We start from the raw sequence: 60,948 nt of genomic DNA, 5'->3' as shown, positions 1-60,948 counted from the left end.
AGTTCAGTCTTCTATGTTTCTATGGCATATTGTGCTATTATTGCATATTGCTTTTTGCCTTTTATTCCATGGCACCTGTATCGCTGCTTTCATCTATATTTGTATTTGTTAATTTTACTTTTGTTTTATTGTTTAATAATGTGCTATACAAATAAAATGTCCTTGCCTTGCCTTACTATTTGTAATTACAAGTGTCTGCCTCCGACACTCGCGTCAAAATGACGCAGGCAACGGATTTTTTTTTATTTTACCGTTAATAAATATTGTTTCTGACAACGTGTTGTTGGATTCCAAAATATCGGCGGGTACTAGGCCCCTTCAGCATACATTTTTCAGCGGTAGTTCCTTATCAACAAACGCTGTAAGACAACGGAGCTGACATATTTTAACATTCATACATTTTCACCACACTGATAAATACTATCACATAAAACCGTGTGTGTGTGTGTGTGTGTGTGTGTGTGTGTGTGTGTGTGTGTGTGTGTGTGTGTGTGTGTGTGTGTGTGTGTGTGTGTGTGTGTGTGTGTGTGTGTGTGTGTGTGTGTGTGTGTGTGTGCTATTCCAGAGAACTGCAGCATGCAGAAGAAGGGAAATATTAACAATGCGGAGCGCATTGATAAGGCCTGCGACATAGACAAGGACAACAACATTGATTATGGTAAGTGTCCCTGTGTGTGTTAGTTGTATTTGTATGCATGTGTTGATGAATTTATATACATTTCACAGTCTGTGTTGAGTAGACTATACTGTGACAGTGTGCATCCTGTCTGTCCTCAGTGTACAAAGTGAGAGTGGAACATTTTGAAGATGGTTTATCCACAGACATTTACACGATGCACATAGAAGAGGTCATCAAGGAAGGTAGATATTCTTATCTCTTCCATGTATATCTGTATTAATTGGCTGAATTTAACTCCCCCCTTCTTCTTTTCTTCTTCTCTCTTACACCAATTGTGAGCAGTTGTTGTAGTAGTAGTTTAAGCTTACATACTAAGATTATAAACAGTGCTAGTATTATTTCTCCCTGCCTGTCTGTGTGCTGGGCTCTGTTCAGTGGGCTCCAGGAGCGTTTTAGTGCATAAATAGGTAGTAGTAGTACACCAATATTGACAAATTTCCCATTGAAAGCCTGTTTTTCACCACACCAAGCAGGCACACACGCTGATATGTGAGTGACAGCTGCCACTCATAACCTCGGACATGCCCAATTATTGTTTTTTGCTCCGTGCTTAGCTTCATGCTTTTTTGTCTCACCTAAACAACACGTTCTAACTTGATGGTGCCTTTTTTTCCCCCAGTAGTGCCTTTAAATCACCATTCAAAGTGGAGCTTTTAATCCGTTAATGAGAATGACGTAATCGGAAACTATAAACGTTAATACTTTTACTTAAATCTTACTACTGTATTTGCCTTTTCTGGTCACATTTTAACACCCACATCTGCGCTTCCACGCAGCATATGTGATGCGTTTTCGTCACGTAGGAGTCTCAAACAAGGTTGTTTCTTATACTGAATACGCTTTTCTTTTTTTTTTAAATATTGAATGAGATTCAAAACGGAGTATCTCTGTAATTAAAATCAGTCGTGTTTGGAGGAACGCTAACAGGTGAATAAGATCAAGATGAATTTATATTCATAAGAGACCATCGATGTCATCATGCAGTACGTTTGCGTTTACAGGAAGCAATTGAGATTTTTTTTAGGGGCTTTTGATATAAAAAATACCCCAAATTGTTTTTCTTTTTGGCATCTATTAGGTATTTCCATATTATGACCACGGACATGCCAGAGGCGGCTGGTGGATTACACCACAAATTAAGCCATACTGTACTATGTTATCACACTAGTTTATTTTGATAGGCTCTGCCAGGCTATACGGTGTACCAACGTCGCGTCACCAAAAGTTAGCCACGCCCCCTTTTCGACGCTACAGCCCTTGAGTGGTCAGACTGTACATAGAGACGCGCTTAAGACTAGAGAGTGACGGTGGTTTGTGTTTGTAAACATTAACTTCTTTGCCGAATACATAGTGATCAGTGCACACTGCACATGTGTGGCTGGTCTATGAGAAAGCTGTTCACATGTCGCAGCTCTACTCTTCAAGATTGAATACAGTGTGAGGCTAACAATGTATTCAAGAGCAGTGGTGGAAAAGTATTGGCATCAAAATATACTTAAAGTACCAAAAGTAAAAGTACTAACATATTTGAAAATAGCAGATCTACAAGCTCACAACGCGTTTTGATGCGACGTGTTGTGAGCTTGTAGATCGGCTATTTTCAAATAGCCGAGGTATAAGATAGGGCTGAAGTGGTTAGTGTATGTTTCATAATATAATAATTTATATCTGAAATCTCCAGGAGGGGCAGGATCCCAAAGTGGCGGTGGCGGCCGCCGTGACCCCGCCACACCTCCGCCGCACCCGCTGCGGCGGAGACGCGCCCGCCTTGCCTCCGCCACACCCCGCCTTGCCTCCGCCGCACCAGCCGCGCCTCTGCCGCACCGGCCACGGCGGAGACGCGACCGCCACGGCAGAACGACCGCCACTGACTGCCACTGCCTGCCACTGCCTGCCATTGACTGCCACTGCCTGCCACTGCCTGCCACTGACTGCCACTGACTGCCACGGACCGCCATGGCGCGCCACGGACCCACCACTGACCACCACGACCCGCAAAAACCCGCCACAGACCCGCCACTGACCTGTGGCATATTTTGTAAATTGAGACAGAGCAGTTGAGATCTATCTATCTATCTATCTGTCAATTAATCTATCATCTGACCCCCTAGCTGAGAGCGAGATGAAGCAGGGACCCCCTCTATATAGTATATTTTTTTCCCTCCACCGATAGCTCTTTGCCAAAAATAGCCGATCTACAAGCTCACAACGCCTCACGCTGCGAGGCAATGGAGCTTGTAGATTGGCTTGTAGATCTGTCTGTCTGTCTGTCTGTCTGTCTGTCTGTCTGTCAAAGGTCCGCGGCCGTAACACACACACAAATGCGCAACCCCGCTCGCCACACGTCCCCTCCAAGGTGAATAAATAATAATTTTAGAAATAATAAATTATATTAAAATCTATCTATCTATCTATCTATCTATCTATCTATCTCAAGCTCTTTACCAAAAATAGTAGATCGATCTGTCTGTCTGTCTGTCTGTCTGTCTGTCTGTCTATCTATATCTGTCAAGCTCTTTGCCAAAAAGAGCCAATCTACAAGCTCACTACGCTAAGAAAACCCCCAAGAATATTAGGCTAAAGTTAGCTATATATGTACAGTACACGTTGTGTATTATTATGTTACAACATGCACTTACGTGCGTAATTACGCATGTGTAAAATTCCGCTGTTACGGTAGTTGTTCCACTCAGAGAAGGGGGGGGACACCTTCATGTCAGGAACCCCACACATTATATGTATTTGCACTTACGTGCGTAATTACGCACGTAAGTGCAAGTTGTAACATAATAATACACAATGTGTACTGTACATATATAGCTAACTTTAGCCTAATATTCTTGGGGGTCTTCTTAGCGTAGTGAGCTTGTAGATTGGCTCTTTTTGGCAAAGAGCTTGACAGATATAGCTAGACAGACAGACAGACAGACAGACAGACATATCTACAAGCCAATCTACAAGCTCCATTGCCCCACAGCGTGAGGCGTTGTGAGCTTGTAGATCGGCTATTTTTGGCAAAGAGCTATCGGTGGAGGGAAAAAAATATACTATATAGAGGGGGTCCCTGCTTCATCTCGCTCTCAGCTAGGTGGTCCTTGGGCTGAAAAGCCTTGTGACAGATGATAGATTAATTGACAGATAGATAGATAGATAGATAGATAGATAGATAGATAGATAGATAGATAGATAGATAGATGGATTATGTTATGTGCGTAATTACGCGCGTGGAAAACTCCAGCTTGATATCTTTGATAGAGAGAAAATACATTTTAATAAATTATAATAAATTCATGACTGATACCAAATGAAAATATAAACTTGACAGATCATATAAACATTAAAATTATAAGAATTCAAGAGAAATTGACAAAGATCTGGCCTGATGAAATCTCAACTGCTCTGTCTCATTGTACGAAATATGCCACAGGTCAGTGTCAGCTCTGTGGCGGGTTTTTGCGGGTCGTGGTGGTCAGTGGCTATCAGTGGCGGGTCCGTGGCGGGTCCATGGCGGTCAGTGGCAGGCAGAGGCTGGCAGTCAGTGGCAGTCAGTGGCAGGCAGTGGCAGGCAGTGGCAGGCAGTGGCAGGCAGTCAGTGGCAGGCAGTGGCAGGCAGTCAGTGGCAGGCAGCGGTGGCAGGCAGTGGCAGGCAGTGTCAGTGGCAGTCAGTGGCAGGTAGTCAGTGGCAGGCAGTGGCAGGCAGTGGCAGTCAGTGGCAGGCAGTGGCAGTCAGTGGCAGGCAGTGGCAGGCAGTGGCAGGCAGTGCCGACCGAACATGTTCAGTCGGGGCCCGACTGGGAGTAGCCATGTAGCAGAGAAGAAGTGTGACAACAACACGCAGCCAGGGCTCTCGGTGTTGCCAGATTATGTGAGAGAAACAAGTGACCATGTCTATGAAAACCTACATTCACTGTTTCTCGTTGTTGCTCCCAGAGAGAGAGATTGATTGATTTGACCTACTTTTGCGCTGAGGTGATGTAATTTATTGGGAGCAGGTGTGTAAGATTCCAATAGTATAAACATTTTAATTGGCTTTCATATACTCTTAGTATATTTTTTTCAAATTAGATTTGGCCTTATAGATTGAAATGTGCTCAGTTTTGGCTATTTTCTGGGTGTTAATTTCAATAAATTAATTAATGTATTTATTTTTGATTATTCGAATAACCGTTTTCAAAAATGTTATGTACATATCAGCAGTGGTGGAAAAAGTACTCAAATGTTTTACTTGAGTAAAAGTATCAATGCAATAGATGTACTCTGAGTCTGTTACAAGTAAAAGTCCGGAATTCAACATTTACTTGAGTAAAAGTACTAAAGTATTGGTATAAAAATGTACTTAAGTACCAAAAGTAAAAGTACTAAAATGTTTGAAAATAGCAGATCTACAAGCTCAGAACGCGTGCATCGCAACACGTTTTGAGCTTGTAGATCTGCTATTTTCAAATAGCTTATAGGTATAAAATAGGGCTAAAGTGGTTAATGTATGTTTTATAATTATTTATATCTGCAAAGTAACTAGTAACTAAACATTTCAAATAATTGTTGTGGAGTAAAAGTATAGACGATTGGAAATACTCCAGTAAAGTAAAAGTACCTCAAAATTGTACTTAAGTACAGTACTTGAGTAAATGTACTAGTTACTTTAAACCACTGCACGTCAGTGAAGAAAAAAAGAAAGAACGCTGGGAACATCCATTTACAAGTGACTTTGTAGGGAAACAAGCCCAAAGTCGCTTATAATAAAGCAGACCTGGCTGCCCTAGAGAGTAATCTCTCAAGAACAGCAGAGGGCGCTGTTTTTCCTTTTTATTTGTAAATGGGTTCCCACATTGGGTTGGGCATTAGCATTTCAATGGCAAGTCGGCTGACAGACTAAATGCCAACTTTTGCCAACCAAATACCAGTCTGTTGCAGTCTGAAGTAGTCTGAAATAGTCTGAACGAGTCTGTTTGGTCCGGAGTTATTCGGTCTATGAGCAGAGCAGCGCGCCTGTCATAGCGTTGGAGAGAGAAAAAAGACAATAACACTCTGGACTATCCTAGGCTACCCTAGCCTAGTTGCATACCTAGTTACTTTTAGTTATCAGAGACAAAATAGCAGTTTCATGTTTTTGGTAAAAAAAACTCACCATTGTGACTGTGAGTAAAAAAGAACACGGTCGGGTCATTGTTTACAAGCTGTTTATGTACCCTCCGGCCCCAACCCTCCGGCGGCCGGCCCCCAAAATGGCCGCCGCTACCAAGTTACACATGTTGACGCCCCCTTTAGGATTTTTTTGGTACACCCTATAGAGCACCGAAGTCTGACGTCACTGCCACTAGAGGGTGCTGTTCCATGGGTTTGTGGCTTTATTTTTTGTGTTGAAATCCCTATTTGGGAATCTTAGATAACGTCATATAAGAACTGTGTTCCAAACATAAACACACCACCCTGGCGTTTTTGTCAGGGGGGGTGGCTCTGCATCGTTTATGATATTCATTCATATTTGATACAGCCTGTTGTGAAAAATGGAATTAATTCTGCCTTAAAAGTCTTAAGAACTACTACTTCCGGGTCTGATCTCACTGTCCCTATATTGTGTTACTCTTTGGGTAAATGTGTACATTTACACCTTCAGTCGATGCTTCATATCCATATGAGTAAAATTGCCGGACTGGTGTGTTTATTTTTGGAACACAGTTCTTATATGAAGCGATCTAAGATTCCCCAATGAGGATATCAATACAAAAAGTAAAGCCACAAACCTGTGGAAAAGTGCCCTCTACTGGCAGTGACGTTAGGACTTCGGTGCTCTATAGCAGGGGTCTTCAACGTTTTCAGGCCAAGGACCCCCTAGCTGGGAGAGAGATGAAGCAGGGACACCCCTCCTCTATATTGTATAAAATTGTGTTTCAGATTCAACTTTTTTTTGTTTACTTGGTCTGCTCTTTTTTTCCCCTGTACACCTATACCTCTTTCCTCCGACAGCGCAGTGCTCCGACATTAAACAGTAAACCCGAACCAAACCCGCACCCTAACCCTAACCGCACGCGGATGCCACATAGTCGGAGAAAAGGTCTGTCGGATTAACGCATGCCTCCCGGGTTCAAGTGGTTACGGTAAAAATAAAACATATCACACAAAGATTTGGCTTTGCTCTATAGACATAACTAATGGCATGAGCAAAAATGATGATTAAGTACTACACCTGTTTGTACGTATAGGCTAATAATAAAATGCTGCTGCAGCCTATTATAATATCCATATTCACTGCAATAATAACAACAGACAAAAAGTAGTTTTGTTTTATAAGTCAGGCTATATTATGTTTACAATCTACGTAAGTTTTTTCGACGCAAGACGGTACTGCGCGGCGAAAATCGCCGACCTACAACATAGAGTTAAAAAAAAATCACACCCTGTGTGAAGGTAGCGGCGCCTTTGATACATTTTGTCATCGATATGTGTTTATAATGTGTTTATAGCCATGTGTCACGTGAAGCTTGACCAATCACTTTGTTGACGTGCCTGACCAATCAGAACGTTGACGTGCCTGACCAATCAGAACGTTGACGTGCCTGACCAATCAGAACGTTGACGCAAAGTCAGGTATAGAGCAGGACCATAGAGCGGCTAGCGCCGCTAAAAATAATAGAGAGGCCACCCGATATCCCCTCCCATCCACTTGCATTGAGTTGCTCACACAGCGCATGGGCCGAAATCACCCCTTCTTCCGGGTTGTGAAATGTGGTGGGCGAGGCCTATTTGGGACTTCTGTGACGCGTTTTGCGTCACAGAAGCGCGCAGCCCCGTGCGCAAGCTTGTGCGCATGCTCGTGAGTCGAGCCCATTGGTCGAAACCGTTTTCGCTCGTTCTTGACAGAAGCCCCAGGCCGTTTTAAGCTGCAGTACCATGAATGGCCAGCATGTCCATTCGGCTTCAATGAAACCACTGGGTTCTGGGGGCTTGACTTACAAGCCCACAACAAGTCGCATCTGCGACGCGTTGTGGGCTTGTAGATTGGCGATACCGTTGTGCGTCGAAGCATCAACATAGACATAACAGGCATAGAAAGTGAAGCTCACCAGTTGGAATGAGCAGCAGCAGTCAGTGCATTTCTATGTGTATAGATATATATGCGCTGGGCGCAGCAAACCTGCGCTCACGGTGGCCCCGTTCACTTGCATTGAAGAGTGAACCTATCTGCAAAATTTAACATGGCGAGTCTATGGTGCAGTTTAGACAACGTAGAACAATCCACAATTTATGGCAAATTATACATTTTACTCACTAGTAATTAACTATATAATATTTACCTTGTTGGTCTGATAATTTAAATATGTATATATTTGATTTTTATATAATATATTTTAAAGTAATTATTTATTCAAGGAAGATGTAGAGGTGGGCCAATAGATGTCCCAAAATGTATGATCTGAGTATTATACATATTTGTCAAGATTCTCAGAAATGGAATTCATGTTGAATTGACTCCTTTACTATTTATGTTACAGGAACTGATAAAATCGAAATTGGGAAGCAGCGCAAATTTCTAAGTTCCCAACACTGCAGGAATTCTTTGGGATTGACAAAGGATAAAAGCTATCTCATCATGGGCATGTCAAAGGATATGCTCATTGAGGAAGAACAAGAGTGAGTTTTCTGTGTTTTTATATATATATTACATTTTAAACTAGTATATAAGGGTTACCTGACTTTGACATTGCTATTGAAGTTTCCCCACATTTGTTATGTTGTTTATTCTACTGTTGGACAGTTGGATGTTCATTTTTGCTTTCATGTCATGTCACATTACAGCAAAATATGATGTGGTTTTCATTTGTTTCAGAAATAGACAAATAGTATATGAATGTATGTGAACATATACTGTAGAAGTGTAATAGCTAGAGAGACATAAACACAAAATGTCATTTCCTCTCTTTTGTCCTTAGGTGTCAGTACGTGCTAGGTGAGAGGACATGGATAGAGTATTGGCCCTCACAAGTAGAATGTCAGTCAGATGAATACAGACTTGTCTGTCTGGGCATGGAGGAACTCATTGACCAGTTGAACATTTTTGGATGTTCACAGTAGTTGAAGCAATATGTTTTCCTTTCCTGAATGGTCAAATATTCACTACTATGAGGGAAGTTCAATGTAAGCTGCTTATTTTGTTTGTGTGCAAAATATGTAACATCCATACTCATTAAACTGCATTGGCCATCATATGTTTCTAATATCTGAATGAATATTCTCTGAACAGCTGGGCTAAACAGAGAGACAATGTTTCAGTCAACACGACCATCAAGCATTTGAAACAGCATACACCATTTCAAAAGTGTTTTTCTACTATAGAATTATAACAAGACTAAGAGTGGGAATTGCACCAACAACTAATTGAAAATAAGCATAGTTTAGGGCTATTCAAAATCAAAATTTGTTGATCTAGGTTTTCTTTTAATTGTGTTGCACCACTTAGTTTTAACCATTGATTAAAGGGTCTACACCATGAATTTTAACTTTTTCTTCATTTTTGTGTGTTTTTGGTCTCCAAAACTCCATCCAATATTAAAGTGATCTTTCCCACTTTATCGATATTTTACTCTTCTAACTCCTTTTGTATTTCATCAATCAATCGTTCCATTTTGTTACTCACCTACCACAGCTTTTATCCTTTTTCCATATGACTCCTGTATTTTCCTAAAAATAACTTACTGCAATTACATCTTATTTGCTCCAGATTTTTCTGACAATAATTTCCAAAATGTGTGATTCATTAAGGACACATCTCTTAATTTACTGTGACTCCCTCAGAGTGCTTGTTCCAAAATGTATTTTGCCATGATTTGATAATCGTGAAAATATCCCAAAACTGTAAAGTCTAAAGGACAACCACAAGACCATATTTTCTTTAAATTATTTTTTCCAAAATAAACTGACAATATTTGCAATCTGCTTACTCTATAATTTTGTTAGTAGACTCTTGAAAGCATATTTGCTGAATCTAACATTAGTTTTAAGGGAAGAGTTTGTTATTAAGTTTCAAAATAGGCATAGAAGAAAGTTTTTAGCTCTTTTTTTTTTACCTCCCACACCAAACTATAATCTGTGATGTATCAAGTCCTTGTGTCAAGCTCAAAAGGTGGCTGTTTTCCTTGTACGGTGATACTCTTCTGGTATTTCCAGTATCTCCAATATTCACCAACACCTAAAGTAATGTCTCTGTACATTTCAAATGTCTCTTTTCGTTTTCCAATCACTTCAAGTGTCCTTCAAATGTCTTTTTCTGCAATAACTTTGAATCTTTTGCAGTGAATTAATATCTTCAGGCTTACCTCATGCCCAGACTCCTCCCCTCTCCAGTGAGCCACTTCACTGGATCACCGGTTACTCCGCAACTCTGCTGAGCCCCCTCAACATGATATGGGACGTTGAGACGAAGGTTTTACTGAGAGGTCGTGGACAGGATTATGCAAAATGATGTAACTGTCAGACTCAAAGCAACCTCTGTAGTCCGACATTGTCCTCCGAGTTGCACCTGTGTGATGGCAAAAAACCTGTCGACCTGCTGGAACTTATGGGCCTCAATTGGAGATCAATGACCCCCGGACCCCTCTTGGAATTCAACGCAGGCACGTTAGGACGGGTGCCGATGCACTGACAACAGGCTTGTCCACTGGCAAACACCTGTCTGCCCCTCTGCCATCAGTGGTGACTGCGGTCTCCTGTAGCAACTGGATCAAACTGTCGGGGACACATGGACCTCTCGCAAAACATAGGGAATTCATAGATGAAGCGATTCCTCCACTGTTTTTTCACTGGACAACCATGCGGTCGTCAGTTTTAGTGTGGGATTTCTGTGTGAGCTGTTTGATTACTTCATTCCCTCCTTTGAAAGACAAAACACCCTCTCCTGCTTTTCCCAATTCTTTTGGATAAAATATGCTTCCCTTAGGCCACATTAATTAGTATTTGTTCAAATCGTTTCAGTCACAAATATTGTCACTCCATCTTTTACTCCAGGCCTTTACTAAAATGTTAGAATTTCTCAGTATTCTGTCTACTGAAAGTATGTTTTACACTGTACTTTTTCACATAAAAATAAACACAAACAATGGATACCATTGCGTCAGTTACGTCAGAGCGGTTCGTTCAAAAGGAAACTGATACTAGTGTAATATATGGTATCAGAAATGTGTCATCCTACACAACACACAATATTCTACAATCAGTGTTACATATAAACTGAGTTACATATAACTGTTAAGCATTGTCAATTTTAAAAAATGGGAGTAAATTTGGTCAACACATGTACACTCTATGTACATGCTCAAATAATGTACAGTGGTCACCTGTTCATTCATGCACGATCTTCAAACGGCCACCTATTGGACATCAGAGGTTTTCAAAGGTTTCTTTAGGTACCTTTCAAAGTTGACGCCCACAGATTCTTAGCGCCTCCCATTGAAATAATTAGAAAGTGTAGTGTGGCCGTCCAGCCACGAGGTGGCGCTTGGTATCAAAATGTATTTTAAAAAAGTAAGTAAGGCCTGTGTTCAAAATGTTACTTGAGTAAAAGTACAAAGTATTGGCATCAAAATATACTTAAAGTACCAAAAGTAAAAGTACTGAAATGTTTGAAAGTAGCCGATCTACGAGCTTGTAGATCGTCTATTTTCTAATGGCCATGGTATAATATAGGGCTAAAGTGGTTAATGTATATGTTTTATAATCAGTGTTGGGCTATATTACTTAGGAGAGTAATATGTTACCTATTACTTATTACTCCTTTGAAAAGTAATAATATTATATAACTTATTACTTGGAATCAAGAGTAATATATTACATGTTACTTTATATTACTTTCCCCGTGCCCCCCCCTAAAAAAAAAAGACGTGTACAGTTTTTAGCCTTTTAGAACTGAATCCAATTTAATTGAACAATAGAAAACAGTTTTTATCTTTTTAAGTATTTTGCTGCTACAGATTCCATATTTGGAATTGGAACAATAATTATCCTTACAGGAACAACATAAATCTGAACTGCACACACTGGCTGCAGCCTCTCAAAAACTGAAACAATAAATTAAACTTTTTGAACATTTCTTAACCTTTTCGCTTACAAAAGTCAATATTAATTAGCCAAAGTGCAAGGGGGGGGAGAGAGGAGAGGAGATCAGAGCAGTGGTTCTCCAACTTTTTCATGTGAAGGACCCCCAAATTGACACTTATTAGCCCGCGGATATCGAGAGAGAGAGAGAGAGAGAGAGAGAGAGAGAGAGTTAAATCAGGGGTCTTCGACAGGAGAGAGAGAGAGAGAGAGAGAGAGAGAGAGAGAGAGAGAGTTAAATCAGGGGTCTTCGACAGGAGGTCCGAGACCCCTAGAGGGTCCTCAGAGTTACTGCCGGGGGTCCGGCAGTAACGTGTGGTTCCACGGTGTGCTGGGAACAGAGGTACTGTAGGGGGGAGGGGAACCTGATAGCAGAGTTCCTCAGCTTATTTGGAACACTGTAGTGTAGGCTACACAGTATATCATTAACATAACCGGTTTTGCTACCTGCTACCTACCTCCCCCTACTGTCTGTCTGTCTGTACACACACACACACACACACACACACACACACACACACACACACACACACACACACACACACACACACACACACACACACACATATATATGTTTATGTGAAAAATATTGGTTCTTCCAACCATTAAACTAGTGGACTCACTGTGTTTAGCCATATTGACAATCGTTTTAGTCTCACTTTATAGAATAAACAGATTAATTGTTAACACAACAGACAAACAATGTTAGTCAAACATACTTAACATACCAACCTAAAGATACTAAGTTAACCTCATTAAACTAGAACTGTTAAAAGAAAGTCACTCTATCATCATGAACTGCCATTTAGTAATGGGACGAACATCATATTTTGACCGTCAGGAGGAGGCAGTCTGACAATATCAAACTTCACTCCCACTAAAGGTAAAATACTACCATGCCGTCCAATAAATCACTCCCGCCGGCAACACGTCACCACGTACTGATCACGTGGTGTTCAGTGTGTCCAGTGGGGTAACCTTCTAATTTATCTTCCAAAATACTTAAACCAAAAACGTATTTTAACCTATTGTTAGTATCGGTGGTATATCACAAAAAGAGTATAATTACACGTCTGTAGCTTCAAATCATACACATTCGTGTCATTAAAATAGTAACATAGACCGATTAACTGTTCATAAATTGTCATTCAAATTCAGGTTTAATCTATTTAAAAATATCTACTTTGCTTTTAACATATCAATCTAATCTAAATAGGTTACTGAAGGGTGTAATAACTCATCTCATCCACCAGTGGGCAATGTCCATCACTTGAAAGGGACAAAAATAGGCTCGAATGGTCGTAAGGCGTGCCCCATCAAACAATCACGGGTATTAAACAATTTTCATTTCTAGTAAAGTTTAAACACTTTTAGCACCACTTTTTGTACACCATTCAGACATTATGGGAAAAATATCTTATTTGTGTACTTAAGCAGGCAATCGTTCTCATTTACCCTAAAATAGTTAGTTTTAAATTTGACGCATAATATCACTTCTTCCCACAGCCCAGTGAGTCAAAATGCAATACATCTGTGAATTGAACCACACAGATGTAAAACACCTTAGCCCAGCCTAACAAAGCAACCATGAATAAACCTAAACATGTTATTACAGAGTACCATAGCCAACATGATCAAACCCTGGATGCCTCTGGAGGCACACAACAGAGTCCTTTCCTCTGGAACCAGCCAGAATGAGGGATCTTGAGGACGCGTACCCCAAGGTTACTGCGTGTGCACTGAAAAGGACCCTAATTTAACACAAAAGACAACGTTCTCCATAGCACACATGTAAACGACCAATCCATTATTAATACGGGCGTGTATAAAGCACACAAACAGGCCAAATTCAAATTCTATGTAACCAAACATCAAACATCCCTAGACACAATACCTTAACTATAACTGGAACATCAACAGTGATTTTAGCCAATTTAAGCTATCCCTCACAATAAAGCCCACTCCTCTTTCAAATACATAGAAACATCCATTCTATAAGCACTAATACCATACAATCCACATGAAGCAAACACAACCAGCTTCCCTCACCAACGGGACTAACACACGCACGCACGCACACACACACACACACACACACACACACACACACACACACACACACACACACACACACACACACACACACACACACACACACACACACACACACACACACACACACACACACACACACACACACACACACACACACACACACACACGATGTGCAAGTGTTTGAAAACTTTAGTTACTTTGTAGATTTTGATTATTATTACAAAACATACATTAACCATTAACCTTATATAAAGTTGTCTATTTAAAAATAGCAGAACTAAGCTACACGTTGTGAGCTTGTAGATCTGCTATTTTACATTTTGACATAACGTGTGAAAGAGGACTTTCTGCATAACAAGTAGAGAGAAAGAGAGAGAGAGAGGGAAATACTCCAGTAAAGAAAAAAAAATACCTAAAATCTTTACTTATGTACAGTACTTGTGTAATGTAATGTGTTACTTTACACCACAGTAAAATGTTTGAAAATACACTGTTGTGTAAAATGTTTGAAAATATTTTGATGCCAGTACTTTGTAGTTTTACTCAGTAACATTTTTAACACAGGCCTTTTACTTGTAACAGAGTATTTTTATATTGTGGTAACAAAAACTGGACATTCCGCATGGAATTTGCAAGCTCATAGCGTGGGATTTAAACCCGGGCCGCAAAATCACTGGACATCAGCTTTAACCACAAGAGGGACTCTTACTTAAGCATTTAGGGTTGACCTTAAAAGGCAGTTGATACCCAGTTAATACTGAAGACAGAGAGAGAGAGGGGTGCTTGAGCTAATGTGAGCATTTTTTCCACCACTGAGAACATGATTTTAAAAAAAAGCTAAATTCTCCCCCAACCCCCTCTCCCTGCTGACTGTAGCCTACCTAACTGTGTGTGAAGGTGGCCAAACTTGTTTTGTGACAACAATGGCCAAGCTTGAAGCCACTGACTGTCTATTAGCATATGTTAACCATGATCCTCTCTCACTGAATGAAAGGAAGGGGTCGCGACCAGCGTTGCCATGTTTGCTTATTATAAGCAACCTGTTTTTCTGTAAAGTTGCTTGTAAATATTGGTAGAAGCTGGCTGCTTTTTATTTGAGAACTTGAGGTGCATATAGGTTTAATGTGCTCATGTGGCCTATAATAATCAATCTCTTTTGGGCTTGTTTTCATAGACCTGTTTGCTTATTTCTCTCGCAAACTCTGGCAACACTGGTCGCAACAGCTGTCTCCTATGACGGAGAGAGAGAAAAAAAAGAATGAGAAAAACACTGGCTTATCCTCTGTTCTTTAATTGTTGTTCTTCAGTGGTGGAAGAAGTACTCAGTTATTTTACTTAAAGTAAAAGCCACCACATATACCACATAAAAATACATGTAGAATGTCCCGTTTCACAGGTTATCAAAATATATAAAAATCCTTTGAAAATAGCAGATCTATAAGCTCACAACGCATCACATGGCTATTTTTAAATAGCCAACGTTTATATAAGGCTGAAGTGGTTAATGTATGTTTTGTAATAATCAAAATCTACAAAGTAACAACTAAAGTTTTCAAATAATTGTAGTGGAGTAAAAGAACAATATTTGCCTCTGAGATGTATAGTGGAGTAGAAATAAATGTACTGGAAATTGGAAATAATCTAGTAAAGTAAAAATACCTAAAATCTTTACTTATGTACAGTACTTGAGTAAATGTAATTTGTTACTTTACACCACTGTAAAATGTTTGAAAATACACTGCTGTGTAAAATGTTTCAAAATAGCATTGTGAAAATTGTGAGCTTGTAGATCAGCTATTTTCAAATAGCCTATGTATAAAATAAAGTAAAACTACTGGAAATTGGAAATACTCTAGTACATAAGTTTGTTTTATTAATTCAATGATAAATTGTCTGCATTCATAAGTTCTCTAATGACTTCTGCTTTTAAGAAATAAACTGCAAGTAGAGTAATTGCTTTCCTCTGCTCTCTTCTGCCACCTACTGTCCACCTAAAATGAAAAACTTAAAACACACCCCCAAGGCATAGCCACACCCCCAACCTTTCACAACCTAAGGTTATGGTGGGTTATGGTGGGTACCTTTCAGAGACTCCGGTGCGTATGTGAATAGGTGACCACTGTATAATCGTGATCTCTGTTAGAAGCTGTAGCAAATGTAAACAAAAGGTATTAAGCTCTATTGCCAAGGATAGGAGGTTTTAAAGCTCAGCCTAAAAACACACTTTATTTTAGAAACGTATAATCTAATCAATGAATAGTTAAAATCAAGAATCAAAGATCCTTCTTTCTAGAACTAGGACGCTCGTCTGGGACTACACGAAGCCCCTCTGTTACTTTCAATATAATCAAATATTCTAATTTTGCAACAATTTAAAAGTCTGGTTGATACATTACTTCTTCCAGACAGGAACTGTCCTTGTTAAGCTGGCTCAAGACACTCAAGCCATATTGACAATCGTTTTAGTCTCACTTTATAGAATAAACAGATTAATTGTTAACACAACAGACAAACAATGTTAGTCAAACATACTTAACATACCAACCTAAAGATACTAAGTTAACCTCATTAAACTAGAACTGTTAAAAGAAAGTCACTCTATCATCATGAACTGCCATTTAGTAATGGGACGAACATCATATTTTGACCGTCAGGAGGAGGCAGTCTGACAATATCAAACTTCACTCCCACTAAAGGTAAAATACTACCATGCCGTCCAATAAATCACTCCCGCCGGCAACACGTCACCACGTACTGATCACGTGGTGTTCAGTGTGTCCAGTGGGGTAACCTTCTAATTTATCTTCCAAAATACTTAAACCAAAAACGTATTTTAACCTATTGTTAGTATCGGTGGTATATCACAAAAAGAGTATAATTACACGTCTGTAGCTTCAAATCATACACATTCGTGTCATTAAAATAGTAACATAGACCGATTAACTGTTCATAAATTGTCATTCAAATTCAGGTTTAATCTATTTAAAAATATCTACTTTGCTTTTAACATATCAATCTAATCTAAATAGGTTACTGAAGGGTGTAATAACTCATCTCATCCACCAGTGGGCAATGTCCATCACTTGAAAGGGACAAAAATAGGCTCGAATGGTCGTAAGGCGTGCCCCATCAAACAATCACGGGTATTAAACAATTTTCATTTCTAGTAAAGTTTAAACACTTTTAGCACCACTTTTTGTACACCATTCAGACATTATGGGAAAAATATCTTATTTGTGTACTTAAGCAGGCAATCGTTCTCATTTACCCTAAAATAGTTAGTTTTAAATTTGACGCATAATATCACTTCTTCCCACAGCCCAGTGAGTCAAAATGCAATACATCTGTGAATTGAACCACACAGATGTAAAACACCTTAGCCCAGCCTAACAAAGCAACCATGAATAAACCTAAACATGTTATTACAGAGTACCATAGCCAACATGATCAAACCCTGGATGCCTCTGGAGGCACACAACAGAGTCCTTTCCTCTGGAACCAGCCAGAATGAGGGATCTTGAGGACGCGTACCCCAAGGTTACTGCGTGTGCACTGAAAAGGACCCTAATTTAACACAAAAGACAACGTTCTCCATAGCACACATGTAAACGACCAATCCATTATTAATACGGGCGTGTATAAAGCACACAAACAGGCCAAATTCAAATTCTATGTAACCAAACATCAAACATCCCTAGACACAATACCTTAACTATAACTGGAACATCAACAGTGATTTTAGCCAATTTAAGCTATCCCTCACAATAAAGCCCACTCCTCTTTCAAATACATAGAAACATCCATTCTATAAGCACTAATACCATACAATCCACATGAAGCAAACACAACCAGCTTCCCTCACCAACGGGACTAACACACGCACGCACGCACGCACACACACACACACACACACACACACACACACACACACACACACACACACACACACACACACACACACACACACACACACACACACACACACACACACACACACACACACACACACACACACAAGCAATAGCAATCAACAAGACAAAAGGAAGAAAGCTCTTCAAAACGGCTCTTACTGGATCTCAACAAATGAACGGGCCATTCAACAAGTATCCCAGAACCACGAAAATAAACATACTACTTGTGCTACTGCACAACCCAAACCAAGTTTAACTCTTCTCACAACGACCACTTAACGACTACAAAGGAGCAAAACAACGGTAAAACATATCAACAAAATTAAAACACTGCTCTACACTTACCGTACCAAACAGACAATAACACTGTTCCAAAGAACTTTCAAAAACAACAGAAACCTGATCCATGGTTTCTTATAAAGACAAGTCTTCCTATAAATAGAAAGCAAGCAAAAAACACTCGAAAACAAAAACAACGCTTAAACACAGTCAAAAGAAGCCTTTCCCACACACAAGAGAACGTGTGCCTTTGTACAATTACAGGGTAAAACGGGAAATCATTTTAAATGTAAAAATAAAAAATAAATACTTTACTCCCTAAAAAGGATCTTATTCCAAACAAAAGTAATCTCATACAAGCAAAAGGCTTTTAAAGAAGAAAATATTACGAAATGCAATATATATAAGAAAAGTAGCCTTTAAAGATAAAAGCCAAAACTCCGCAACCGCGGCTCGCCGGATATCACGTAGCAACACGAAGTCAAGACGTGTAGAAAAAACGACATTTCCTGCCCAAAAAACTACAACATACGCGGACAATAAAACAAAGACGGGACTTTGCGAAAATGCCTTCCCCTCTAAAATAAACAGCTCGACACAATAGGCCAAGATAAAATGCAATTAAAACAAAGTCCAAACCAACGTTCTTAAAGATTATATATACCACTCCCCTCTTAAAAACATTATGCCCATAATGTTTTAACAAACTAGACACCTAAGCCATAAACAAACTCATGTAAAAATTAAAAAGTACAACCTAGGCTCAATAGGCCTAGGCCTAGGCCTAGGTTGTACTCAATAGGCAATGGATTAAACATGTCTCATTATGAAAGCATTCTGTGAAAAAGGAAAGCTCACAAGCCAGTAGATGTGCCTTTTTTAAACATACAGACTTGGTGTAGAGGGGAAAAGTTAAACCCACCCACAAAACAAAAACTCACTGTACTTTACACCATTGAGTTTTTCTGGGGTGAGTTTTCCTACCCCCGGGGTGAGTGTTCCGGAGTGAGTTTTCTCAGGTCCTGGGGTGAGTTTACCCACCCCCCGGGGTGAGTAAACTGAGAGAGAGAGAGTATTAAAAAGTGTTTTAACACGTCTTAAAACACTTTTTTATTCTCAAGCTTTTAATCCGGGGTGAGTTTTAATTTAAGCTTGAGTTTCCCCCCTTTTTTATGCTATATTTTAACCCTTTATTCTTATTTCTGTTTTTATTGCTGTATTATGACTGTGAGTTATTGTGATTACTGTGTTTTTATTGTTTGTTCATTTTTTGTGAAGCACTTTGGTCAACACTGTTGTTTTAAATGTGCTCTATAAATAAATTGGATTGGATTGGATTGGATTATTATAACAATAGATCTGCATATGAAGACTGTGCAATAGACACAATCAAAGACTATTATTGATATTGCCTCCTCTTAATTAGGCATACAAGTTATAAGGAAATATATACATTGAATAGTCCTCTTTGTAAGCAATATACTGTACCCCAAAGTTTAAGAACTACAATAAAGCAATAAATTACACAAGGGCATGCGTTCACACACTTACTATGACCGTGGACTATCAAGGGCAAGACCACCAAATTTCTGGACAGTGTCTAATAATTCTGAGATGTGAACATTTAAATTAACTCAAATATGCAAAACATTATCCTCTCTCCATAAGCAGCTGTGGGAAAGTTCATGAGATATGAGGGCCTTGAGGGCAAGGTATTTATGTTATCCAGTCATCCAGTCATCCAGTCAAGCTCACCATTGCAGTTGTTTATCGCCCACCGGGCCCTGCTGGTGGCTTCCTGGAAGAGCTGGACACTCTAGTCTCTCACTTCCCTGTCGATGGCTCTGGATTCATCCTTCTGGGTGACTTCAACCTCCCGACTGAGAAGCAGCGAGACCCACTCCTTTCGTTTCTCGCCGCCTTCGACCTAGTTCTCTCCCCATCTCCCCCTACCCACGAGGCTGGCAACCAACTGGACCTGATCTTCACCAGATGCTGCTCTACAGCTAACCTGTCCGTCACTCCTCTTTCCAGTGAAAAGGTTAGAAAAGGTAAGAAATTATCTGATCACTACTTCATGTCCTACTCTCTCTCTCTCTCCTCTCCCCCCTCACAGCCCCTCCCTACCCACATGATTTCCTCACGTCGCAACCTTCGCACACTATCCTCCACTGATCTCTCCTCCTCTGTTCTCTCTGCTCTCCCTGCCCCTGAATCCTTTGCTCTTCTATCCCCTGACACCGCCACTGATCTTCTTTTCTCTACCCTATCCTCTTCTCTAGACCATCTCTGTCCCCTCACCACCAGGCCTGCACGCCAAACTCCACCTGCTCCCTGGTTGTCGGACTCAGTGCGTACTGAGAGACGGAGCCTGAGAGCGGCTGAGCGCAAATGGAGAAATGGCAACCTCCCGGAGGACCTTCTTACCTTCCAAACTCTCCTTTCTACTTTTTCCTCCTCTCTATCTGCTGCTAAAGCTGCTTTCTTCTGCACTAAAATTCAGGCTTCTGCTTCCAACCCTAAAAAACTATTCGAAACTTTCTCCTCTCTCCTGCAACCACCACCCCCTCCGCCCTCCTCCTCCCTCCTCCCTGACGACTTCGCCAACTTCTTTGACAAGAAGGTGAACGATATCCGATCCTCCTTCACTCCTCCCCCGGCTGATGCCCTGCGCACTACCCACACCTGTCTGCCTTCCACCCCTCCCTCCCTATCTTCATCTACTCCTCCTCCCTCTCCCCCACCCTCTCTATCCCACTTCTCTCCCCTCTCCTCTAAAGAGGTCCTTCTCCTTGTTACCTCTAGTCGCCCCACCTCATGCTCCCTGGACCCGGTCCCATCCCCTCTGCTGCAGTCCTCTGCACCTGAACTCCTTCCCTTCTTAACCCACCTTATTAACACCTCTCTGACGTCTGGCTACTTTCCCTCTGCTTTCAAGACTGCCAGAGTCACCCCCCTCCTGAAGAAACCCACACTTGACCCCTCTGAGATCAAGAACTACAGACCGGTTTCCCTTCTATCCTTCCTATCTAAAACTCTCGAACGTGCTGTCTTTAAACAACTGTCTTCCTACCTCCACCAGAACAACCTCCTGGACTCCAACCAGTCGGGCTTCAAAGTGGGTCACTCGACAGAGACTGCCCTCCTGGCAGTGACGGAGTCGCTCCATGCCGCTAGAGCGAACTCTCTCTCCTCAGCCCTGATACTCCTGGACCTGTCTGCAGCGTTCGACACAGTGAACCACCAGATCCTCCTCTCCACCCTCGAGGGGATGGGTGTCTCAGGCTCTGCACTCTCCCTGTTTGCATCCTACCTGACGGGTCGCTCCTACCAGGTGATGCTGAGAGGGTCTGTGTCAGAACCACACAGGCTCACTACTGGGGTTCCCCAAGGCTCGGTTCTGGGTCCTCTTCTTTTCTCCCTCTACACTACATCTCTTGGTGCTGTCATCCACTCCCATGGCTTTTCCTACCACTGCTATGCCGATGACACCCAGCTGATCCTCTCATTCCCCCCCTCTGACACACAAGTGGAGGCACGCATTGCTGCTTGTCTGGCTGACATCTCGGAGTGGATGTCGACGAACCACCTGAAGCTCAACCTGGACAAGACCGAGCTGATGTTCATCCCGGGGAAGGGCTGTCCTCACCGAGACATGGCCATCACCATTGAGAATGCTGTGGTGACGTCAACTCGGACTGCGAAGAATCTGGGTGTGACCCTGGACGATCAACTGTCGTTCTCGGCTAACATCGCATCAGTGACACGGTCCTGCAGATTCCTTCTCTACAACATCAGGAGGATTCGCCCCTTCCTCACGGAGAAAACAGCCCAGGTGCTCATCCAGGCTCTTGTCATCTCCCGCCTGGACTACTGCAACTCCCTCCTTGCTGGTGCTCCGGCATCAGCCATCAGACCTCTGGAGCTTGTTCAGAAAGCTGCGGCTCGTCTGGTGTTCAACCGCCCCAAGTTCTCCCACACAACTATCCTTCTTCGTTCTCTGCACTGGCTCCCCGTAGCAGCTCGCATTCAGTTTAAAACCCTGGTGCTAGCCTATAGAGCAGTGAAAGGAACAGCTCCTTCTTACCTCCGAGTTTTGGTCAATGCCCACACCCCTGCCCGACCACTCCGGTCTGCCACCTCGGGGCGACTGACTCCCTCGCCACTCAACGGTCCTTCTGGTCGATCGACACGGTCACGACTTTTTTCTGTTCTGGCCCCACAGTGGTGGAATGAACTTCCCACTGAAGTCAGGACAGCAGAGTCACTGCCCATCTTTCGCCGCAGGCTGAAAACCCACCTCTTCAGGAAACACTATCCTTCCTCTTTGCCTGGCCTACTTGTTGTTAACTAGTTGTACGAACTCTTGTTTTATTTTTGTATTGTTTTATTGGATCTTGTTTAGTCGATACACTTATTTGTTTTAGCTCGTGCTCATTGGATTTTGCCATTTTTGTCTCATCTGTTTAAGAAAGTAGGTAGCTGATATATTGCACTTTTACCTTAGCGCTAGGTATACTCTTGGTTGCTTGTTTTAGCAGGAAATGTACTTAAAACTTCTGGTGATTAGTAGTTTTCGTTCCCTACCTATGTTGAATACACTTATTGTAAGTCGCTTTGGATAAAAGCGTCTGCTAAATGACTGTAATGTAATGTAAAAAGGTATTTACTGCTTGTGTTGACCTGAACACCTGGCTCTGTGGACATCAGATCTGAACTGAAGATCTGTTTTCTTTCAAACCAGTTTGATACTTTTATCAGGCTTAATGTACTAGCATTGGACAATGATGGGTACAATTTCACCGATTAAACCACTTAAAGTAGGCCTACAGAAATTGATTTGATGACTGAATGTAAGACCCATCTTTAATAATCACATTTACTTAAAAGTGAATATCTCTGTATAGTCCAGGGGGCAAGCCATATTTTGGTACCACCTAAGGTGACCGTAAAGTTTTTGTATTTTTGTCTTCCTACATGTCTCTAGTTTATATTTTGGTATGATAACCCTTCCAATCTTGTAGCTTAATGGCAGTTATCACTACCTACCGGCTAATGTATCCGGTAGGAGACACAAAGTAGAATCTTTGTGTCTCCTACCAGAAATACACCCGGGCATCAAATTATTGCGACAAAAAACAAAATATATCCATGTATTCAAGGCTTCATGGGGTGTGCAATTGATAGAAAATATTTTTTTTGGGTGAACTCCTCCTTTAAGTTTCCCAGGGGGACTCTACCCATTCAGCTATGACCACCCTAGACCAAGGGAGGGTCAACTTTTACAAGCTTATGGAAAGCAGTCTTTTTGCGAACACCAAAAATCTGAGAAGTTATCAATTGCACACCACATGAAGCCTTGAATACATGGATATATTTTGTTTTTTGTCGCAATAATTTGATGCCCGGGTGTATTTCCGGTAGGAGACACAAAGATTCTACTTTGTGTCTCCTACCGGATACATTAGCCGGTAGGTAGTGATAACTGCCATTAAGCTACAAAATTGGAAGGGTTATCATACCAAAATATAAACTAGAGACATGTAGGAAGACAAAAATACAAAAACTTTACGGTCACCTTAGGTGGTACCAATTTGTGAAAATATCAGTGTTGGCCCCTAGCTGGACTAGTATGATTGCATGCACTGACCACAACCCCCAAGCGGGGGACTGGCATAGTCGCGGGAAGATGTTTTAGGGTACGGGGTGTTGTATGCGTGCCTAGCACGCGCACACGCAATTATTTTCCGTTTTTTAAAACTTTTTTGGGGGGGTTTTGTTACAAATAACGTTGCAACGTTAATATTTTTGTACATTTTATCCATTTGAAAACGTGAAATGGGATATTCTGCATGATGTGTTTCTATGTGACTTTCTACTTTTGCTACTTTAAGTACATTTTCAATCTAGAACTTTAGTACTTTTACTCAAGCACATTTTTAAATTCTGGACTTTTACTTGTAACCGAGTATTTCTACTTTGCAGTATTGATTCTTTTACTTATGTAAGAAATGTGAGCACTTTTTTCACCACTGCTCTACAGGGGACTATGCTCTCAGGATCAACCTGGAAGACTTTGAAGGAAACCAGCGTTATGCCGAATACAAGAACTTCACCGTGGCCAATGAGGAGGTGGGATGGATGTATGGATGGATGGATGTGTGTGTGGGTGGATGGAGGCATGCTTACCCCTCAATCGTGTTAATAAAACTGAATTGATGAAACATGATATAGTGAAACAATAACTTTCTGCCTGTGACTATTACATTACATTACATTACAGTCATTTAGCAGACGCTTTTATCCAAAGCGACTTACAATAAGTGTATTCAACATAGGTAGGGAACGAAAACTACTAATCACCAGAAGTCTTAAGTGCATTTCCTGCAAAAAAACAAGCAACCAAGAGTATACCTAGCGCTAAGGTAAAAGTGCAATATATCAGCTACCTACTTTCTTTAACAGATGAGACAAAATAGCAAAATCAAATGAGCACGAGCTCAGACAAATAAGTGTATCGACTAAACAAGATCCAATAAACCAATACAAAACTAAAACAAGAGTTCGTACAACTAGTTAACAACAAGTAGGCCAGGCAAAGAGGAAGCGTAGTGTTTCCTGAAGAGGTGGGTTTTCAGCCTGCGGCGAAAGATGGGCAGTGACTCTGCTGTCCTGACATCAGTGGGAAGTTCATTCCACCACTGTGGGGCCAGAACAGAAAAAAGTCGTGACCGTGTCGATCGACCAGAAGGACCGTTGAGTGGCGAGGGAGTCAGTCGCCCCGAGGTGGCAGACCGGAGTGGTCGGGCAGGGGTGTGGGCATTGACCAAAACCCGGAGGTAAGAAGGAGCTGTTCCTTTCACTGCCCTATAGGCTAGCACCAGGGTTTTAAACTGAATGCGAGCCGCTACGGGGAGCCAGTGCAGAGAACGGAGAAGGATAGTTGTGTGAGAGAACTTGGGGCGGTTGAACACCAGACGAGCCGCAGCTTTCTGAACAAGCTCCAGAGGTCTGGCAGATGCCGGAGCACCAGCCAGGAGGGAGTTGCAGTAGTCCAGGCGGGAGATGACAAGAGCTTGGATGAGCACCTGGGCTGCCTGGATGAGCACCTATTACACCCTACATCAGGGGTGATGCAACTTTGATGATGGAGAGGGCCACTATATTTCCACACTCACTCCAGAGGGCCACATTGCATATACTGTACAGAAACCTCTTTATCTTTGTATTTTAACTTTTTTTGTAAATTAATGCCGTACTTTACCACTCTATGTCACACAAAAGTAGCAAAAATAGGCGATCTACAAGCTCAAAACGCGTCGCAGTGTGACATGTGTTGAGCTATTGAATTTCAAATGCATTTAGTTATACTTATTTTAACTTTATGAACTTAAATACAAATATATTGGACATAAAAAAGACAATAGAATTTTAGTCATTAAGCTACTAATATAGACTGAAGTAAATAAAGTGGGTCATGTTCGCATGTTTGGAATTGTAACAGCTGAAATAAATAATACATCAGTATTCCGATATTAACCTGCGGGCCGCATTAAGTGAGGGTGGGGGCCGCATGTGGCCCCCGGGCCGCCAGTTGCCCATGTATGCCCTATACGTACATATTTAGTGAAGCATGTGTGGCTGTAGATCTAACCTGTGTGTATATATGCCTTAATTAAGCACTATTACACTCAAGGGTGTACCTACTGTATGTTCCCTCAGCCCTTATTATGTTCTCTCAAAACTAACACTAAAAATATAATCTAACCCTCCCCTCCTCTCTCTGTAGGAGCAGTACAGACTTACGTTTGACGTGTACTCGGGCACGGCGGGCGACGCCCTGTCTGCCAGCTACCAGCCTGGTGTGTCGGTGTGGGCCAGCCACCAGGGCATGAGGTTCAGCACCTACGACCGCGACAACGACCACTACAGAGGGAACTGCGCCCAGGAGGACAAGGGAGGATGGTGGTTCAACAGGTTAGCCATTTCCTTGCTCTGTCTCCCCGTTGTGTTCTCTTGTGCTCCTTCATTTCTTAGTTTCAGTGAGGGTTTGGCAAGCTATTTGAGTGCACGGGAGTTGGGAAAGTCCCGGAAAAGAGGCGCTGTGATTGGCCAGCAGTCATTTTGAGTGGCAGTTGGAGCAAACGCTCAACCCCAAAACATGATTTACAGTAGGATTCTGTGCCTGGCGGTTTGTCCTTGGCCAGTTAGTGTAAGTTAGTGACAGTACAATTGTAAGTATTGCTCTAATGTAAAAAATACATCTTAAAATGACACAGATGCGTTTCCGGATTGAATGGGTTAAATTAGCCCCTCATGATTTGACAGGTGTTATTCAGCCCATCTGAACGGTGTGTACCACCCTGGGGGTCCCTACAGCGCGGCCACAGACGACGGGGTGGTGTGGTTCCCGTGGAGAGGGTGGTGGTACTCCCTCAAGACCACCGTCATGAAGGTGCGACCCTCCGACTTCCAGATGGACCCCGACCACGACCCCAACGCTGTTGGGAAAAACGTCACGCCCCCGAAACCATGAAGCTTCATTTAACACTGGCGTTGTTTTTAACACAGCACACATATCCTGTTTAAACTAAGTTACAGCTAAAGAGCACCGAAGTCTGACGTAATATATGCATCCTACCTGGGTCACGCTTTTTCCCCCCCATTCTGACTTCCCATAGACTTGTTTAGTATCGCGTCAAATAAGAACTGTGTTCCACAAATAAACAAATGAGCACGGCGGTTTGACTCGTATGGATATGAAGCATCAACTGACGGCGAGAAAACACTAACGCCACCGCCACCGAATTAATAAAGAAATCTGCGAGAAACAGACTGTATCAAATTTGAGTGACTGACTGACTATATCTTAAACGATACAGAGCCACCTCCCTGACAATATCGCCGGGACAGTCTGTTTATTGTTGGACCACAATGCTTATATGAGACAATTTTAGGATGACCCACTGTTATTTTCCATAGAGAAATTACTTCCGTGACCCAGGGGGTGAACGAGTGACGTCACGACTTCGGTACTTAATTGAACATAATAATAAGGTAATAGCAGACCTTACATTGACTTGCCTGTAGTGTGATGGCTTATTTTTTCTTAATTTCACTTGGACTGAATTCTCTTTGTTTGGCACAATTGAATAAACGTTATACAATTTAAAGAAAGTCTTTCTCATAGTTGTTATTCATTCAGCTAAAGTGCTTGCTTAACATCTAGGGGCAATATCCAAAAGGGCAATACTAGTCTTCAAAACCAAAAGACAGCAAATTGAGGCACAAAAAAAGTAAAAACAGTGAAATAAACAACTTGTAATGTAACGTTCCACCTCATGGAAGTTGAGTAGAGTTATCAGTGGTATCATGGACTAAAGACTGTTGACAGTTGAAAGACTTGTTTGAGATTTTAAACTTAAATTAATAGGCAATTAAGGTGGTTGAAGGTGCTGTGTGCATGGGTCTAAGTCCTATATACTCTTATATCCAAAATAAATACATTTTCAATGCTTTGTTGGGGTGTCACAGCATCAAATATCTTTTGTATAAATGTTCACCTATGATTGTTTAAATGAAGGTATTATTGGAGCAAGTGTTACTGTACAACCTGAATCGATAGAAGCACTCCTTTGTCCCTGCCTCAATTCGTGCAGTCAACGCTGCCAGTAACAGGCAAAGGATGTGTTGCTGATGATGACGATGTTGAAACAAGCACTTTATGCAGGCACTTTATATCCTAGCACTTTTTTCTGAATGTGGCCTTTCATTTTTATCTCTTGCACTAGATGCGCCCAGACTTCTGTTTTATGCTATGGTGTAATAAAGGAACATCCGCACTATCTTCAGTTATATTCTTGATTTATTCTTTAGGGTGAACTAAAGTGCACGTCGGCCTTCCTCAGCGTTTCAAACTGTGTTTGAAACGCTGAGGAAGGCCGACGTGCCAAAACGCGTCCGTTTCTCTAGACTCTAGACTGTCTGCTGCGGCTGTTCACCCTAAAGAATAAATCAAGAATATAACTGAAGAGAGTGCGGATGTTCCTTCATTATATGTATTATCACGAATCTGCACCCAGTTAATCCCAAGAGACTACTCCTCAAGATCCCCTTGAGTAGAGCACGCCTTCTCCTGACGGTAGTATCCGGGTAGGAGAGTTGTCTTCATTATGCTATGGTGTTTCATGTCTGTTGTTGTCCTGTACTGTCTGTATGTTTTAAACCACTACTCTTGCTGTAAACCTAATTGCCCTTTTGGGACATTAATAAAGACCTTGAACCTTGAACCTTGAATAGCACATCAAGGCTTATGGTGTTCCTCCCAACCTACTCCAGACCATGAACCATGCACACAGGTCCAAGAGCCTTCACTGCAGCCGAATATTTCCCCCGGCCTGGTGTAGAGGCCCACATGACAAAAAGGTTGACGCTGCCATTAAAGGACGACTTCACCCATTTTCAACCTACAGTATCTTCATATAATTGGTCCTCACTAATACTCATGATAAAATGGTACCATTTTTGTTTGGTCTCGGTCTGTGTCTCATAGGAGGGCTGTGGAGAGTCCAGAAACCCATCTACCAGTGACATCATCGTTAACTCATTCAGTGCCACTGGACGTCTAAGACGTCCACATTTTTTTTTTCAGAACCCAAGATAATGATGATTTGAAAATGTTCCACTCCATTCACTTCTTGTTTAACTTCTTACTGAAAAAGGCTGTATCTCGGCTCCTAAGCACTTTTTTTTTTACAATGAATTTTGGCTCTGGCACTCAGAGCCAAACTGCCAGAAATAAGTCAGGCACTGCAGGATTTATTTTTTTATTCAGATTTGTATTAAAGGAGGAGTTCACCCAAAAAATGACTTATTTTCTATCAATTGCACACCCCATGAAGACTTGAATTCATGTACTCATTTGAGTTTTTGTGGCATTCCTAAGCTAATAATTTGATGACCGGGTGTGTATCCGGCGGTAGGAGACACAAATAATCTACTTTGTGTCTCCTACCGGATACATTAGCCGGTAGGAGACGGGAATTAAAATATTGGCTTAGGAATGTGACAAAAACTAAAAAAAAATCCATGGATTCAAGGCTTCATGGGGTGTGCAATTGATAGAAAATAAGTAATTCTTCCTTCCATTAGGCCTATTGCATTGCAACTTTCCAGGAATAGAAAGCCTGCAGTTTCTATTAGTTTGGATTCCCCATCGATGATGTCACTGGTAGGTTTCAGAACTGTCCACAGCCCTCCTCTGAGACACAGACCTAGTAGATTTTTTTTTTACCATTCTATCATGAGCATTATCAATTATATGAAGATGGGTTGAAAATGGGTGAAGTCGTCCTTTAACAATGCTCTCTGGATCATAACTGGTTGCCTGAAGCTGATTCTTAAGTATAGTTGCTTATTTTGTCTTGCTTCCTTCAATAAGATCAAACTGAAGAGGTCCTTTGTCCATCAGACGACACTGAGGCTTAATCAGGATTTATAGGCCAAGGGTAGGCTGAGAGGTGGACATTGCTCTTGTCTTTGTATGTCCTTATGTATGTATTTGTATTGTGTTTTGTTTTTCTTGTGTCATGTCAAATGTGTGAACTGTTTATTGTTGCATACATGGCTGCTGGGTCGCAAGACAAATTTCAGTGTGAACTGACAATAAAGTATTATCGTATCGTATATCGTATATCGTATTCCTAATGTCTTTTAAACCAGTGGTTCCCAATTTTCTTTTCATGTCAAGGACCCCCAGATTAATATGTATTTGTCCACAGACCCCCATCTGAAAATATTTTGTGCCAAACATATTCAAAAGGTCTCACTTTTTTCCCCCTAATATGTATTTTGAAAATAGCAGATCTACAAGCTCACAACATGACGTGTTGTTAGCATCAGCTATTTTCAACTAGCTGATGTAAAGTGGTAAAACCCTCTATGTAAAACTTAGCCTAGTCACTTTTTTGGGGGGCTTGTTTTCATAGACCTGGCCGCTTGTTTCCCTTGAGAAATCTGGCAACGCACTGATTACCTGCATTACACATGCAGCCTACCAGGGAGGAAGTGGACAGATTTTGAATGAAGCAGCAGAAAAAGGCAATGGCACCATAACTCAGAGTTACAGACCCATAAGGGTCCATTTGGTTTCTAACTATCCATCATTTAGCTGGGGACCCCCTGGAACTCCCTCAAGGACCCCTTGGGGTACCCGGACCCCACTTTGAGAACCAATGACAACTGATGAAGTCAAGTAGAAGACGGCTCAAGGTAGGAACCTTGTTTTCCTTCTTCTTCTTTGCTGCTGCTGCTTGTGTTGTATGTTGTGTGTTTACTGATGTGATTGAAGCTGTTGTGTTGTATGCTGTGTGTTTACTGATAAACACGCACAGCTGAGATTAATAAACTGTTTGATTAGAGTCGGCTAGAGCCATGAACAGCAGTATGTGATGGTGATCACTTTACCTCAAGTGTCTCACATTAAAGATATAAGACCTTTATTGCTAGAAGGATGCATTCCAGATAATGTAAAGAGTGCTGTGTTCATCCCAAACAGAAACCCGTTAATTAATTGCAATGGTAGGCCTACAGTACAGTATTCTCTGTACAGTATAGTATACTGTATATGGGCACCGAGTGCCGCGCTATGAGCTTGTAGATCTGCAATTTTTTTTTAAATCATGAAAATTTGTGCTAATCTTTGAATATATATATATATTTTTAAAGCGAACATGTGTACTTCAAATCTTTGCTTCTGGTGATTCTAAATGTCTTCTAAATCCTAGCAGTTGTTTTAAAAAACATATGTTGCTATTATTAGTGGTTCTCAAACTTTTTCATGTCAAGGACCCCCAAAATGATATGTATTTGGCCGCGGACCCCCCATGTTCGAGAGAGAGAGAGAGAGAGAGAGAGAGAGAGAGAGAGAGAGAGAGAGAGAGAGAGAGAGAGAGAGAGAGAGAGAGAGAGAGAGAGAGAGAGAGAGAGAGAGAGAGAGAGAGAGAGAGAGAGAGAGAGAGAGAGAGAGACCCAAGTGTTAACAAAAGGCTATGGATAGATAGACAGAGTCACAGTGACATCTTGTGGCCTGTGCTGGAACCTTTTGTTGTGATGGCTGAGTTTGCTGAAATATAGCAAACTCACAATAGGATCATTGAAGTGACCAAGAGCCACATGTACTGTTCTCCCAACTCACTGTCTTCAACGGCAGACACAACACACACAATGTAGATTCACCTCATACTTCAAATCCAGAGACACAAACAATTCCAGACCCAGTCATTGGCTCTCAAAATGACAGCATTAGTGCAACAACTTCCATCACATCGACTTAACTTTAGTGGTCAGGTTCTGATAATAACTGTACAGGAGTCAGGAATCATTCTTAGCTTGGTTTATTACGACAGTTCTGCCTGGTTAAGTAAAAATGTTATATCCATCCATAGTCAGAGTCAGAGAGGCTTACATACATTTATAAACCCCCATCACTGCTAATCTAGGTGTCGCTTCTTGTTCCTCCTTATCTTTGTGCTTCCAACATCCTGTTGTTGGATGTCCACCAAGGGTCAGGGGTTCCATCTGTGTCCGATTCCCAGCCAGGTCTCAGTGACTTTGTCAACCGTGTCCTCCTCTCCATCTTCACCAACCCTATGGAAGTAATAAAAGATCTTAGAACATACCCTCCATCATTGAGGAATCAGAGGAAGATATAGTCAGTATAAAGATATTTTTTTAATTACTTTTTTGATGCCAATTTACCTTAATGAAGAAATACAATGTTTGGCTTCTGCAAAATGAAAAGCCAGGTGGTTCCTGAAGTCTTTAGTTATTTCACTCCTGTGCTCTAAAATTCTAGTTTTTTTTTTATGAAAAAAAATAAATATATACAAGTATAATAATACAAGAACATACCTGGCAGTACAATCATAGATATTTATGGGTTTCATGTCTCCTCCTGTTCAAACAAAATGAAACAAACAGGGTAGATATTAGCTCTGCTCAACACGATCCTTATCTAGCGACTTCAGTCAATAAAAAGCAACTTTATAAGAGATAATAAACTGTCTGATGGTCTACAGTACATATTAACAGGTGCATCCTATGGATCTGGACAAATACGAATAATACTAGGAAGCATTAGCAATTCTAATTTCTTTAGAACTATGACCACCACCTGTCTCCACTGGGGAGGGCAAACGTAAAGGGGAGGGGTTTTCCCCACCTTTTAGTTGTATTTGATAGTTTTAAATTTAGTTAAACATAAGTATCTTGACACTGCCTTGGTCAAATATCTCACTCATTAGAAGCACTGCATGAGTAGGCAAAAACTCTTGATGTAATGCCAAGCGTGCGTGCGCGCACGTGCGTGCGTGCGTGCGTGCGTGTGTGTGTGTGCGCGCGCGTGTGCTCAAAACCCTGTGGGAGTGCCGCCCCCCTTTTGGCTCTGGTCCCACTACACCACTGTCTAATCTGGAGACATGATCAGTTAGGTAATAACATACTTGGTGTAATTAAGCTATAAAGGAAAGGCTCAGATCTCCCAAATATATGAATAAGAACAAAGTTTTACTGGTACCCACCATCATGCTCAGTGTCTGACTGTCTCTTGGTTGGGTTCCTTAATTTGCGAAAAAAAAAAACCACAAAAAGTTAGAATATGGAGATATAGAACAGGGATGTGCTGGGCCCCTGAATCAGCTCGGGAATTTATTTTGAGAGGCCCTCAAGGGCCGTGCGCCGGACTTTGTTGACAGATCTATTGGAGAGCATTGTAACAAATGATCATCTGCCTTTAGCCCCAGCCTCATGTTGGGTTTTGCTTTTCTCTTTGCTTCATTAACATGCTCTTGCAGAGTCACATCGAATTTGCTCAGCTGCATGATCAGCTCAAGGAAGTTTCCATGATCAATGTTCTTCAAGTCGTTCAGATTTAGTGCCTCTAAAACTAAGACCACACTTTCCAATCAGTTTAACCACTTCTGGTCCATCACTTGGCTTTTCTTTCTGACCTGGTCATGGTGAAGAGACATTTGTTTTCCACCAAGTAGGCTCGCTGATTCTGCATCTTCTCCTGAGTGTGGTTCAGCTTCCTCAATAATGCAGGACCCTTTCTCTGTCTGTGATGACTGGACTGTTAAATCTGTATGAGGAAACACATCAGTAGATGTGACAGATCAATAGGACTGCCAATAACTCATTTTATCATTGGAAAGGAACATGGATGTCTAATTCAGCAGGTCGTTACAATAAATGCAATGGTGCATATAGACTCCTAATTCCTGTGTGATTGAACTTGGAACATACCACTTTGCAACTACCAGTGTGCAGACTTTATTCTTTTTCATTGAACTTGGAACATAAACATATGATTCTATACTAATATATTGAATTATATGCATAATACAATTGCCTACCCAGCCTGACACACTGCATACCTGTGCGTTGTATATTGCTGGTTCCTGCTCTGTCCTCCTCCTCCTCCTCCTCCTCCTCGACCACCTGCACCACCACCTCCTCCTCCTCCTTCAAGTCCTCCTCCTTCAAGTCTATCTTCTCCTCACCGTCACCACCATGACTGCGGTCACACAGCTCAATATCACCTTGCCAATAATAATAATATAATAACAATAATTAGGATGATGATAAAATGTATTTATTATAAACCAGTTTGCAGAGAGTACTTAATACAAAGGCAATCAATGTAAGAAAAGGCCAAAGATAAAACACACACACACACACACACACACACACACACACACACACACACACACACACACACACACACACACACACACACACACACACTCACACTCACACTCACACACTTTACATTGAGGGGTTTACGTTTTCTTATGTAAGAAGAATCCAGCTCATTTATTCACATATCAAATAATGGATGAAGTAACTGTGAATACACATCCCTTAACTGCTTAAATTAAGTTTAATGTGACCTAATCACAAAGTCAAGTCATAGTGACTTGATAATTATGCTGATGGTGAGCAACAACAAGAATCCATGATGCTGCATCCCAGTGGTGTAAAGGTACTAAGTACATTTACTGAAGTACTGTACATCAGTACAATTTTGAGGTATTTTTACTTTACAGGAGTATTTCCAATTTTCAGTACTTAAAAACTTCTACTCCACTAGATCTCAGATACAAATATTGTACTTTTACTCCACTACAATGTATCTATCTATCTATCTATCTCGGCCATTTGAAAATAGCCGATCTACAGTACAAGGTCGCAAGTATTTCTGCATTGCAGTATTTATACTTTTACCTAAGTAAAACATTTTTGTACTTTTTCCACCACTGCTGCATCCTGCGTTCAGTCATGCATTAGATAAGGACTACAAAGTATTTACCCTTATTGTAAAGTGTTACCAAATCATTTGCATAACAAATGAATGGGCTACTAGGTCTAATATTTAGTCATTTTAAACATGCTTTAAGTTTCCACAGTGCCCACCTGCACCTGTGGTCGCGTGACTCGTGTCGGCTGCTCTAGTATCCTTGGCCCTTCCACCTTCCCAAGCTTGCAAAGCTGCAAAGGTTCCATATATTATGAATCCGTAACATAGCACTGACAGAACGCCAATCCCAAACCACTGGGGCACAAAATAGACAGTTAAGCAGTTGTACTTAGTAAAAAATTAACAGGAAAAACTATTTGAATTAAGAAAACTGTTTGAAATTATTTGAATTAAGAAAATGGCAAGTTAGTAGTAGACAACAGCATTGCAATGAGGGTTTTAATACTACGTTTTCTAATGGGATAGAGGTCCTTAATACTGTAATGTACTGTACAGTATACAGTAGGAGAATATTGAACTTACCTGAGAATGTACAAAGTACTGATGTGTTTTTAGCATACAGCCTTGACGACTTGTGAGGTTCTTGTAGTCGAGGCAGATAAAGGTTGGATCAAGTGGCTCACACCATCTTCGTGGACCTTCAATGTCAAGCATCACATATGTGCCTTCCCAGTCCGTCCAGAAACAAGCATAGTACTGGCCGTTGAAGAATATTAACATCCACCAAGTGTAGAGGGGGACCAAACTGATCACTATCGGAATCAAGTCAATCCACGAGGATTTGCATGTCAACACCCTGTCCCACAAATTTACTCCGTCAAGCATCATCTGCAGAATGTAGGAGGCTGTGACGCCTGGAACCGAGAAGATGAAAAATGCAGATATTTTGTTTCTCCATGCTCCATCACAAGGACACTCGAAATGCATCAAATAAATATTCTCTAGTGCCATGAGGATGAGGCCAAAAGTTGCATGTGGCACTACAGGTTTCTTTACGAAGATTTTTGTCAACGTGCCCACGTTTTCTGCCAAGACTGTTGCCATACTGGATATAGATCTGGATATAGACGCAACAAATGGCTCTCTGCCACTGTCTGCTGGTATTTATCAGAGGAGGGTGTGTCCTCTGTCTCTGGTGTCAGGCACATGGGGCGGGGCTTGCTGCATCAACATAAGCCCTGTTGACATAAGAAAAATAGCCAATATAGAAGCTCTCAATGTGCATTTCACATTTGTGACACATACAGACATGAGCCTGAGCTTCACCTCATCTTCCTATAGGTGGTGTGACCACCTATAGTGATGACCACATCACAGTGATGACCACACTTGAAGAAAAGTATAGATTTGCATTGAATTTGTAGGGGTTAGGGGTGTTCAATGGGTGGCCAATCACGGTGCAGGATTAGGGGTGTACTGTGGTGGCCAACCTCACTTATAGGGGCGGTTACACCACCCAAAAATGATCACACTCAGTGTGAAGTGGGCGGTTTGGTGGTCATCACAGACCCATGACTCACCCATGACTCACTTAAAGTCATGGGTCTGTGTTTTTTTTAAGTGCATAATCCTATTTATAGGACTGCACATGTGTCATGTGTCTCGCTAGCCAATCACTGTCGCTAGCCTTACCTTACATCACTGTGTGGTCATCACAGTGATGTAAGCTCACTTAAAGAAAAGTATAGATTTGCATTGAATGTGTAGGGGTTAGGGGTGTAGACTGGGGCTGTGGACTGGTGGCCAATCACGGTGCAGGATTAGTCAATGTCCAAACCTCACATATAGGGGGTGGTTACACCGCCCCAAAAATATATTACAAATAAATATATCGTCTCTGTTGGGTGGAAACCTCATACGTCCGAAACTGATACTTTTCAGGGTTGAAATTCAAAAGTAGCAGATCTACAAGCTCAAAACGCGTAGCTTCACGCCGCGTTTCCAGCTTGTAAATCTGATACTTGATGATGCTTTTGTGTGACACTGTGGTATGATTAAGTAGGGCGTTAATTTATGAAATAACACTAAAAGTTAGAATGTGGAGATAAGAGGTTTCTACCCGACAATGACGATACATTACATTACTGATAATACCAATCCTTCATGGCGTGGCACTGGTAAAAGACATTTAGACAGGAGTCAAGAAGTCATTCTCTGTGTCAGTTTATTGTACGGAACGATCCGGGGTGTTCTCCAAAGAACATTGAGAAGACAGGGGTTTATATATGCTTTCCTCACACAACATTGGTCAGCTCAGCCAGCCAAACAGAATAACATGTGGTATCATTTACAGGCCGACCTTTACTGAACCTAGGTCATATAAACATTCCATGCAACCAACTGGACAATGGACACCCCAAACTAGACAGGCAGATCTTAAACATATATAAAGTTTGCATACTAACAATCGCCACACTTTTTTTTTTAATGGGTCACTCTCTTTACTTTTGTGGAGAGTGATGGAGGCAAAAAAACATATTTTAGCTTTTGTCATCATGGAGGTTTGTTGACAGATATTGATTTTTAAAGAACAAACAATCTTTTGAATAATATACAGTAGAACCAAGTAGTAACATAATAAATTCAATTCTTCTTTAGAATGGCACACATGATACCGTACTCACAGTATATTTCAACCAGGGGTACTTAAAGGTAGGGTAAGTGATTTTCAATTATTCAAATAATTGCAAAATGGGTCTATGCTTTGATAGTGCGTGTTACTATAGAGTGTCCTGTCCATATACGGAGTCTCCAATGTCTCTCCAGCTCTTTATTAAACAGAAAATGCATTTTCAGTGCTCTCTCCTGATTGTCAGGTATGTGACACATTTTAAGCCAATGTACTATATTCTGTTTACTAAAGAGCTGGAGAGACCCCTGTGACCGAAGAAACGCTCTGTAGCAATGATTACTATCAGAATATAGTTACACCTTTGACTAGTATGATATCATACTAGTCCAGGGGTGGGCAAGATTTATTTCAAGGGGGCCATACTGACTTCGATAAAGTGAGTGAAGGGCCACACATTGCACAATTGAATTGAAACGTGAAACACATGGTGCTGAATTATGTTAAAACTGCATGAATTTAGTACACAGTAGGTACCTTACTACAATAAGGTACTTGTTTTTTTTTACAGCTGTACTGTATCACTCTGGTGTACTCTGGCCTTACAATAAAAATATGACTTGCATAAAACAATCCACGTCAATGCCGTATCAACTTTTAAATGAGCCTATAAATTTAGACAGTATCTTATCTTGTCTGATATGCACCGCTCCATAGGTCACTGATCAAACACATTGCATTATGTTATAAATATGGACTCAAGGTTGACTGTTTCACTGTTACATTATAAACATAAAACATTTGAGTATACATACGGAAGGAGGAATGCAAGTAGGTATAGTACTCAAATAGTAAATATTAAAGGGACTACACCATGAATTTAAAAAATAATAATAATATTTAATATCATATTGTTTATGTCCCTCAAACGTTTTTCAAAAGGTTTGAGCCTAAATCAAGCCTCAGATATACTCATTCCAACTAACTTCTCTCTGGCTTATAAAGCACTTTCAGCTGCAATACCAAAACGTCCTGTTGGGCAGAGGGGTGCTACTGAGCAATTCTGTCTGTCAAAATACATGGGCAGAAATGCAAGTGATGTAAGCAACATTGCCATTCTGAGATGGCCTGTTCAGACACGCCCATTCTGAAAATCTCTGAAATGAGAATGAATGACTGAATGTTAAAAAAAGAAAAAGAAAATGGGGTACAAGAGACACTGGGGAGCCCAAAAAATACCCCCCCCCCCCCCAAAAAAAAAAAGAAAAAAAAAATCATGTTGTATCTCCTTTAATTACTATTAATTGGAGTCGAGTTAAATATTTTTTTCTCAAAACCATTAACAACTTTTTGGAAAGTAAATATATATATCTTTTTTTTTGGGGGGGGGGGCATTTAGTTTTTCTTTGAGGACTATATACTAAATACTAAAATAAACAAGAGCAAAAATAAAACACAATAAAACAGGACAACATTTGACACAATGCCTGGAGGAAAACAGCAGCTTCTCAATCTGAATTTTCAAACGCCAAGGTGAACAAGTGCGTTTTCAAACGTGATTTAAACACAGGCAGGGTTTGAGACGCTCTAACATGGAGTGGAAGCTTGTTCCACAGTGTGGGCGCTATGAAGGAAAATAATCTATCAACTTTGTTGCTGGGACCTTAACTGATCGCCTGCCAGAGTTATTTCAGATTTTTTGCTGTTGTCTGCCAGAGATTTTTCATTGAAATTTAAAAAGTACTCAGGAGCCGAGAGACATCATTTTTAAGTTTTAAGTTAACAAGGAAGTGGATGGGAGTATTTTCCTTCGAAAAATCATATCTCCTTGGTCTTTGGGTCAAAAAAAAAAAAAAAAAAAAAAAAATCCAATATTCTTTCTATTTTTCAATAGAACGCGATTATGCGTGATTGGCGGCCAAGTGCGCTATTTAATAGATCGCATTTATGCGTGATTGGCAGGAATTGAGTTAAGGAGTGACTGGTCAGTAGACCTCAACACCCTTGTAGCGTTATTGGGTGGTAGAAGCTCCTATATGTACAATGGTACCAACCCATTTAAAGTCTTACAGACAAACATTAAAGTCTTAAACTGAATCCTGTAACGAACAGGGAGCCAATGTAGGGAGGCAAGAATCGGGGAGATAGGATCATATTTCCGTGCCGCCTGTTAAGAGGCGATTTTTGGACTAACTGTAGTCGTGACGGGACCGTACCTATGTTCCCCAGGTTCTATGTTCCCCGCAAAAAAGGTTCTATGTTCCCCACTTACCAAAAAAAGTTCTATGTTCCCTGGGTTCTATGTTCCCCTTTTACCTAAAAAAAGGTTCTATGTTCCCCATTAACAAAAAAAAGGTTCTAAGTTCCCCGCTCACCCAAAAATGCAGGAAACATACATTTTTAATTTCCAATTATCATCTCTGAACACACACAACTGAACATAATGGGGAGAAATTACTATCAGAAACTTGCCCGCCCCTTTCCCCTGGCGGCCATCTTGGTGATATAGAGCACCTTGTAGCAACTCATAATGTAATAACGGCGTAATAACAGTTCGTAATATAATAAACTAAATGTCATAAAAGCTCATAATGTAATAAAATCATGAGCGATAGCGCAATAACGGGTTTTTGAATAATATAATAACGTAATAATTTGTTACATTAAGATTTTTTTTTTATATAATTGTTTTTGGCTTTATCTTCCTTTTATTATATAGTATACAGTAGTCTGAGAGGAAATGGGGAGAGAGAGATGGAAGTGACACGCAGCAAAGTCCGTTGGGATCGGGAGTCGAACCCGCGACACGCTGTGCCCGGACCGCCAAGCCAGCCGTCCGGGCCATAGCTGGTCAAATTGTTGAGAAAAGTGTTACATCTTATAATCAGTATCAATATCATGGTCAGTGTCATGGTCAGCATCATGCTCAGTTTCATATCAATATCATGTCAGTATCATAGTACTGTAGTATCATGGTAGTATCATGGTCAGTATCATGTCAGTATCATGGTTAGTATCATGGTCTGTATCATGGTCAGTATCTTGTTAGTATCATGTCAGTATCTTGTTAGTATCATGTCAGTATCTTGTTAGTATCACGGTCAGTATCATGGCGAGAGAGTATGTTTTACCCCCTGTCCGTCCGTCCGTCCGTCCGTCTGTCACCAGCTAATCTCTGCCACCGTTGCCAAAACTGAGCACACACACTCCCTGGATGCCAATTCCGAACTTCTGCCCCACATTTTTCACATGGGCCTTTTATAGCGCCACCAGGAGGCCAATTTGTGCAAAACATATTTTTTTTACAGTATTCCTACAGATTTTGTCCAAAAATCCCGCAAATCGGTACACAGTATCTCTATAGTCATTAAACGAAACGGTCTTTCAAATTTTTTATATTCCATCCTGATTGGCTAAAAATGGCTTCCAAAGTTTGCAGGAGTACTCCATTTTGAACAAAATGCCTCAAATCATGAACACAGCATGCAATTTCCGTAAAATTTTGCACGCATATTTCCACTATGCCGAGGAAGAAATGGCACTTGAAAACTTTCAAATCAGCCTCATGGTGGCGCTATAACAGGCGGATTCATGTTTGTACCTATAACTGCAGCGATATGTGTAAAACTTTGTATGCGCACTCCCTAGAGGTCAAGGAAAAACCTTTGCCCTGCATTCTTCACATCTGCCTTTTATAGCGCCACCAGGAGGCAGACTTACGTAAAACACATTTTTTTATATTACTCCGTCCGATTTTATTCAAATTTCACGCAAATCGGTACACATGATCTCTATAGTCATGTGATCAAGATGGTTGTGTTTGATTTTTCATATTCCATTCTCATTGGCTAAGATTGACATCTAAAGTTTGCAGTAGTGGCTTGTTTTGAACAAAACTCCGCAAATCATGAACGCACCGTCCGATTGCGGTCAAACTTTACACGCACCTTCACACTATGTTGAGGATCAAAAACCACCCTTTTAACATTGGCATGTTATAGCGCCACCAGCAGGTCTAATTTAGCAAAACACAATTTTTTGCACAAATGCCTCAAGCCATGAATGCAGTGTCCGATTGCCGTGCAAGGCCTAATAAGAAATGGCACCCTTTTCACATTGGCCTATTATAGCGTCACCAGGAGGCCACAATAGCCTACCTGACCTGGCGGAGACCTGTGCTCCAAGGAGCACTTTTTCTAGTTTTATATGCTTTATAAATTAAGCACTTTGAAACTGAAGATGATGGCCAATGTTGATGCTAGTAAAAATGATAATAATATTGTATCGATATCGTGAGCCCAATATCGTGTATCGTATCATATGTACCGTGAAATTAATGTATCGTGACACCCCTAAATAAATTTTGAGTCATGTCAAAGAAGTTTTCAAAACATGATATTTTGACACTTTAAAAACTGAAAAATTACAAATAACTAATGGGTATCAATACATGTATTTAAACCGTTTTAAATGTCTCACCATTTCCTGCATTTTTGGGTGAGCGGGGAACATAGAACCTTTTTTTGGTTGAGTGGGGAACATAGAACCTTTTTTATAACCTTTTTTGGTTGAGTGGGGAACATAGAACCTTTTTTTGGATGAGTGGGGAACATAGAACCCTTTTTTGGTTGAGCGGGGAACATAGAACCCGGGGGACATAGAACCTTTTTTTGGGGGGGAGGGGAACATAGAACCTGGGGAACATAGGGATGACCCTGTCGTGACAAGCAGGCTTGGCTAATGCCAACATAAAGTGCATTACAGTTAGTCGAGTCGGGTTGAGATAAAAGCATGGATAAGATGTTCAAAATCAGAAAGGGTTACAGCAGACTCAATCTGGGAACCCATCGCCAAATGAAAAGGAAAAACAGCGCCCTCTGCTGTTTTGTACTATCTCAGTTGGCTCTGGGAGGAGGTCGATGTAGCATCCGTGCGCAAGGAAAGCGGGGTTTTGGTCTGCCTTCAGCCTTTCACTTCCGGTGGTGCGACTATGTTTTCATTCCCACTAACAATATTTCTACACAGAACACTAACACCACTTCTCCCAGAGAACATGGATCGTTTTGGTTATTAGCCCACTTGTTTCTATGATGAAAGAGCAAGTTAAAATGTGAATATCTTTCCGTGGTTTTGTCTGCTCCGAGGACGCTATTGTTAAATTAGTTTCGGTTTGTTTCTAGTGGGGAAGGATCGGTACACACGTAAATCCCGCCTACTACATTTGATTGGGTAAAGCGCGGCCTGCTTCCTGATCTGAAGGCACGCCCACTTGTAGGCCAGTGCGTACGCGATATGACAAACCCCCCCGACAGATTCAAACGCAGAGCAGAATCTGTTCTTGAGAGATTACAGCAGACTTGACTTTGGCTAAGAGCCTCAGCTGATAAGCTAAAAGCTGGATTTAACAACAGAGTTAATCTGTTTGTCAAACTTAAAATCGCTGTCCAATTTGGCACCGAGGTTAGTGACCACCGGTTTTATAAATGGCTGCAGGGGGCCCAGACCCAGAGAGGAGGTGTCGCAGGCAGTGCTGGGTCTGAACACCATGACGTCTGTTTTACTTTCGTTAAAGTTGAGGAAATTTAGGGGCATCCATGCTTTTATGTCCTTCAGAAAGTCCAGCACTTCAGGGAGGTGGTGTACATGAACATTGGGATGTTCATGTACAATTCACCAGTGAACTAGAAAGGAGAACTAAAGTCTATTACTCTATTGCTTTATTGGCTGTTAGATTAGGTAAATCATATCAACACTGTATAATTGACTATAAATAAAGTCAGTCGTACACAGAAAGTTTCCACAGTCAAACATCTATGCCCAACGAGGACGCAAACTGACCGGTGCAGTGCTACCTACAGTATACTCATTGTTCCATGATCTATTAAATACAATATATATATATATATATATATATATATATATATATATATATATATATATATATATATATAATCATATTATTGTCCCCTCCATATTTGTTGTCTCTTTTATAAATAAGAACCTAAAATGAATTGGGAAAAAAGCTCTGTATCTGTGCAACGTCTATTCACAGTGTCAGTGCCATAAAGGAAACGATAAGGAAGCCATAAAGGTATCCTTTAGCCTTAGATACACACAAACTTTCTGTGTAGGAGTGATTTTAGGAGTTATTTATAGTGTTGATATGATTTACCTAATCTAACAGCCAATAAAGCCAAGAATAGACTTTGTTCTCCTTTCTGCTTCACTGGTGAATTGTACATGAACATCCCTTCTGTTACTGTAGGGGTTAAAGGTATACAGTTGGTTAACCGCTTTTCAATGTGGCAAACTTAGTTCTAATTTATAAAGCAGTGCTTAATTGAATTGTATTAGCCTATTGTACCTAGCTACAATATTATATCAACATAATAGTAGGCTATACATGGTCAGAATGTAACATACAGTACAGATGGATTTTAAAACTATTAGAGAATTCCGGAAAAAAATTAAATGTGTAGAAACCCTGATTATACAAAAGTGTCACTGACGGCCGGGATTTTGATTGATATAACATTAATAGTTGATGGGAGTGGGACACTTTTTAAACATTTTAATATTTGGGCTTGCTGTAAGGTATTAAGTGACTTGAAAAGACTTGAAGTCTCAAGACAAGAGGGCTCAAGTCAAGTCAAGTCACAAGTCATTGGCGGTCAAGTCACAAGTCAAGTCCAAGTCTATTTTTGTCCTTGCCTCTCTGTCAGTCCTTGTCCCTTTTATGCCCATAAGGAGATTCCTGATGTCATCAGTATATGCCCATATGGAGCTGACTGGTGGTTTGTTTGGTTATGTTGTCATAGTGACGTGGCCATCGTTTGTATGTGTTGTCATAGTGACGTGGCCATGGTTTGTTTAGGGCTGAGTCCGTCCGTTGGTCCTCCCTCCCATTAGTCAATTTTAATATAGGATATTATAATACATTGTTATCACATGCCACAACTTATATTAGCGAAGCGGCACAATCGTGATGTAAAGCTCTGCTAATCAGTGAAGCTGACCGGTCGGGTTAGCCAAACAGGGATGGCGGTGCCCACATAACAAACACATTGGCAACACAAATGTGATGCAAAGCACTACCAGTTCGTGAGGCCGATGGGTTGGGTTGGCCAATCAGGGAAGCCGGAACCCACACTATGCCAAACACACAGAGACTTGTGTGTTCTCCGCAGACCCGCTGACAGACATTTACAGACATTCATATATTTTCAGTTCTCGGACACCGTTGGTCCGACCTACTTGCCACTTGCACTATACACACCAGATCATATGTGACACACATGCAAAGTTTGAGGTTGTTCGGTTGGACGGTGCCCGATGTATGCCCGGGGCCGGGACACACAGACAGACTGACCTTTGGGGTGACACCCCGAGTGGAACTAGGGCAGCCCCCCCTCCTTCAGGGGACCCCAACAGGTGACACCAACAGCACATTATGGCAGGGCCATCTGTGATGCTGAGGGAACATACAGAAGGGCTGAGGCAACATACTGTAGGGTTGAGGGAACATAGGGCAGGGGGGAACACAGGGTTGAGGGAAAAGTAAGCCTGAGGGAACATAGGGTCTAAATTGATATGGGGGAACATAGGCATGACCCTTCCTTATCTAGCGGCTTCAGTCAATAAAAAGCAACTTTATAAGTGATAATAAACTGTCTGATGGTCTACAGCAGGGATGGGCAACTGGCGGCCCGCAGGCACCGTCACTAAACAGTAATCTAAACATATCCGAAATGGTGAACTATTGCCTTCAGCTGTTCCAAACATGCAACTTTCCATGAACCATTTTAATTACAACAGTCCACCAGTAGAGCGTGCTCTCGTTTATTTTAATAGAAGCCTAATTAATTATAATTCTAGTGTTCATTTTTGTATATTTTTAAGCCAAGGTTACAGCAATACTCTGAAAGGCATACTCAGGAATGTGAAGTTTTGTTTAGCAGTACAGCTGTAGTAAGTTGATAGAAGCATTACTAAATGCTAAATGAAAACAAAGTTACAACAAATAATAATTGTTACTATCCCTTATTTATCACACATGTGACTATTATGGGCTTTTTGAGTAATGGGGTACTACTGGCGAGAGTGCCGATAAACAATGCTGCCCCCCAGAGTGAGTGTGGAAATTTAGTGGCCCTCAGTCTATTTTTGGGAGAGAGAGAGAGAGAGAGAGAGAGAGAGAGAGAGAGAGAGAGAGAGAGAGAGAGAGAGAGAGAGAGAGAGAGAGAGAGAGAGAGAGAGAGAGAGAGAGAGAGAGAGAGAGAGAGAGAGAGAGAGAGAGAGAGAGAGAGAGAGAGAGAGAGAGAGAGAGAGAAAAGCCGGGATCTGACAGCAGATAGCTGTTAGCCGTATAGCTACAGGCCTCTTATCTGTACTCTGACCAGAGGGAGAGAGAGAGAGAGGCCTTTAATGAAGCCTGCATCAAGCGAGGCTTGAACTGGCAACCTTGGTGTTGTGAATCCGCTGCATCGTTGAGTTGGCATAGGTCCAAACTTCATGTGTTTTGTGCAGATTACTCAAAAATCCCAGGAGGAGGTTTTAACTGTTTTTCATATAATTCAAAATGGTGGGAGATCTAAAGGTCAGAGGTCAAAAGTCAGAGTGTGAAAGTTGTTCATCATGAGGAGACGTATGTGTGTATTGAAGTTGTATGGCTGTAGGTTAAACAGGGCATGAGTTGTACTTGTTCAAAGTTGGCATTTTCAAATGAGTGCTATAGCGCCACCTTTTGACGAAAGATTGTGAGATTTATTTCTTGATAGTTTTTCATGACCATCTATCATATTATGGCCGAGTTTCGTAAAAAGCGTATTCACGGTTCAGCCAGAACTGCGATAAGTGGCAGAAGAAGAAGAAATGGAATAATGCCAATATCAAAACGGAGCCATGCTGGAAGCCTGGCCCCGTAAATAGAGAAAGGTTAAAAATATTAATTGCTTTATTTTTATATTCTATTTGTTTTTCTTTCCCTCACAAAAGTGAGGCCATTAAACAATGCGCATATTTATATATATTGGCTATTTGAAAATAGCCGATCTACAAGCTCACAACCAACCACCATTTTTTACAAGCAACTTTAGAGACAAACAAGCCCAATGTGACTTATAATAAGCAGACCTGGCAACACTGACCTGGCTATTTTCACCATTTCACCAATTACAGATATTTCACAATAAGAGAAATTATGTCTGACTATTTGGGCTTTGTATGTGTTAAATCTAATCTGTAATCAACTAGTGCTTTGTTACTGTGGCTACATTGAATACTGACCGTATGTATTGTAGCCTATAAAGCATTTCTTAAAACCGTTCTGTTTACAGGAGGCTGGAAGGTGTCTACACAACTCTGAAAAGAACCACAAATTCAGACCAAAAGAAGTGTAAGTAATTCAGTTCAATAATATCATTGAGGAAGAGGGAAGATGCACAATGTGTGGTGGTGGATGGTACACCTGGAAAACACATGGGGCCCTATTTGCCCTTGAACCTTAACAGGGTTTTATATGCAACTAGGGTGTGATCCTGCCTCTGGTGGTGTATTGTACGGTCCTAGTTGTCGCTTCCAGGCATGGTCATGCCTCGGGCTGGTAACTTAAAACTTCGGAATTACAATCAGGGAGTTTATCAAATTGTCCCATAGCGAGACCTCGAAGCGCAGTATGGAAATCGAACTATAGAACTACGGTTCTATGAAATACGAAGCGAGATTTCTTGCAAAGACCCCTTTTTCTTTGAAACAGTTTTGAAGTGTATTGAGGTAATCCACCGGGCTATTTTATAATCTAAAAAGGGTTATTTTATAATCTAAAAAGGGTTAATTTAATATAGGCCTATTTTTTTTTGAATGGTTTAATCCAAGGGAAATGATCAAGAGGTTATATTTGCCAATTGTTTTTTGAAAATGAAGGTTGGGAATGATATGATTTGTTTTCTATTTGGAAAAAGCCCTTTCATGTTGTTGTCTGTTTATGTGTTTGTCTATGTAAATATCATTTTTTTATTATACTTAACCGACTGGAAATTGGTTTCTGGGTAATAATAGAATGGAATGGAATAATAGACTATTTTATTTATGCTTACCTGCTAACCTCTAAAGAGTTCATAAATACTCACCTGTTAACCTGGGAAATAAATCAAACTACTGGACTATTAATGGTCTGGGTGACTGCAGCCACTTTATGGGATGCAGCAAAAGCTTCTTTTCGCAGCTACATAATCTCATATGCTTCCTTTAAAAAAAAAAAGGAGGAAAAAGGAGTCTAAAAAAATTGTCCTAATCCTTCAGATGTAAATTGGAAAGCTTTTTCAGCAGCCAAAGCTAAGTTGGAACTTGATTATGTTAACGACACCAAAAAGCATTTTCTAGACAAAAAGACTATGAATTTAATAATAGAATAGGAAAATTGCTGTCATATCAATTTAAAAAAGAACACGCCAGAATGTCAGATTAAAGCAATTAGGACACACAATCATTGTATGACCCATGTTTTTTTTTGTTAAATAATAATCTTTATTAAGCACATATTTCTCCAGCTAGTGAAAGTATCGATTCCTTTTTATAATATGCTAAGCTACCTAAAGTGTCTGCTGATGATCGCTTTCTTTAAATGGTTCCTTTTCATCTGAAGAAGTGTATGACATCATTAAGGCTATGCCTGTTGGGAAATGTCCTGGCCTTAACGGATTCCCAGTAGAATTCTACTTACATTTCTGGTCTGAATTACAACCACTTTCCATGCCTGTGGTAAAGGAATTAGTTGACTGTAATATTATCGCTGGCTCCATGAAAGAGGCAGCTATCACACTTATTTAAAAAAAGGATTAAGACATGCACGAAGGTTCATCTTACAGGTCAATTTCACTTCTTAATGCTGACTACAAAATCCTCGCCAAGCTTTTAGCTAAACGATTAGATTGTGTTCTATCATTGATAAAAAACGACCAGACAGGCTTTGTTAAAGGCCGCCATGGTGCAGATAATATAGGCCGCTTGGTAAATATAATTGATTATTTTGGCATGTCCGCAATTATATCGTTGGATAAAGATAAGGCCTTTGACCGGGTGGATTGGAGCTTTCTCTCCTCCACCCTGGCGCATTTCGATCTTGGCTCTAGGTTTATAAATTGTATAAAATTTCATTCACCAACTGCACACGTTTTTACAAACGGCTTTCTTTCAAAAAATGATTTATCTCAAGAGGGACTAGGCAAGGATGTCCACTATCTAGATCTTTGAAAGCGCTCGTGGCTGAATCTTTTGCCCAATCAGTTCGATTCAATTCCAATATTAAAGGCATATTTGCTGGAAATGTGGAACTTTTTTTTATCTAGATCAATCAATCCCTAATTTATTATTAGAAATGCATTTTTAAATGTCAGCACACAGAAGTCAACAGTCAAGGCACAGACGGCTGTGTTGTTGACGGATGCATGCTTATGAGAAACAACAAAAATAAAACCTGGCGAAACAGTGGCGTGCATTAGCGGAAGATGAGGATAAAGGAAACATTCAGTCTAAATGTCCAGTTTGCTAATTCACAACTACTACTACTACTACTACTTTTGTATTTGAACATTTCTCTAAATATTATAAACAGCCTAAGTACAAATATCATTTATAAAAAGGCTACTATAGGCTACAGTGAAGTCGGACTGAATGACTGAAACGTTTAGTTTTTTTACTCTCGGTGTTTTGTTGTAAGGTGATTATCTGGCACATGAGAAATTGTATCATGAGTGAAACGGCTAGACCTTGGGAATATAACAGTATTCAAACAGACCCGAAACGTAGTTGCGGTGGATGAAAAAGCCTACACAGCATACTGTATGCTGCCCTGCTCTGTCATAAGACACTGTTCGCAGCACCCAGTCACTGTTTTGCTGGGTGGGCGAGGAGGTAGAAGAGCGTAGGCTAGGGCTGAGGACCCTCTAGGTACCTGTGTCCGCAGTCCCGGTCTTGGCCGTCTCCACCCCCCCCCCCCCCCTTTTCTTTGCTATACCAGGGGATAGCGAGAGAAGATCTGGTCATCGTCTGGCGTTGGGAGTACCTCTGATAAGGCATGGATTATACAGTAAGGAAGGAAGCATCTTATGTGAGAGACATTGCTCGCCGGGCATCAAGCCCTGCAAGAAGAGTACTCCCCGCCCCGCAAGGGTTGGGGTTGTGTATCTGGCGGTTGGCGCCATCACGCGGGTGAACGGGAAAAATCCAAAACGTCGTCGCTGTTGTTTATTTTATTTTTAGAAAAAAAAAAACTGTTTACAATACCTGAAAACAACATTCGTCCTGCCGCCCGAGACATTTTTCTGAGTGAGAGGCCGCAGGCTCATCTCCCCTATGTTCTGGGCATTATCACGCACAGCATACAACCCTTCTTCTTTTTGTTGAAGAAACCAGACAGTGTTTTTTAACTGAAAAGAGCCTCTTTATTTTTAGGAAAAAATTGTAACATGCACCTTGGGCTCTATGTGTATGTATATATATATATATATATATATATATATATATATATATATATATATATATATATATATATATATATATATATATATATATATATGTATATATATATATATATATATATATATATGTATGTATATATATGTGTATATATATATATATATATATATATATATATATATATATATATATATATATATATATATATATATATATATATATATATGGCAGGGGGCCAGCTACATCCCCCCCTAACTGCTCCCGATGAGGCGAGACTACTACAACTACTGACAGCCTCTATTTTAGGAGAAGCAGCTCAATTAATCATTGCTGGAAAGCTAACAAAATTAAATACGGCTTGAGTTTTGGGAAATGACAAGGTTGTTTGAACTTTGTGTTCGTTTCTCAATAGTTGAGTTGTTTTATCGGGAAAAAACAACTAAACAACCAAAAGGCTGCCTAAAAGTGTTTTGCCAAAAGCTGTGAAAGCACTGTTGGGTTCATAACTCCACTCCTCCATACACATTACACATGCACACATACTCGTGCATAAAAATGCGCACGCACGCACGCATGCACGCACGCACGCACGCACGCACACCCGCACGCACGCACGCACGCACACACACACACACACACACACACACACACACAGTTTCCCGACTTTGATAAGAGGTTTGATGAAAAAGGTAAATAGTGGAAAATCTGGTTTAGACAGGTTTAGTTGAACTTTTGCATTAAATAGTACCTACCTAGTAGTTTATGGCAAAATGTTGCTGTATCTGTATTTCTTTATTTGATTTTAAGCGAATGCATAGACAAAATGTCATTGTATGTTGAATACGTATACAATGTAACCATGAGTTTAACCGCACGCACGCACACACTCATACACGCACGCACACATGCACACACACACACACACACACACACACACACACACACACACACACACACACACACACACACACACACACACAAACCCTGTTAGTTCACGTATACAACTTTAGTGGCGTATACAACTTTGACCCATTTGTAGGTGAAGGGTCAAAATCTCAAATTCAGATTGAATAGATTATCAGTGTCTACTATTTCAATTCAGTTACATTTTATTGTAGCTGTCTCAAGACACTTTACATATAGAGCAGAGGTCCCACATTGTCCCACCCTGAACAAGCATTTTTGTGATGGTGGCAACAAAAAACTCCCCCTTAACTGAAAGAATGGTGGGAGGCTATCTGCCTTAGTGGGGACGTATGGACGTAGTGTGTTAAACAATACTAAACCGTACATGTATGGTATGTAGGCATAGATTAGAAATTATAATAATTATATTGATAGTTTAACATTGTTATTCTCTCTCATTACACAAATGTAAAAGTGGCAAACCCTGGCATCACTGGCATCTTGCTGGCGGCAAGGGCGTCCACTAGTGATGCGCGGGCCGACCCGTAGCCCGCAGGTCCCATGGGTTGAACCGCGGGGCGGGCGGACCGGTCATAGATTACGACGCAATTATTGCGGGGCGGGCGAAGCGGGTCAACCCACAGGGAAAAAAAACACCAAAACACACCTTCTCTCTCTCCCTCCCTCTATCCCCCTCTCTCTCTGGAAAGCAATTGAATGGACTTGCTTTTGTGTTTTTTTTGTCGGGTTGCGGGACGGGCTGGGTCGTTTATTTACATTCATTTTTGCAGGACGGGTTAGGGTGGGTTGGGCTCCCGTGCGGGGCGGGTTATGAAAAAACCTGACCCGCGCATCACTAGCGTCCACTGATTGCGGACCATTATGACCCCCCCATAATATACTGTCAGGGGTGCAATGCTCACTGGACAAGGCCGTCCAGTGAGCATGTGCCGGAACCTATTTGACCAGGAGCACACGCAGGCACACGCATAGATTTAAAACTACTTTAAATTCGCACCTCAACAAAGTTTTCAAAGGTTCCCGACTCACACCTAGCGAATTCACATAGGAATAAGCCTAGATGCATATCAATTGTCCATTGTGTGACTTGCAGTGTAGGTGTTAAGCGACGTGCGCGTCACGTCATTGAAATAGAGTGCAAGAACGGCAGGAGGCCAGCTAGATCCTCCCTAACTGCTCCCGATGAGACGGTGGTACTAACAACTACTGACAGCCTTCATTTTAAGAGAAGCAGCTCAATTAATCATTGCTACAAAGCTAACAAAACTAAATACAGGCTTTGGTTTTGGGAAATAACAAAGTTGTTTGTCTTCGTTTCTCAATAGTTTACTTGTTTTATCAGACATGCAATGTGACCATGAGTTTAACCACACACACACACACACACACACACACACACACACACACACACACACACACACACACACACACACACACACACACACACACACACACACACACACACACACACACACACACACACTCACACACAAACATGACCCCAGTTATTTCTTCAGGCATATAAAACTTTGACCCATTTGAAGGTGAAGGTCCATCATCACACATTCAGATTGAATAGATTGTCTACTATTTCAATTGGGGGGGGGGGGGGGGGGCATAGAGAGGGAGACAGGAGAGAGACACAGAGGAGAGAGAGAGAAATAGAGAGATGGGGAGAGACAGAGATAGATATATACAAGATATTAATGCTACACCAGTTGACCTCAAGCTTCAATCACATTCTTCATACTGCAATGCTGCCATATTAATGTTTTCAATCATAGTAGCTACTGATCACCTCTTAGTTTACTCATAGTTAATAAGTAACCAAGCAGTAGGCCTATTATTTACTCCCACTTGCACTGCCTCTTTGTAATAAATATGTGTCCTTTGTGGAATCACCTCATTTTTTAAATTGGTCTCACATTTTCAACATGGCATTGTGCATTGACTGGCGTTGGATTACTGCGCTGGTATTATGTCTTCAATTTATGGGTGAGCTCGTTTGCAATACAAATGCACTAATAATGTTAAATTATTTAGAATAATGTATTTATTTTAGGTAGACCATAAGCTTATTTGATATTAGATACATTTCTTTTTTTAGTTTTTTTTATTTACATGTTTTATTTTTTTGTTAAGAACAATTTCCAAGACTGATGACCATACTCGAGAGGAACCTTTATTAAAAGACATTGAATGTAAAAAAAAAAAAATGGAGCCAAGAGACAGACATTTGATTATATCATAGTTGTTTTTTTGTCAGACTTTTTGTTCTCATGAAGTACTTCACCATAGCACCTGCTGAGCAGGACCCTAAGGTCAGCCAACCAGGGTCTGTTAGTCATCCCTCGAACCAACTTTATAACCAAGGGCCACAGAGCCTTTCAGACTGTAGCTCCCAGACTCTGGAATGCCTTACCGCAGGTGCTGAGAGCTGCAGCGTCTGTGGGCATTTTTAAGAACCGCTTGAAAACACTTCTGTTTGGACAGGCATTTGCGGAAATCCCGTGACTTGTTTTTTCTCCTTTGTAATATGTCTGCTGTTTTTGTTCTATTGTACAGTTGTGCTGCTGTTATTGTTTTTAATTGTTGTATTTCTATTGTATGTATAGCAAGTTGTGAGTTTTCTCTGTGAGAAGTGCTATATACATAAAATTGACTTACTTACTTACCAATTTGTAGCTATATCTAGGCCTAGTTCTGTGGGCAAAATGTATGCAGTAAATAGGCTCTAAATGGCTATAGGCCTACTTGTAGCTCAATATAAATCATAACATATTTTCTATATGGAGTGCAAATACCTTTGCAAGTATCTCTTCACCCATAGATATCTGTAATGACTAGTTATTATTTTTGGCCATCCGGGTGTTTACCAAAATGCACCGACTTGCAAATTTCTGCAAGTCGACTTCTTTGTCAATAAAGTAATTTGATGATGTCATCACATTGACACACAAGGGAGGTGGGGGGGGACCACATTGATTGCAGTCCAACAATGAGCAACTTGTACCTAGCACACTCTCCCCTCGCCCCGCACCTCTAAACCAGGAAATAGATTTTACATGAAAATGTATTTTATTTGTAAATCTGTGCAAATGAACTCCACCCAAATCTCTTAGTTACACCAACATTGTTCATGTGAAGTAGTTTGTTTATGCTTATTTATTGAAATGCTCAAAATCGCTTTGGTCATTTAGCCCGCTGGGTGTCCGGAGTGGGGAGCCTGAATTCTGGCCGGGTTTAGGGCATCTCAGAGCGGGGACACAGAGGCTTGCTGACCGGCGCGGCGCCCCGAGTCACTCCTCCCCTCAGCTGAATCACAGTGCAGCTCTATCCGAAAACCAGCCCCTCTGAGCAGAGGCTCTTTCTGATCAATTTGAAATGGTCATGGAGATTATAATACATGCAATGCGGGACTGCCGCAGCGTGTTTATTAACACATTAGTTTTAATTTCAGCTAATAAATAGGTCACATAAACTTTATGTGCACGCCCCCCTGTCAGTCATCCATGTACCGTGAGGGGGTGTGGAGCTACGCAACAAGGCGCATCCCCCACTTTGAGCAGGAAGTTAGTGGAGCAGATAGCAGCAAACAATCCATACAATCCACAGTTCATATCCATATTGTGACTCAGGTGGGGGGAGGGACGTAGCCAACTGGTGCTGCCTGCAGTGGCTGGTGATCAGTTTTTGCCATGTCTGCTTATCATAAGCGACTTGATGAAGACGCGATGTGAGATAGATCCGCTATTTTCTCTCTCTCTCTCTCTCTCTCTCTCTCTCTCTCTCTCTATATATATATATATATATATATACACACACACACACACACATATATACACATATATACACACTCTGCGCTCACTCGCTTCCTAGGCTTTCTGTTTGTGTAACGCAGATGATCAACCAAAGATGCTGAAAAGAAAAACGTATTTTAGTCAGCAATGGATCAAGGAATTTCATGCATGATGTTGCACTGTGTGTAGAACGGACTTTGACATCAGCAGCAAAGGCTCGCAGGACGCAGGGTCTCGACTCAGTATGCAGTGCATGCCCCGCCGAGCCGGGAGAATACATGAATGAATCCCAAAACACGGTTAGAATAAATAAATATTCGATAAGAATGTTATTCATTTATAATTGGACTGAAAATGAATAAAATAATGCATAGTTTGTTTAGAAACAAGCTGTGACGGCCACGACCCCGCCATGCATGTATCTCCATTTCCCCCCCGACCAGCGGGGACACAGAACGGCTCCGAGGAGAGCTGAGAGACTCCTCGGAGAGACAGAGAGCCATGCAGCGTTGAAACTATAGCGATTTTTACCAATTCAATAAATTAGCATAATCAAACTACTTCACATGAACAATGTTGGTATAAGCGATTTGAAGGGGAATATATATTTTATATACCCATATTTACAAATAAAAGACAAATTATGTATGGTCCTGGTCTGTTTGATGCGAGTGCGAGAGGACAGGTCAGCTCAGAGCAGCAGCAGAGCCACTGATACGTCCCGCCCTGTTTTCAAACTGTTTTCAGAGAGACCACGTGACGTACAGTATCATACATGATATTTTCGGGCCATGTCAGTGGACCTTTAAGGTGGAGAACGCCCTGCCCCTGTCCATTAAGTCCTGCAGAAAGGACAGAATGACCGTCAAGGGGGCCTGATAAGGTATAGTGTGGGTTTCCTCACACCACAGCTCGAACCTGTGCCATTTCCTGTCGTAGTTCTTACAAGTAGCCGGGGCTCTGGCACACTGTATGCCCAGATTAATCCTTTCACGGTCCAAGCCCAGAGACCCAGGCTCTCCGGGTGTGGGCAAAGGACCTCGCCCCCTGCCTGCGTTAGCATGACCCTGCGTAACGGCAGGCTCCAGGGACGATTGTACAGTAGAGGTGTGATCCTCAAGAGCCAGTGACCCCACTCTGGGGTCACCAACATCACACTCCACCTCCCGTCCCCCTCTTGTGAGTGCGGGAGCGAAGAAGAACAGTGGGGGAAAGGCATACAGCAATGTCCCGGGCCACTGGCGCGACATCGCGTCCAGGCCCAGCGGAGCTGCTCCCCTCACTGAGGAATACAAGCGACATCTCGTGTCGTCTTGTGAGGCAGATAGATCTATCAGAGGTCACCCAAAAAAGCTATGTCCGGGTGTAGTGACCATCTTCGATGGCATCCTATCCTGGACAGCAGGCCCGCCCCTTTTTTCTGAATCCCCATCACATACGATGCTTTGAGAGATAGCAACCGTGGTGTGTTCCAGATAACGGGCCCTGTGCCCTCGCCAGATCACTCGAGTCCTCTTCCGGATCGACCTCCGCTGGATGGTCCGGGGGTGGTGAGTCCACGTGGGGATTTTTTTCAGGAGGAGGAACTTCGTATCCTGTCTCCGGAGACCGGATAGAAGTCAGCCCCCTCAAGTAGCCCCCACTTCACGTGAGTGAGGCCCAGACAGGTCACACACTGGGTGTGCTTGTCGGTCCCCGGCATCTCGTGGTAGCATCTTTCACAGTGCTTTTGCGGGTGCTCACTTAGCTCGGCCTCTGGGGCCGAGCTAAGTGAGGTTGGCTCTGGGCCTCGACGCGTGACTCCATAGTCTAAACCAGTTGTGCATGATTGGCCAATACGCTTGTGCAAGGACGCGCTGTGATTGGCCAGTAGCCACTTTGAGTGACAGTTGGGGCAAACGCTCTCACCAAAACATTATTTACTATTCTGTCCCTATCGGTACATAACTCGAACGGCGCTGAGTCGACTAGCAGACCATTGGCCGGTCGACGCGGGCACTCGCGCCTGGAGGCGCTCGGGCGCGTCTCCTCGGCCTCAAGGTCTGCTGAGTCGGCGCGCCTCCGTCATGGTCCAAAACTATACTTTATCGGCGAAAAAAAATAGTCCGCGGTTGTTTGAAAAAGGCACTTCCGCGTTGGCCACAGAAGGGGGCGTGTTTATAGCACAACTGGTTTAGACTTTGTAATGTCGCGGCCTCGACTCACTCTGCTGGGTAAACTCTGAGGAAGGGCTCCGCCAACCACAAGTTTCCCGTCGAGCTAGCTTTGGTAGCTAGCAGGCCGCAACACGTGGAGTCAAGATTAGCCTGGGGCTAAGCGAGCTACAGTGCGAGCTAGCCTAATAGCTATCGTGCGTTAGTCACTCGTTAGCTTTCCATGCTAACGAGTGATACTAGGCTAAGCTGGAGTTAGCAAGCTAACAGTTAGCGATCAAAGCTAACGAATAATAAACGCTAGGAGCGAGCTTTGAGGCTACTAGCTCGGGAGTATTACAGAAAAAAATTTGTGTTTAACACTTACGGTAAAAGGCTTCTCGCGGTCACAGAAGACGATCCTGGCCTGTTGAAACGTAGTTTAACAAACCTTCGGCAAAACTGAGGGAAATGCTCTGCTTTCAGACGAGAAGATGGAAATGAATTGAGGGTTAAGATACACCCCCCTGACTTATATACAACTGAGGGCAGGACCTCCAGTCAGGAAGGATACAAATGTCATAACTTAATGTTGAAAATGGGTGGTATTCCCCTTTAAATTGTTTGGTAAAATAAACTGAAAGTCTGAAATATGCGGTTGTACAAAGTCTTAGCACATGCTGTAACGTCGGGTCTGACTTTTATTTTTGACATTTCATGGACTCATGTCGGGTTCGGACTTTACATTTATGAAACTTGCTGAGCGCATTCATACTGTAGTCCTACTGCCCAGAGAAAGGACCCAAGCCATTTGAGAAGCCCCATGGTCCATACTTCAAAATCAAATCAAATGGCGTCCACCTCTATGTCAATTAGGCTTGTTCACAGCTAAGATAATTATACATTTAGGACAAAGCTCTACCCTAACATATTGACTGTCTTTAAATGTTTGTATGGCATTTCCCCACTGCTCCTAATAGTTTGGATGGGTTTAATGCAGAGGACAAATTCCATTTATGCACAAAGGTACAATGACGAACTAAACAACTAAGGGGGACTACAATACTTGTTATCATTAATATTGATAAAAAAAAATATGAAGGTAATCTTCATACGTCTGTATCTGTCGGTCCTTATCCCTTTTGTGCCCATATATGGAGATCCTTGATGTCATCAGTATATGCCCATATATGGGCATGGTGATATGCCCATAGGCCTATATGGAGATCTCTGTATCTGTCAGCCCATGTCCCTTTATATGGAGATCTCCGATATCATCAGTATACGCCCAGTATATGCCCCCTTTTGTACCCAAATATGGAGCTGACTGATTTGTTTGCACCTTATGCCATAACAACACATTGAGGTTGGCCAACACACTCCATATTTGGGCGTAGCTGCATTGGGAACTCCTTATATGGTTATGACTGAGTCATGGTGACATGTCGGAGCCCTGCTGGCCGGTCCTCCCTTAAGCCAATTTGAATATAGTATTGGATTACAGTAGGGCATCCAATGACTGTATGAAGTCCTATATTAAAATTGTCTTAAAGGAGTAGTTCACCCAAAACATTACTTATTTTCTATCAGTTACACACCCCATGAAGCCTTGAATTCACGGAATTGTTTTTGTTGTTGTCGCATTCCTAGGCCAATCATTTCATTACCGGCGGAAAGATGTATCCAGTAGGAGACTCAAGGAGACTCAAAGGAGTCTCTTTGAGTCTCCTACCGGAAATACACACGGTCATCGAGTTTTTGGCTCTGGAATGTGTCAAAAATTAAAAACTCCCCATGAATTCAAGGCTTCATGGGGTGTGTAATTGATAGAAAATAAGTATTTTTTTTTGGGTGAACTATTCCTTTAAAGGGAAGACCACGCTCATGTCACCATAAGGAGTTCCCAATGCAGCTACGGTATGCCCACATATGGAGTGTGTTGTCCTCAATGTGTTGTCATGGCATCAGGCACAAACAAATCAGTCAGCTCCATGAATGGGCATGCCCCCCTTTTGTGCCCATACTGATGACATCAGCAATCTTCATATATGGGTATCTCCATATATGGGCATTAAAGGGACAAGGACCGACATATACCGAGAACCGGTTGTCCAGAGCCACATAGTCGACCGCTATGCCCATATATGGTCATGTGCATATATGGGACCGACCAACATCAAACTAGGTGCGCGCAGTGGCAAGGAGTAAGGTGCCCGCCGTCAAGTAGTTCGGATATCCATTGTCCACAACCACTGATCCGGCCGATATGTCCATATTTGGGCATTCCAATATATGGGCATATACTGATGACTTCAGAGATGCCCATATATGGGCATAAAAGGAACATGGACTGGCAGATACAGAGACCTCATATATGGGCATAAAAAGGGACAAGGACTGACAGATACAGAGATCTCCATACAGAATATGGTTATAAAATGGACACAGGTAGACAGACAGAAACAGACATCTCCATAATATGGGCACAGGTATATCGGGACAAGGCCCCCAACACCATGACATAATATTGGTCGAGTCTGCGGTGCAACGTGGGTGTGAGGGCCGCGTAGTGGCCCGAACCTCTAGTTTTATAAAATTGTGAATTGTTCATGTTTGTTATTGATTGATTGAATACTTTATTAACAAGTTGCAAACAGTACAGCGGTACAATTACACAAGCAATGTTAAAATAATAACACAAAAAGCCCTGAGGACTTTTCCATTTCCATTGTGGTCCTATGTATGCAATTCATCAAGACATGTAGACATACAATACCATACAACAAAAATCATCAATACCAGGAGGAATAATTACGCTACTTACTGGCCCCTTCTTTAAAAAAAAATGTTAACCTTTTTCTGTGTTTAGTTCTGTTTAGACAAAGGAGATGTAGAACAGGTAAGAGTCAAGCACTCATTTCAATGCATTTGTTTTCAAGGTGGCGGGGCAGAGCAGAACTGCACTGGGGATAATTTACAGATTGAAGGAGGTCATTACACGCTGACCAAGGGACTGACAAGTAACAGCATGCTGATCTATCACTGCCCCCCAAATTACTACCCATACCCTGCTTTGGTTCGCCTGTGTCAGCTGGCTGGCACCTGGAAACCTAAACCAAGATTCCTTCCTCAGACATGTAGACGTAAGTGTCAATCGGCTGCAATTTTCTTTTAGGATTTTAACAACCTTTAACAACCTTTCTTTTAGCAAGGATCTAATCCACATGACTACAAAATAAACTCCATCACACAACGTAATCTTCCCAGGTCGTTAGCTTGAAGATATATTTTTTTAGGCAACACTTGTGTTTCGTGTATAAATTAGACTTAAACCTTGTTTAAGTCTAAGGAAGCCAAACCAAAATAAGTTTTACTCTTATGTACCTGTACACAAGATGTAACAATAAAGTACAACCTTGAACCTTGAAACTTGTTCGTTTATTTCCTTTTGTAGTTGTCGAATGCCCTGACCCAAATGTTCTTGCGGATGGCACCGTCAACCCTCCTGAGGAGAAGTACTATGTGGGCAATGAGACAACATATGAATGCTACACTGGGTACACGCTCCGTGGCTCAGCCTCTCGATTCTGCCAACCGAATGGCAAATGGAGTGGATCAACTCCTATATGCAGCCATGATAGTAAGTAACAGTCTGCATATCCACACTCCACAGCGTGGAACATGCTTAGAAAATAAAGCACATACATCCCTTCCGGTTAGGCTTTGCAGTCACGTAAATAAGTCCTACTGAAATTGAACAAAGCATATCTATCTTGCTGTTTAGCAGAAAGGGAAATTCAAACAGACATTATAAAGAACAGAAATGACAACAGAAGACAGCTTTCTGTCACAACATTTGCGAGGTGGAGTTATAGACTCTCTGTAGCATTTGACGATTGTGGATAAGTTGTCTGAGCACAAGTGGACAAAACAGAATAACACTGTACCTACAAATGCTGTCTGTTTTGTGGATGTACTCTGAAATATGTCCCTGCATCATGTGTTGTATGTATATCTACAGTATGCTGTACATATGTATAGTATATACGTAACTGTCTGTCTGTCTGTCTGTCTGTCTGTCTGTCTGTCTGTCTGACTTTTAAACTGTCTTTACTTTTAAACATGCATCCCACTGCTGTATTATTATTATTATTATCATCATCATTATTAATAATAATAATAATTAGGCACATATTTTAGGCAACAAGGCTTTTAAAGCTTCTGTAAGTTATATATTTTGGTCAAAACAATAAGTGTTTTGTTCAAAGGTTAAAGCTGTGTGGAGTGTATGTTCAGTAATCTCGCGTAGCCAGACTCATAACACACAATCTCTGAATGCTATATATAGAGTACAGGAACTACACCTCCCAAAAGCCGAGAAAGGAAGCTGTCATATGTTTGTCTTTTCTGTTCATGAAAATATATTTAAAAATATATTTAAAACACATTGTTTAATTCCCATTTCTGCTAAGCAGCAATATATGCTTCGATTCATTAGATTTACAGCAGGACAAAGTTACACGACTGCAAAGACGAGACAGAATAATTTTCAGCGCTTCCTTTGCAGATTGTATGACAGAAGCATTTGAAAATTGTGTGAGTCAACAGTCTGTTTTTTGGAGAGTCCTAGATGTTTCGACCGATATGTTGTCAGAAAAGTTTCCAAATCAATTAGAAAAACATAGATTTGTATTAAAGTTGATAACATTTAAACAA

The 60,948-nt window shown here is 41.4% G+C and overlaps 1 protein-coding gene and 1 long non-coding RNA gene across 2 annotated transcripts; both read left to right on the top strand.

Moving 5' to 3' along the window:
• Nucleotides 1–563: 563 nt before the first annotated feature.
• Nucleotides 564–8,275, top strand: LOC311033790. Its single transcript, XR_014599543.1, has 3 exons — nucleotides 564–658; nucleotides 778–861; nucleotides 8,173–8,275. It is a non-coding gene; the product is annotated as an uncharacterized lncRNA (long non-coding RNA).
• A 1-nt stretch (nucleotide 8,276) lies between these two features.
• On the top strand, nucleotides 8,277–26,548 carry LOC311034072 (fibrinogen-like protein 1; the record flags this gene model as incomplete). Its single annotated transcript, XM_084041812.1, has 5 exons — nucleotides 8,277–8,311; nucleotides 8,611–8,627; nucleotides 24,056–24,144; nucleotides 25,802–25,989; nucleotides 26,341–26,548. The coding sequence occupies 5 exons, from the start codon at nucleotides 8,277–8,279 to the stop codon at nucleotides 26,546–26,548; spliced, it is 537 nt and encodes a 178-aa protein (XP_083897938.1).
• Between the last annotated feature and the right edge of the window lie 34,400 nt (nucleotides 26,549–60,948).

This window comes from Gymnoscopelus microlampas (genome assembly GCF_963454915.1).
Source record: "Gymnoscopelus microlampas genome assembly, chromosome: 18".
Classification (NCBI taxonomy): Eukaryota; Metazoa; Chordata; class Actinopteri; order Myctophiformes; family Myctophidae; genus Gymnoscopelus; species Gymnoscopelus microlampas.
Note: the sequence above shows the minus strand (reverse complement) of the source record. Positions and strands in the feature narration are given on the sequence as shown.